Source organism: Helianthus annuus, chromosome 3 (assembly GCF_002127325.2).
Source record: "Helianthus annuus cultivar XRQ/B chromosome 3, HanXRQr2.0-SUNRISE, whole genome shotgun sequence".
Taxonomy (NCBI): domain Eukaryota; kingdom Viridiplantae; phylum Streptophyta; class Magnoliopsida; order Asterales; family Asteraceae; genus Helianthus; species Helianthus annuus.
In genome coordinates this window covers 76486937-76559025 of record NC_035435.2, presented here as the reverse complement: position 1 = coordinate 76559025, position 72089 = coordinate 76486937, and the positions used below count along the sequence as shown (strand labels likewise).

Here is a 72089-nt window from a genome sequence, read left to right as displayed (position 1 = left end):
TGCAGATTTACTCTTCATTATTCACAGATTTCCAACAAAGTGGTATCAGAGCCACAACATTCGATCCAAGAAGTATATTCACGTTAACTGTTTTAATTTATCATCGGTCAAGATTATGAATCAAGCGCAAGGAATACAAACGCAAATTCCCAAACTGAATGGACAGAATTATTATTATTGGCACATTCAAATGAAAGTATTGCTTGAATCACAGGAATTATGGACGGTTGTCGATGAAGGGTTTCAAGAACCGGGACCAAATCCATCGGAAGAAAGAACCACTGCATACCGGGAATCATTTAAAAAGGATAAAAGGGCCCTGCATATCATATTTCAGTCGGTTATTGACACAGTATTCGAAAGGATTTCACAAGCAAAGTCGGCGAAAGAGGCATGGATCATTCTTCACAAATCATACAGGGGAGAAACACGCGTAAAAACTGTAAGACTTCAATCCCTCCGATGTGAATTTGATTCGTTAAACATGAAAGATGGAGAATCTGTTGAGGAATTCTTCAACAGAACGATTCATTTAGTAAATCAATTGCGGATGAATGAGGAAAAATTAGATGAACAGAGGGTCGTAGAGAAAATTTTACGTAGTCTAACTAGGAATTATGAATCAGTTGTCATCACAATCGAAGAAACAAAAAATCTCGCTGAAGTATCCACCGAAGAATTAATGGGGATACTTCAATCACATGAATTAAGGTTGAAAAGATATGATGACAGTCCTGTTGAACATGCCTTTCAAATAGCGAGTGTAAATCAAGATCGATCTAGACAATCATTTAAGAACGATTCCACTGTAAAGGGACGAAACAAATATAAGGGCAAGAATTTTAATATGAATTCGATTAGATGTTTCAATTGCCATAAACTTGGACATACAGCCAAGTTTTGTAAGCAAAAGGATGAAAGCGAACGAACAGATAATGCATTAATTCATACAGAAGATGATGTCGATGAACAAGATGACACCATGTTCATGATTTTTAACATGGAAGAGACAGTCAAAGGTGACTGTTGGTATCTTGATAGTGGCTGCAGTAACCACATGAGTGGTAACCGAGAACTGTTTTCTCATCTCGATGAATCTTTAAAAAAGGAGGTGAGAACAGGGGATGATAAGCGGTTGGAAGTATTAGGCAGCGGAAGTATCTCTATTATGATTAGAGGAAGAGAAAAGAAGATACCAGATGTATTCTATGTAAAAGGGTTGAAACACAACCTGTTAAGCGTAGGGCAACTCATAGGGAAAGGATATGAAGTTGCGTTTAAGGGAGATAGATGCATTATAAAAGATTCAAATAGTGAACTTCTTGGTACTGTTAGGATGACCAACAATAAGATGTTCCCATTACATCCTGAAAGCGATCTGACATATGTCATGAATATGACTACCAGTGATCCTTCACGTCTATGGCACAGACGCTATGGACATGTGAACATGGATACTTTAGTTGATATGAAAAACAAGGATTTAGTAATTGGACTACCAAAGATAAGGAAGGATGACAGCATATGCGAAGGTTGCATATCTGGAAAACATGCCAGGAAACCATTTCAAAAAAGATTGGCATGGCAAGCTACCGAACCATTACAATTAGTTCATTCTGATATATGCGGCCCAATGAGAACAGAATCCATCGGTGGGTGTAGATATTTTATTACATTTATCGATGATTACACTAGAAAAACATGGGTGTATTTTCTTAAGGTTAAATCCGAGGCACTATATCACTTCAAAAATTTTAGAATTTTGAATGAGAAGCAGTCAAGTCATGTAATAAAAACGTTGAGAACGGATCGCGGAGGAGAATACTGTAGCAAAACATTTCAGGAATATCTGAGACTTAATGGAATTCGTCATCAGCTTACTAACAGCTATACACCCCAACAAAATGGAGTAGCTGAACGAAAGAATAGGACTTTGATGGAATTAAGTAGAAGCATGATGAACATTAAGCAATTACCTAACTGTTACTGGGCAGAAGCGGTAGCATGCACCACTTACATTTTAAATCGAACAATTACAAAGACTAGACCGAACATCACCCCTTTCGAAGCCTGGAATGGACGGAAACCAAATGTAGAACATTTACGAGTATTTGGTTGTCTAGCTTATGCTCATATACCCAAACAACACAGGGATAAGTTATCCAACAAAACGATAAAAACTATATTTGTTGGATATAGTGAAGCTAGCAAGGGTTATAAGCTATATAATCCCCTAACCAACAAGATCATCATTAGTCGTGATGTAATCTTTGATGAAAATAAGAGGTGGATCTTCGAAGGTGAAAATTCAAATGCACCGCTCATCTTTACTGACGTAGATGAGATACAAATTCAACCTGATGAAGAAAATGATCAAGAACAGGAAACTGATAACCACACAGCAGACAATGTAAACGAAGATCCACAGGAATCTTCAAATAATGATTAACAAGTTTGCAGTAGCTCGGGGATGTATGAAGCACATCAACAAAGTGCTGATCAAGATCAACAAAACAATGGCGACACTTCATCTACAGATTCAGAAAATGAAGTCATTAAAACCAAAAGCATTAGGAATGTTTATCGCAATACAAGAAAGCTGACGAATGCGGAGGTATTGCAGAAATACAATCAAAATCAAGTGGTGAATTTTGTTCTCTATACTAGTACAGATCCGTCAAGTTATGAAGAAGCAAGTAAAGATGAAAAATGGATAGCAGCAATGGACAGAGAAATGGACTCCATTAGAAAAAATCACACTTGGGTATTAGTAGATCCACCAAAACATCAGAAGCCAATTGGGGTAAAGTGGATTTACAAAACAAAATATGATGAAAAGGGAAATGTAGACAAATACAAAGCCAGACTAGTCGTAAAAGGATACAGGCAGAAATATGGAATAGATTATCAAGAGGTGTTTGCACCCGTAATAAGATTCGAAACAGTTCGAATAGTGCTAGCCCTAGCTGCTCATTATGGTTGGCATCTTCATCAAATGGATGTTAAGACAGCTTTTCTAAATGGAAAACTGAATGAACAAGTCTACATAGAACAACCTCAAGGTTACGTCAAACAAGGAGAAGAACAAAAGGTATGCCATCTTCAACGAGCCCTCTATGGCTTAAAACAAGCACCAAGAGCATGGTACAGTCGTATAGATTCATACTTCTTACAACATAATTTTAAGAAAAGTGCATACGAGCATACTTTATATATAAAAGACACTAACAACAGAAAGTTAGTGATATGCTTATATGTCGACGATTTAATTATTGCAAGTAATTCCATGCACTTAATTAAAGAATTCAAAGAGTCAATGAACAAGGAGTTTGAAATGACTGATATGGGAAAATTACATTATTTCCTGGGTATGGAAGTACTTTATGAAGACGGAAATATCATACTGTCCCAAAGGAAGTACATGAAAAACCTATTAGATAAATATAAAATGACACAATGCAATACGGTATCTACACCTATGGAGTATGGGTTAAAATTATCAAAAGATGACCCAGAAGAATTTGTAGACGAAGGTATGTATCGAAGTTTGGTAGGAAGTCTGATGTATCTCACAAACACAAGACCAGACATCATGTTTGCAGTTAGTAAAATAAGCAGGTTTATGGAAAACCCGAGAAAGAATCACTGGGAGGCAGCTAAACGAATACTTAGATATATTAAAGGAACCCAAAATCAGGGAATTGCTTATTCCAAAGGAGGAAAGAAAGTTCTAATAGGTTTTAGTGATAGTGATTATGCTGGAGATATGGATGATAGCAAGAGTACATCCGGATATATATTTCATTTAGGCTCAGGTCCAATCTCATGGCAATCAAAGAAACAAAAGGTAGTGGCTTTATCATCTACAGAAGCAGAATACATGGCCTTATCACTAGCTGGCTGTCAGGCATTATGGATAAAGGGAATCTTAGATGATTTACAAGAAACTAACGTTTCTCCAATCCCTTTATACTGTGATAATAAATCCACGATATGTTTAGCAAAAGATCCTGTTTATCATGGAAAGAGCAAACATATAAGAGTTAAGTATCACTTCATTAGAGATCTAGTCAAGAAAGAAGAACTGAATGTCATTTTTTGTGCAACAAAGGATCAGATAGCTGATATTATGACGAAAGCATTACAACCCAAGGACTTCATAAGACTAAAGGAGCTTCTTCGCATGTCACCGGAAATAATCTAGCTTACGGGAGGGTGTTAGATGTACAAGAATACATATATGCTCTGCATTATATGTATACAAAATAGATAAGCTAGATATAATTATTCTTAATTATTTTGTTATTTTAGTTATAACTCTTATATATCATGGGGCGGTTATAAACATTTATAAAACCCTATGAATGTATGTATATATATATCTGTATCGCCACATTTGTAAACTTATCAATTCAATTTATGAACATTATCGGTTAGAACATTCTGCAGATTTACTCTTCATTATTCACAGATTTCCAACAAAATATAGGATTCGCTGAGAGATAAGTGGCCCCTAGATTGTCACACCAAAGTGTAGGGGATGTATTTACTGAAATGCCTAGTTCATGTAGGAGAGACCGTAACCAGATTAATTATGCCACTGTATTAGCAAGGGCTTTGTACTCGGACTCGGTTGAAGATCGTGAAACAGTTCATTGTTTACGGGCAGACCAGGAGATAAGATTTGATCCAAGATATATGGCAAACCCTCCCGTGGATCGACGGTCGACTGGGCAACCTGCCCAATCTGAGTCAGAATTGGCATGAACCGGTGAACTGACAACATGTGTAAAGGCTTGCAAGACGGAACCCGAAGAATGACAAATAATGAGACCCAAATCGGTGATCCCCTTCAAGTACCGGAGTATCCGTTTTACTGTCGACCAATGATTTTCTGTTGGAGAATGCATGAATTGACATACACGATTAACAACAAAATCAATATATAGGCGAGATAGAGTAGCATACTGTAAGGCGCCAACGACTTGACGATATTTCACTAGATCAGAGAGAAGTGGGCTGTCATCAATGGTCAACACTTGGGACGTATTGGAGTATTTACCGGTTTGCAAGCAGAGAGGCCGAAACGTTGAAGGACATCTAGAATATATTTTTGTTGTGATAGGATGATGTCTTTCTTGTGATGAACCACTTCAATTCCCAAAAAATAATGAAGCTTTCCTAGGTCTTTGATGGCAAATTTGGAACTGAGGTGGTGAACAAGGCCATTAATAGCAGAGTCGTTGTTGCCCGTAATGATAATGTCGTCTACATAAACAAGAGTGCCACCAGAGTTAAAGATAAACAGTAAGGGATCAGTTTTTTATCCATAAAAAGCCAAGTTCAACTAGAGCTCTTGATACGCGATTAAACCAGGCCCGAGGAGCTTGCTTGAGCCCATAGAGAGATTTGTGAAAAAGGCACACATGATTTGGTTTTTGTGGATCAACAAAACCAAGTGGTTGTTTCATTTAAACAGTTTCGTTTAAATCCCCATGTAAGAAAGCGTTTTGCACGTCCAACTGATGTAAAGACCAGTTGCTTATCACGGCAAGAGACAAGAGAACCCGAAGAGTAGTTTCCTTTATTACCAAACTGAATGTCTCATGATAATCAAGACTAGGTTGTTGAGTAAACCCCTTTGCAACAAGGTGTGCTTTATGAAGGGTGACATTGCCTTGTGCATCTTTCTTTAACCTGTACACCCACTTACAATCAATAACATTAGTGTTGTTGACATATGGAACTAAAGACTATTTTCAGTTCTTATGTAAAGCTTGAAATTCCTCAGACATGGCATGTCACCACTTGGGGGATTTGTTGGCAACGGTAAAGGATGAAGGCTCAATGGAAGATGAAGAACACGTAGCCATAAAAGCCGATGGATCATATCGAGTGGTTTGTTTAGGATTTAGTCGAAGGTGAGAAGGCCGAGACCGAGTGGGGGGGGAGGGGGATACGAGCTTAGTTAGGTGAAGTTGTTTGTGATGGTGATGACTGATGTGGGGAAGGAGGTGACTTTGGTGGTGGTTGCTAGGAAGAAAAAACTACATCAGCAGTTTGTTGGTCTGAAGTGGTGGAAGAATAAGAAATGTCTAGTGAAGAAAGGTGAGGAGGGCTTGGCAGTTCGTTTTGTGCAGAGTCATTGGGAAGAGATGGAGCTGGTGTAGGGTAAAAAGAAACATACGGGGTAGACACGGGAATGGATAATTGAGGAGCGGGAGTTTGGAAAGGAAAGACATCCTCATTAAATCGAACATGCCTTATGATATATATATGTTCAGTAACTTGATCAAAGCAATGATAGCCATGATGATTCGGGCTATAACCAAGAAAGACACAAGGGAGATAGCGAAAGTCTTTTGTGACGGTTATATGGGCGAAGATAGGGAAAACATTCACACCCAAATACTCGAAGAAACGAGTAATTTGGTTTGCGTTTAAAAATGCGATGGAAAGGAGATTTTTTTGGAGGATATTCTGGATGGTAACCGATTTATGAGGTAAACGACGGTTTTGAAAGCAAAGTGCCAAAAACATTGTGGAAGATGAGGCTGGGCTAGAAGAGTAAGCCTAGTTTCCACAACGTGACGATGATGACGTTCAACAATGCCATTTTGTTCACTATTGTAGGGAACGTCGATGAATAATGCGAAGTTTAGAGAAAAAAAGGAGATAGGTTACAAAATTCTCCTCCCAAATGAGTGTGGACACACTTCAGTTTAGTATGAAATTGTCTTTCTACCATGGTTACAAAGTTGGTAAAGATGACATATACATAAAAAAATTTAAGCGGAAAATACCACATATAACGCAAGGGGTGATCAACACATAATAGGAAAAACCGATATCCATAAAAAGAAACAGTAGGAGAGGGTCCCCAAACATCACAAAATATTAAATCCAAAATATTATTGCTTTGAAACTTAGAATTATCCATAGGAAGTTTAGAAGATTTTCCCAACTGACATGGACTACATAATGTTGAGCATAATTTATTTGAAATCAGTAAAGAACAATTCGAAAGAACAGATTGGAAAACCCATTCATGTGGGTTACCAAGACGTTGATGCCAAAATTTTAAGGGTGCTTTGGTTACTGAAAAGACTTGTTTGGAAATTGATTTAAGCTGAGATAGATGGACGGAGTAGAGGCGTTGATTACTTGGACCCATTAAATGGATAGTGTGTGGAAACTCGTCCTTCACAACAAAGAAAGATGCATGAAATTCAAAATAGACGTTATTATTAACACAGAATTGTTTAATAGATAATAGATTCTTTTGAATGGCAGGTACGTGAAGAATATTATTAAGATTAAACGTTTTATTTGGTGAAAAAGATTTAGATGATCCAATATGTAGGATGGGCAAAGGATTACCATCGCCAACATTGAGTGCAGCATTACCTTGATATACTTCGGAGTTGTCAAGATTCAACAAGTCAGGAGAGGCATGCTATTAGCACCGGTGTCAGGGAACCATGTAGCTCCTGAGGTTGAACCTGTTTCTGAAAAACTTTCAAAGTTAGCCTGAGACTGAGCCTGGGCGGACCGAGGACCAGATTGGTTTGGACACTATGAGGGTAGATGTCCTATGCCACATCGGTTATAGTGACCATACACCATATTATGTGTTGAAGCCCACGAAAACTATCTATTGGAACCAGATTGTGTAGCATCGTTGGTCCGATTTTGACTGCCTCGGTAATTACCCCGAGAGCTTCCCTGATGATTGCCTCGATGGTTCGGTGATCGGGCGGCATAGAAGGCCTGAGGTTGCTGGGCCGGTGGTGTAACCGGGTTCAACTGGTATCCCATTGGGGCTGCTAACTAGTGTAATTGTTGTAAGTTTGCAAGTTTTTCTTGAGGGGAAATGGTGTTTGTAGGCTATTCATTTATGGTAGCAACAAACAATTGAGGCAATGGGGCAGGGGTAATAGTGTAACACCACGTAAGAACGTGTCCAATTATATAAAGACACGTGTCCTAAACTCTAAATATGTGAAAGTTTGAGTTTAAAGGACTAAAGTTGACAAACGATGAAAATATGTATGCGAAGGGACTAAAAGTGTCAACATACCAAATTTGTGCCTCTGAATGACCACACACGAAAAATATATTCTTAAACAAGTGATTTATTGAATATAAGAAGCCGTTTATGAAAATAATCGAAAGATTATAAACTACAGGGGTTAAATGTGTCAACATGTTAATTCTTACCTCTGAGTGACCTTTTAACGAACTCGAGGCTTAGTAATATTCAAATATACTCTCAAGAATAAGTGATATCAGTTTCACGTGATTTCGAGATCGTTATGCAAGTATTCAAGACTTTGGGTTAAAAGCGTCAATGTATAGAAACTTATGTTACGGTGATCGTTTAACGAAACCGGGCCTAACGGAGTTTGGCTATACTCCCTTGAACCTCTACAAACTAACTACAAGGGCCTTATATGCCAAAAATGAGGTTATATAAAGTTTCTAAGGACCAGGGATTGAAACTGCCAAAGCTGAAATATTTTTCACCTGAACAGAGGGTTGTCGCGACCCGTGTCACACCCCCAAAATCCACCATGCGGAGTACCACCGCTTGGAGGCGTGACGTGACCAGGATCGAGCCACCAATCATATTGAACAACGTAATTTAGTAAATAAAAACAACCTCAATATAATTGGTGACCAAAGCAAGTTAACTAAGTTCAAATTAAACAGCGGAAGCATATTCGTAAGTTCAAAACATAAGTCCATAGTTCATCAGTTTAAAAATCCAAAACGTAGATTTATTAGTTCATAAGGATTAAGTGTTTATTACGGAACATGACAGTCCGTATCCCACAACAACCTCCTCCTCGTGCAAGCTCCATAAGCATCTAGCGACCTGCAATGCATGTAACAACGAGTCAACAACAAAGTTGAGTGAGTTCACGGTTGGTTGATTTGTTTTAAGTTGTTTCTGAAAACACGGTTTGTCTTTCGTTGGCGTAATTGCCGTGGGGGTTACCCCGTAGTTGAAAGTATGTTTAACCAGTTCATTCCTTATTACCCAAACCATATTCATGATTAGTGGGGGCTTCCCATGTGAACCACTAGACTGTACCATATCGACCACTAACGCAAATAAGTTGTGCCCTGCATCAGTGTCTATCATCACTGACGGTTTGCCATAGTCCATTAGTACACGCCCGTCCGACTGGCACGGTGTGAGGTTTGTTAAACCTAATAGCGCTATTAACTAATGACCCGCTCGCCATTGGCCTCGGCTATTAAGTCGATATAAAAATGAGGGACTTATAATAGAGTTTTGTCTAGTAAGTTTTAAGGTTGTTGTCCTACCCAAGGAGGACGAACGTACGTAGTTCTACCCAAGGAGAATACGCAGGAGTAATATTGGCATCCTACCCAAGGAGGATGGCCGTACATATCCTACCCAAGGAGGATATGTAGATTTAGTTTTAAATTCTTTAACCCATTCCCAAACCACCGGGAATCTCATGCCTTAGAAAGTGTGTGAACTCACCTTGGTTTGCTCGGTTAGATTCTCAGCTAACAGTCAAGGTCGGTCAATCACGTCCTAATATGATTACCACTAAATTTATTAGTGACTTCAAATAAGCATAAAATTCCTACACACATCTAACACATAACATGCATCACTTTAGCGGTTTATGTCCATGTAACCTCCCATCTATTCCCATTCATAAGCAAGCATACAACATTGCACATAGCACTTTTATTGACATATAACATGTTAGATTATTCTCAGATAGCCTACCCGACATTTAGACACGCAAAGTCACTACTTATGTCATTTCAGCTTTTATATTCAAAACTGGGCTGTTTTCGGGGATTTTAATAAAATAGTTAACTTGTTTCAAAAATTCTCAAATTTTTACAAAAGGTCCTATATGTTCCAAAATTTATTATGTAAAAATATCGGGGTCCAATTCGTTACCAATGTTTTACAGAAAATCATTTTACCGACTGTAATCAGATTTGTCACTTTCTGATTGCAGTTTACGGAATAATTCACTAAAAATTATTTATAAGTCCGATTGACGAAATTCTAGTTGGAGGGTCATAGTGACAACGGTGACCAACTACTGTAAAAGTTCCATGAGTCGATTTTACTCAGGTTTCAAGTTATGACCTTGAATACGACGCACTTTTTCTGCAGTAAAAATGCAGCTTGAGCTGCTGTCCAAAAACAGTCCCTTAAAAATAGTAAACGATCTCGAAAAATTACGATTCCAGTGCCATTTGTTTGGTTATTCAAAAATACACATTTTAGGCTTCAGAAAATCAGTTTTTCGATTTAAAACATTCTAGTTACAGCCTGTTGAAGTTGGCTGGAAATACAACTCAGCTTGCTGTTTACATTGCAGAAGTTACTAAAAACGCATCATCAAAGACCCTAACCATGGTTTATTGATGATTTAATGTTCAAATCTCAATCATGCTTTAACCAACCCTAAACCAACCAGATTTCAACTTCATACAAACTTTTTATATAGGGTTTCTATGAAGAATTTCATGTTCATCTTTTTAGTGTTCATTTTCTTGTGTTACTTGATTATCATCCTCCTACTAAGTATCATAACAAAGAACAAGATGAAACTATGGTGTGAAGGGACTTACTACTAGCACAAGGCTAGGGATGATTCTAGTGATGAAGATGTAGAGAGAAGATGATGAAAAAAACTAGAACAAAGCTCCTTAGAAAGTCCTTCAACTTGCAACCTCCATGAATGAACTTCAAGCTTTGAATGGAACTTGATGATGGATGTTTATGGTTGTAAAGTGGTGGTACCGAAAATGAGAGGGAGAGGAGTGAGGTGAGGGAATGATCTAGTGCAAGATATGTAGTGGTGTGTAAGATCTTCTCAAATCTCAATCATCATATTTTGTTCAAAGCAACACTCAAGGTCTTACACAAAATATTTGAGAAGATTTAGTAGGATCTAAGATGATCTTGGTGGGGCCCCTCTTGGGGGACGGTTTGCACATGGGGGGGGGGGATTATGTGTAACATTTGATGGATAGTTGATAAACATTAGTTCAAGTTCAAGTAATAGTTACATATATTAGTTAGTATATTTCTAGTGAGTGTTATGGTACACGGGGGCCATGACTAGCCAAAAATAATTAAATAATGTGTTTGACAAATATTTGGTGTCCCGGGTAATGTCCGGTTGTTCGGTCGGATACTGTTTCGTTAAATTGTTTAATTGTTCTGTAAGGCGTCTTATACATATATTTTTGTAACACAATTAATTCCTAACACATAGGAAAATATACCGGACCATTTAGTAACTTTTCTGTATACTACTAGTATGCTAACACGCACATGTAACTATAACACAGTAATCGGAGAGCAGTTAAATGATTCAGCACAGTCATCAAGTACTTTTATTATCACTAATAAACTGTACGGTTACATGTAAATTTGAGGGTTGTCACATTCTCCCCCTGTTAAGAAAATTTCGTCCCGAAATTTAGCACGTGGTTACTGAGGAAGCTAGTTGAGTTGTGTGGTTTACTGGTTTTCCTGGGGTGTCAAAGCCCGCGTAGACTCCCTTTGAGTCTTACGCGGCCCGCATAAAAGTGCCAGTTCTGCAGAAAGTTGACAGCTACATGTTGTAGCTTGTTGCACCGCCTTAGATGCCTGATTTTCGATACTTGGGGCTTCACCTTCTTTAGATGTTGGAATGATTACAGTTGGTTCTGGGCAAGGAATGGTGCCATCCACATAATCGAACAGATTATTTGTAAGCAAGAAAGGTTCGATCATGGCTTTCCAATACCCATAGTTTGTTGGGGTTAGGGTAAAAGAAATTTGTGTGTCTTATGGGTTTTTTTCTCAACAGTGGTGAGGCAGCCAAGGTTGCCATGATTGAAAGAGGCTGGCAAAAAAAACAGGTTACCGGTGAAGGAAGGAGAACAGTTGACTGTTGAGCTCCTGGCTCTGATACCATGTAAAACCAAAGGTTTGGATTTTTATTGAATGAATTGAGAGTTAATTAACCTACTTTAACCTAATTGCAGTTAATTAAATCATACATTCATAACACTGCATTTAACTAGGGTGAGTTAAATGAGTCTACGTTGGTAATTCGGAAAATTACCGGAATACGTACATGATAACTCTCGAACATTGGCAACTGACACGAATAATAATTATAAACGGATGGTTTATACGAAACTTATGTGCTGCATGACAAATACGTGAACTATATGCTTGTAAATTACATGGTATTATGGGGGTTTTGTGTAAAAGTTATATTATTAGGGGGTGTTTAGCATAATGGTGAAACTCTTACAACCACTCAAAACCCTAGAACTCCCCATAACTCCTCTTTACGACATTTCTACCACTCCCTAATCTTTACGACATTTCTACCACTCCCTAATCATCTTTAATCCTTCTTCAATCATTCTTGGCTTCACAAGTTCACACACCTCAATCCTTCATCTTCAATCCATTTAGATTTAATCAGAGGTAAGTGTTTATGATTACATGATACATTGTTAATCTTGTTCTTTTGATTCATACAAACCCTAGATGATCCAAACAATTGATTGTGTGTGATTGTTTATGCCAATGAATACGTAATTGTTAGACAAATGATTGTGCAATGATTGTTTGATGTTTGTGGTATGATAACACTGTTAGATTGATTGATTTGATGCCTGATATTATTGATTTCTGTGCATTTGGGGTTTTCTATTCGTGAAAACGTTGAAGAAAGGGATTTTTGGAATTGTCAGACTTTGTGAAGTCACAAAGTGTCCACATTTGTTGAAAACCTAATGTTCGTATTTGTAAATCTTTAAGTGTCCATATTTGGGGAATTCTTATAAGTCTGTATTTAGTGATTTCAAAACAGTCCGCATTTAAGGATTTCAAATGGTCCGCACTTAAACTATTTTACATGGTCCGCACCTAAAGTGTTTCACATGGTCCGCACTTAATGCATTTTAACTGATCCGCACTTGTGATTAAATCTAAGGTCCGCACATGTAAACTTGCAAGAGGTCCGAACTTATAACACTTAGGTTGTCCACACTTAGGGATTTTCTAGATTTCCGCACTTAAAAACAAACGCTATGTTCGCACATAATTAATTTGGGTGGTCCACACATGTAAATGCCCATGTATCCGCACATGTTGTTAAAGTCTATAGGTCCGCACTTAGGCGAAATATAGTGTCCGCACATGACACCTCTCACATGTCCGCACTTGTGTTTTCTTTTGGGTTATCCGCACTTGTGGCCACCAAGATCATCCGCACATATATAATGTTGAGTGTCCGCACTTATAAATTGTTAAAGGGTTTCCATTCTGTTGTCCGCGTTTAGATAGATGATGCCCAAGATTGTCTGATTTTATATATATACATGCAACATGAGTGTGTTCCGAAGCTGGTTAAGGGTTAAAAATGGGTCCGAGTTCATCTTTGTGTTAAATCTGAGCTCATACAGTGAGTTATAGTGGTCAGGGTTTTGTTGCTTATGTGTTCTAAAATGTAATAGATGTTCAAGGATTCGAACTTATTAAGTATTTATCGGAGATAGCTATGATTGGTGAATAAATAATGTGCGTTGTTCGTATTCCCCAAAAATCATATTTCATAATATCAGTTATTATCACCAACTAGGAAACCACTGCGTGTTAAACATGATTCATTTGATTGCTTAAAAACAATGGGTTGTTTGGACAATAGGGTATTGCATGACCCAACATACGCATACTTATATTTATTGTACTTTAGGTCGCGTGTAACGGACTTAACAGTTAATTAACACAAGAAGTACATTATCAAACCGAGCACACTAAGGTGAGTTCACTACTCTTTCACAAGCATGCGTCCGGGGGGCAAACAAACTACTATTCCTGGGAGGAATACTTTTCAATGTTTTGGTTTAATTTCGATATGTTAGTTAATAAACTCGAACTCTATCACGAAAGTCCTACTTACATACCGAGCTAGTTGCCTGGGAGGCAACGGGGTATTAGTTGATAGCGCTATTAGGCTTGACAAACCTCACACCGTACCTGGGAGGACGGGCGTGAACTAATGACCTTAAACACTTTGATCAATGATGATAGACATTGATGAGGGCATCAAAAACGAACACTCAATCGGTACAGAGTTTATTATTCGTAACATGTTGTTAAACTAAACACTTACATGATTTTCGTAAACAAAACTGTGAACTCGCCAGCTTTATGCTAATACACTTTTTCTGCATGCTTGCATGTCGTTAGGTGTCTTCGTGAAACGAAGCTTGCAATCGGGGGAGTTGATGATGTCATGTGTCGTGCCATTTGCTAATGCGTTAATATTATGCTATGCTTTATGAACAATTTAATTTCAATTACTTAGAACAATATCCAATGCTTGCTGAATGTAAACTTGTTTAAAATAGATGTTTAAATTGCACTTTTCATATTAAATCAGGTTTCGTATTTATTGTTTACTGTAGTTCAATGTGATTAGTGGCTAGATCCTAGTTAGTCACACGCCTCGCGGTAGATTCCGCATGTGGTATTTTGGGGGTGTGACAGTTGGATCTTTATTGAATGAATAGAGAGTTAGAATCAGGGAGATATAAAGACTAAAATATTACACATTCAACCCTCTAACAATAATAAATATGACAAACTTTTTGTTTAACATAACTTAAAAAACGTAATCTAATGAGCTTAAAATAATGTAAACAAACGAACATAAACAAAGTTAAGTGAACGAATGTAAATGAACCTCACGAACATAAATAGACAAACGAGACGTGTGTTCATGTTTGTTTAACTAAATGAACAAATTGTTCATGTTCATTCGTTTATTAAATAAACGACATTCCCGCCAAATGGTTCACCGTTCATTTATTGGCCTAAAGAGATGATACCGGTATCGAAAAATACCAAAGCCGTAAACGAGTGAAAGTATGAACTGAGTACTGTGATGATTTTGTCAATTCAGTACATGTAACATTGAAAATACAAAGACACAGGATACCAAAACCGAAAACATGATAAGTAAATACTGGTACCGGTACCGATGGTGTTTGGTTTGGTACAATACCAATACTCGACTCTCTGAAAATAAAAAAGAAAAGAAAATAGCACATCCATTATCCATATACCTAACATCGTTTGGTTTAGGTCTACATAATGATCTTATTAGAGCATTCACAATGGATTTCTTATATTTGTGTGAGTGGGTTAGTTATGTTATAAGGAATGGTTGTGAGTAAAGTAGAGAGAAAATGTTATTGTTCATCTGTAAATATACGGGAATACTTTTCATTCTTTATAATTTTTTTAATATTTTTGAAAGTGGTTGTGAGTGGAGGAGATATAAAATGTAATGATAAAGGTATAAGAAATATTATTTAATTGAATAGGAGAGAGAAAAAATAGTGATTTTTAGTGTAATAGTGACGATGGTGGTGGTGGGACGCCGTTGTAACAACAAATAGGTCAAAATGAAAATCACAGTTGTGTGTTGTTTCTAAAAATCAGAGATGGTAATTTCATCCCACTAAAAAATTTAAGTGGGTCAGCCTTAATTTTAATCAGGTCAAAAGTCAGTCAAAGGGTATTTAGTCAGGATGCATAGAGCTTAGGATAGGAGAGGTCAGGGGTTCAATCCCCATGATGTGCAACGTTAGCCATTCAAAAAAAAAATGTATTGTTGTTATTTTAACTGGGCCGGGGGTGTTTTATATTGACATGAAAAACATCAAAAGAAAGATGTTGGATGTACTTAACAACTTAAATCTAATTACCTTGTAATCATGAAAACTAACAATAGAAAAATAAAAGATGATCTCAACATGAAACAGACTTCCGTTTGCTCTCAAATGGTTCTAATAGGTGATATTCCCAAAACCTAAATGACACATCAAAACCCCCTCTGCCTCGCTCAAGCGTCTCTTTTGTTTATTTCATTCTTAGGGGTAAGGTGTGGGTGCGGCAAACAAATGTCACCGAATCGGCAATGGGTGGCAAACCAATGCCAACCCATTTGCCGCATGCAATGTTGACGAAATGGAGGTGAAATCGGTGATGCAACACCGATTCGGGGAAGGGAAGAAGGAGAGAGAGGGGTGGGGTCCATTCCAATTTCAACCAATCACACATTTTTCCTTTTTTTAAAAAAAAATAGTTTACCACTTCATCAAGTGTCTAAACCATTGCCAATATTTTTCACCAAAGTTTAAACACTTTTGACTGATTGACATGGCGCGCTCTGATTGGTCGATTTTTTGGTTTGCCACTAAAAGTGTTTAACCACTCCCTACACCCTTAAGAGTTACTTAAACATACTCAAAACCAAAAATGGGTTTTTAGACACCAAATTGTATTGTTGGAGAAGGCAACCGCTTCAATTTTTTCTTAACCGTATCGGTTCAACCATAAACAACAGTGTTTTCAACAAGCTGAACCACGCTTGAACCAGCATTATGTCACTGTTGCATAGCTTTGTTTAATGGAAGAACTTAAATATGTTTATATTTACTTTTATTACGTATCCCTAATTGTGATTATGACTGATTATTTGTAATGGAAAAAATATCAAATCGAGGTTGACCATTTGACTGATATTTTATGTTAAAAATCGAATAATTAAAATGTTTCTTTAATTACAAAAGAAGGTATTTTTATTGTTTCCTTAAAGTTCATTTCTTATTTAAAAAAAAAATGTAATTTTTAATTATTATTCAAAGAGCATTTTCTTTTTCAGATAAATGTTTTAAAAACGTTTTAAAACTTTTTATTAAACTAGTATTTTAAGCATTTATAATTGTTTAAAAAATAATCATATAACTGTTTTTTCTAAACGATAAATAAAAGTTGTTTATTTCTTGGTGTACCTTCTACGCATGTAAACGAACTGAACATAGTGAACCGTTCGAGAATCTATCATATGGAAGTTTGTTTATATAATAATGAATGGACATGAAAAATTCTTCTTGTTCATTTAGTTGAATATAGGAATATAAATATATGTTTCGTTGTTCATTTGCGTTCGTAGATGTTCTTCATGTGCATTCACTTATATTCGTCCGTTTATGTTCGTTAATATTAATTCATGTTTGTTTGCTTATGCTTGTAAATTGTTCAAGAAAAAAAATATATATATAAAACATTTAGATAAAGAACACTTTCATAAAAAAAATAACTTTTAGATAAAATCGTTATTCAAGAAAGAAAACATTTTATAGTAAATTGAAGATGAAACATTTTAGAAAAAAAATAAAAAAATCTAATAATAAAAGATTAAAAAAAGGCAAAAAAAACAAAAAAAAACAAAAGAAGAAAACAAAACGGTTTAAATTGTATTAATTTAAAACTTAAAGGAGGGGTACGTTTAGTAAAAAGGAAGTAGTTACGTTTAGCAGCCCCGTTATCTATATAAATATAGGTAATTATAACCATAGATTAGTTACTGTGGTTAAACCCAAAGCTATTGGAGTTATGCTGTATGCTGTACAACGTCAATTTAAACAATAGTTGTGATGTTTGGGAATGGATTGGTGCCAGCGACAAAGAGTTCAATGTTGGAGGAGTTAAACGTTTGCTAAATAAAGATAGTGCCCAAATTAACCACTACGTTCCGGAGACTTGTAAATGGTTGCCTGCAAAATGTAATATTTTCTTTTGGAGGACAGCCATGAAAAAAATCGCTACAGTGGATGAGTTGAGGAAAAGAAACATCGATATTTCAGATTCTAGTTGCATTTTGTGTAGAGATGGAGAAGAATTGGTCGAGTTCTCATCCTGTTACGTGGCTTCGGCGATTTGGTTTCATATCAGTAAGTGGTGCAATATCCAGAATTTGTTCTTTTTTAATTTCAAAGATATTTCCGAGGTTCATAATCATATGGGGCTAAAAGATGCAAAGAAGGAGGCGCTCAAAGGGATCATTAGGATTGGGTGTTGGTGTATTTGGAAGGCTAAGAACAAAGCCAGATTTGACAACAAAGATGTTAAGATCTGCGACATTATGAGCGATATTAAGGCGACCGGTTTTTTATGGTTCAAAAGTAGGTCGAAGTTTAAAGATATCTCTTGTCATGATTGGTGTAAATTTGTAATTATGTAATGTCGTTTGTTGTTTCGGGCCTCTCGATTTGAGGTTTGGTCGTTTTTTTAATGAAGTTTACCTTTATAAAAAAAAAAAAAAACAAAAAAAAACAAAACCTAATTGCCTGAATCAATCTATATTCATAAACACCCATCACCTAAGCCCATAACAAGACAATAAATTAAAGATTGACCAACCCTAACAACCCTTAACTAGGTTAAGCTTTCTTGGACGGATACTGGCTTGTTTGACTTTGACTTCCTCCTGTTGTCCATTCTCAACATATTTGCAGCCTCTCTCAGCCCACTGAGGAAAGCTCCATGCATTGTTGCAGGATACAGTTTGTTTGTAGCTTCTCCTGCAAAGAAAACCCTGCCATTTCCAATACTTTCAGCAAGTATGTCATAATCAATGCCGGATGCCCCAATTCCAACATACGAATACGACCCGTAACTAAACTTATCCTGGCCCCACCGTGTGCATATCGCCTGAATTGGCTCAGGCACAGCAATCCCTTTTGGGTTAAAGATCCCCTTCAAAATCTCCATCACTTTGTTCACAGATTCCACAGGTGGCATTTGTTCAAACTCAATTGCAGCTTCTCCTGCCACCAAAGCTACAAGAAGTGGCCCACCCGATACAGAAGAATAGCTATAGAACAAAAAGAATTCGCCTCGCATACTCGTTTTATCTGATAAATGCCCAAATGTGTCGATTTCACCTCCCCAGAAATCATAAGGAAACAAGATTGCAACTTTGTTTAACAACCCAAACCCTAATCTTTCTATCGCATCTTTCTTCCTTTGCGGAAGATCCGGTATGAATTCAATTGAACATTTTTTCAGAACGCCTAACGGGACAGTGCAAAGAACCATATCAGCACGGTAGTCTTTGCCATTCGCACGGACCAATGCCCCATCCGATCCATATTTCACAGTTTCCACCGTCTGATTATAAAAAATCGGTAGATCTTCAGCTAAAGCTTGAATAAACCTATCATTCCCTCCCGGGATAAAACAATGATCACCACCCATCTCAAACGGATCATCTTGATCCCAAAACACCATCGACAGATTCGACATTAACGTCGCATTCGCATATTCTAAATTCGCTAAGTGCCAATCTAACAACATTTTCTCTTGTGGATCTTCTGCTACTTTATAAACATGTCTAAAAGCCTCTAAAGCTGTACCTAATGGAACATCTATAGATTTAGCTTCCTCCATCATAGACTGTCTAAGCTTACAAACCCTATCTAACAACTTATTAAACAACACTTCAACTTTTGAGTCAATTTCAGGATTAACAGTATTACCATTAGGTAAATAAAGAGGGCAAATATCTCTCACTTTGTGAAGCGGAAACCCTAGCTGCCGCGCAAGCACTCCAAGCGGATTACCATTAATCCCGGTGAGCACGCTACCGCCGAGGTCCGCGGCCGCCACGCAATCGCCACCAGACATCTTCTTCGTCCGTACACGTCCACCTGGACGTGCCCTACCTTCTAAAACCACAACCTTAAACCCTAGAAATATCAACTGTCTAGCAGCAACCAACCCAGACAATCCAGCACCGATAACAATGACGTCACCTCTTACGTCACCTTCCGGCGGCCTCAATTTCGCCGCCTTCACGGCGGCGGAGAGTCCAAAGTTGATGTAACCGTGTTGTAACAGAAACGAGTACGCTGAGTCAACCAGGTGAGTGTGCTCGGCTCGGATCGATTCCAGTGCATGCTCTCTGGTCAACCAAACGTCGACGTTTGATCTCCACAACGCCAGAATGTGATTCCGTACAACGATGTAGTTCGACTGTTCAGATCCGCCAATCGTTTTCACGACGTTCGCTTCAATCTCTTCTTCCGTCAACGAATCGATCGGAAATCCAACGGAAATCGCGATTAGCGTCTCGACATCCAGATCTGAAGAAACTCTACGGCGACGGCGGACCGTCAGGTTTTCGATTTCATCTTCGTAACCGTTTACATCTTCGCCGGATTTGTGACGGACGATGCGGAGGCCGTTAACGGCGTCTGCTGACGATATCATCTCGGGAAACTGCTTCTTTCTACGACGTCGTTTTCGAGGCGCGGGTATACCAGAATCGGTGTGGATAGGAGCCGGTACCGGAAGTTCAACTGATTCTCCGGTTGTTTGAAGTGCTGATTCCGGTTGTATGAGCGGCGGAGTGGCGGTTGGAGGTAAGGGATTGGTGGTTTCGAGAGAAGTGTTGTCGTCGCCGGAGGTGTTGTTAGGGTTATCGGAGGTGGTGTTTGGGGTGTCGGAGGCGTCAGCACCGGCTAGAGATTCCATCGGTTCCATGACTGACGCAAAGTGCAGATGGCGGTGGATGTATCTCCGGTTGTCGAATGGTTTTAGATACTTAGAGAAACATGATAAAACTACAAATTTAGTCCCTCTACTATCACCAGTTCGTAAACAAAGAAGGGGAAATTCTATTGGCACACACCTGATTATTTATCCGCACACTTTACTTTTTCAATACGCATTTAATAGGCCTATACGATACGTATTGAAAAAGTAAAAGACATTGCAGACTGACAGGCGCGGTGTTGTCTGGCGGCTGGCATAATACGCATCGTATACGCTTATACGATGCGTATTAAGACATTGAAGTTTTGAAGTTTATTTTTTGTGTGTTGTGTTTGGTTTTGGGTGTTTTGGGTTTGTTATTGGTGTTTATTATTGGTTATTTTTGTTTTAGTGAGTTTTAAAATATTTATTATTTTTTTATCGTTAAGTATCATATTATAGCGTATCGTATTATTTTTTAAAATTTTGAAGTTTATTTTTTTGTGTGTTGTGCCCAATGCAAGGATCTTTGAATGCGAGCCCGAGAAACGGAAATGTTGCATAATTCATTTAGTTTCTATGGGAATGGTGGCTATGGGAAACACAAGTTTTTTTTTTTTGAGCTTGATGGATGTCCGTTATCTCAACGCTTCTCCTTACATTACTGATCTGGAATTGGAGAACCGTTGTGTATTTGCTTACTGATTGTGGAAAAGAGTTGTTGAAATCGTACTGTTACACCCCAGCAATTTACATCCACTAACCGTATTGTTATTATATTCGAGACGGTTCAAGCGAGTCCTATGGAGTCACAGATCCGACAATAGGCCCCTCGTATTTTAGCGTATTTTGACATATTTTAGCGTATTTTAGAGTTTTTAGCGTATTTTAGCATATTTTTACGTATTTTTACAAATAAGTCATTATTCTTCAAAATTACAAATTAATCAATATAATGCATTGTCTTGGCGTATCGTGTTGTATCGTATCACATTTTTAGCTTAATATCGTATTATAGCGTATCGTGTCGTATCGTGTCACATTTTTAACTTAATATCATATTATAGCGTATCGTGTCGTATCGTATCACATCTTTAATATTTGTATATCGTTAAGTGTAGGTCCTGGTTTTCAACTCCGAACGATTGCGTAACGACACGTTCGACGTGCGGAATCCGTGAACGTGCGTGACCGAACACACGAACGTACAATTTAACGTGATTCTATTGATAGATCTGAAACGTACAAAGAACCGTGAATCACCTTGCCACTTTCTCTCTCTAGTTTCTCTCTCTAACTCCAAAGTTCTCCAAATCTCAAAATGTGGCAAATGGCAAAAGTCTTAAATGATACAACTAAAGCTCCCATTTATAGGCACAAGGTTATAAGGGAGTTCCCCTTATTTACAAGAATGTCACCTTGCCCTTTTTCCTAAATATTACAATATAAGCTCTAGTTTACTTCTGAATCTGCTACGAACTGGATTGACGGATGCGATAGACATTACTGCACTAACATTAAGTATCGTATTATAGTGTATCGTGTCATATCGTATCACATTTTTAACTTAATATCGTATTATAGCGTATCGTGTCGTATCGTATCACATCTTTAATATTTTTATATCGTTAAGTATCGTATTATAGCGTATCATATCATATTTTTAACTCAATATCGTATTATAGCGTATCGTGTCGTGTCGTATCGTATCACATCTTTATTATTTTTATATCGTTAAGTATCGTATTTGTCGCAACCCTCGACCCCTGCCCGGGAGCGGGTGCCGCGAGATCAGATCGATGGTATCAATGTTTATTAATTTGGCAGCGGAATACATCAGGACCGTAGTTAGGAAATATTTTTATTAGAGTTAAACACCAAACTTTTGAAATAATAAATCATTGAGATAAAACCCAAGTTCATATGAAAATACATTTGTAGGGATAAACCCTAACTATTGAAAACAAAAACTCCTTTTTTATTTAGGTAACTTTTATAGCCACTTTTCCAAGCCTTTAGTGCTCTCCAGCCGGCTTCTATTGGCTTTCACATTTTGTTACCTGAAACGCGTTTTAAAAAGATTTTATCAGCAAGAAATACTGGCGAGTGCATCACAGTTTAATCAAAACAGTTTTATCACTTTACAGTATTGAGGGCATCCGCAATTACATTTGCTTATATCTACTCAACTACTCATTCAGTACTATCAACACCTGACTTGTGGGTCATATTACTCATTGGCTAATCTTTGTCCAATGGTAACGTCTTTCACATTTTGTATGCAAAACCCCAACATACCGGCAGTAATTGTAGAATCACAAATACTCAATTGTTGTTAAGTGTAATTTAAAACATTTGAGGTTTTAGTAAAACATTTTGACTCACAAAAAGATTTACAAAAAGGTGGCAAAAAGAGAATGTACTCACATTGTTTACTTAGGTAAAACTAAAGCTTCCTGGTGTATCTCCTGGTTATTATCTATTAAAATTAAACAATGCACACGTGTTAGTAAAATAACCCAAATCACATTAACCGTACAACTCGAGACAGAACTCCAATGACTGAGTAAGGCAGAGCCTTGACATGCATTACGAAGTCCTAAATCAATCGGGTGTAACACGAGACAGAACTCCAACGACTGAGTCAGGCAGAGCCTTCACATGCATTACGGAGCCCTAGATCGATCGTGTAGGGTAATAAGCAGGGTTATAATACTTACAACGAGGTAGAGCTTCGCTTTATAGGGGTATAATACCCGAGTATTATAATTGCTAACAGAAAGTTTGAGAGAGAATTCGAATTTTGAACGGTTTGCAAATGAAGTCGATCGCCCCTATTTATAGGCTAATTCGAAGGCGGCTCGCGGCCCGCGAAGCCCATCTCTAACTCTCCTGCGGCACGCTCGCACACGTGTCGAATATAGCTTGGTCGAGTCAAGGGGTAGAGTCGTCGAGTCACTGGATACGTGGCACAATGCAATGTCGAGCAAGCAAAGCTAGTCGCGGCCCGTGACTCATAAGGTGGGAGTCGCGCCCCGCGAGCGGCTCCCATATTTTGTTTTTCTTGGTTTTTATAAATATTAGGGTATTTCGGGCTCGTTTCTCACATACGGAGTATATTAGGAACGTTTAGGGCCATGTTTATGGGTTCTAGTAGGGTTGTTATATCCTCCCCACCTTGTTTTAGATCTCGTCCTCGAGGTCTACTGGAATAGGTGTGAGTATTTTCTTTGCATCTCTGATTCGAGCTCCCAAGTGTACTCTGGTCCTCTCTTGGAATCCCATTTTACTTTGACCAGAACTAGTCTCTTGTGTTTGAGATTCTTGATCTTTCTATCTTCAATCTGAATGGGTTTCTCGATAAACTTAAGTTTCTCATTTAACTTTATGTCTGTAGGAGGTATCACTAATGATCCGTCTTCTAAGCACTTTTGGAGGTTACATACATGAAACAAATCATGTATTACTACCATTTCCTCTGGCAGTTGTAGCTGATAGGCTACAGGTCCTATTCTTCTAATAATCTCAAAAGGTCCAACATACCTAGGGCTTAGCTTTCCTCTTTTAACGAATCTGACTATCCTTTCCATGGAGAAACTTTTAATAGTACCTTATCTCCTACTTGAAATTCTAAAGGTTTTCGTCTGTTATCTGCATAACTCTTCTGACGATCTCGTGCTGCTTTTAGTCTTTCCTTGACTTGAATTATTTTATCTATCGTTTCTTGCACTATCTCTGTTCCAGATAATTGTTTATCTCCAATTTCTGCCCAACAGACCGGAGTTTTGCACTTTTGTCCATAAAGTGCTTCAAATGGTGCAATATTAATGCTAGTATGATAGTTATTATTGTAGGAAAATTCTATTAATGGTAAATGATCATCCCAATTTCCTCCGAAATCAATTACACAGGCTCTAAGCATATGTTCCATGGTTTGTATTGTCCTTTCGCTTTGTCCGTCCATTTGTGGATGATAAGTTGTGCTTAGATTTAACCTGGTTCCCATTGCTTTTTGGAAACTTGTCCAAAAATGAGAAGTAAAACGGTTATCTCTATCACATACAATAGATAAAGGAATTCCATGTAAAGAAACTATTTCATTTACATATATATCTTGGCTAACTATTCCATACTGAAAGTTTCCTTCATTGGTAAGAAATGAGCAGATTTAGTCAATCTATCAACAATCACCCATATTGTATCATTTCCTTTTCTTGTCTTGGGTAATTTGGTAACAAAGTCCATTGTTATCAAATCCCATTTCCATGTTGGCATCTCTAATTGTTGCAATAATCCTAAGGGTTTATGATGTTCAGCTTTAACCTGTGAACAGGTTAGATATTTAGCAACGTAGTTTTCTATATCCTTTTTATTCCTATCCACCAGAAATTCTTTCTTAGATCTTGATACATCTTATCACTTCCGGGATGTATCGTATATTTAGACTTATGAGCTTCTTCTAGAATTCTGTGGCGTAGGTTTCCTTGTTTAGGTATCCAAATCCTTTTCTTATGGAACTTCCAAATTCCATATGTTCCTTGTTCTGACTCCTTAAGCATCATACACTTCGGGCAACCTCATGCGTGCATGTCTTTCCTCTTGGCTCTGTTTGATTTCAGCAACCAAAACCCATTTTCCTTTTCTCTCATCTTTAATATAATTGTTCCAATTGAAACCTTCACCCTCTTGAATTATCAAACTGGGTCCACCACATTCATCATTAATTGTCAACATAACTTGTTTCTTCTTTTTAGATGACTCTTCCTCAATCTGCTTTCTTGTCGGTTGCTCGTCATTGCGATGATAAATAGCTTTCTTGTAATAATCATCATGAAAAGGATTTACACTATCATCAGCTTGACGGTTCGTGCACTCTCTCTTAAAGTGTCCCTTTTGCTTGCACTTGAAACAAGTAACTTTAGCTTTGTCGAATCCCAGCTTCATGTCAAGACCTTCCAAACACTTTTTCCAGTGATCTCCATGAACCGTTGAGCCCTCCTGATGACGCTTGCCATGCACCAACGAATATCCATGAGCTCCATCTCTTCCGAATCAACTTGATCGTAATCCTCCTTTGTGTTTGGATTTCCGATATTTCCTGCAGTTAGACCTTCATATGACCCCAGAATATAAGCTAAGAAACTCATGTGCTGTCTAGCGAAATCAGTATTCAAATGCGGAGAATCTTTCCAGTCCTGATTTTGATTGGATTTGGATGATGCAAAAGATGAATGATATCCAGAATGATATCCAGTATCATAACTATGATACTGGTTCTTTGATGAATCACCAGCGTTGTCAGCATTAAAAGCAGTACCAATCTTTGGTGCTTGAATCTGATTATTCAGCAGCATACTCTTCCGGTAGTACAAATCAACATTTTACTGATAACTCGAACTGGACATTTTGTTTTGCTTCTGTAACATCAGATCATGTCCCTCCAGTTTTTCAATTAAACTATCTAACGTCATCTCATCAAACTTGGCATCATTTTTCAAAATTATCACATATTTCTGCCAGTCATCGATATGTGGTAATGCCTCAACCAATTTATCAACAATCTCATCTCTGTCTTTGTTGATTCCAAACCTCTCTAACTCAATCTTCAGATGACAAAATTTTTCAATCATTTGTCGAACAGTTTCGCCCTTCATGCAACCGCACAAATCAAATTCCTTTTTCAACAACGAGATTTTGTTTTTCTTTATATCTTTTCCTCCTTTGGCTTTTACTTTCAATGCTTCCCACATTGATTTAGATGTTTCACAATGCTGAAGCAGGGAAAGAATATCCTCTCTAACAGATTGTTGAATCAAAGTAATCATTCTCAGTTCACTAGAATGTTCTTTTTTATCATCAGCCATAAATTGTTTAAGTGTAAGTAATTCATGTTTATCATTTTTTGGTTTTTCGTATCCCATTGTTAACATGATCCAGCTTTCATAAGCATATGCCCCACCCAGTTTTCAAATCTTGTACTCCACCAGTGATAATCTTTGATATTCATTAGTTTCGGTGGCTTTTGATGATTTCCGCCTTATCATGGTTCAAGCTTTCAGAAATCATATTTGTAGCATCTTTGGTGTTATTGGAGTTTCTTCAGTTGTGAACACACTGTAAAATGTGTTGTAAAACTCTTTAGCCATGTTTCTGATCTTTGAACAACCTGCAAAGAAACAAACACTTTATCAAATCTAAAAAACAAACAATATGCAACTCTCTGTTCGTACGAAGCTGCAAATAAAAAAATATTCAGATATCAACAGTGCGTTTCGTATGAAGCTGCAAGCCTGGGTTCGTATGAAGTCAGACTTTACAAAATCACAATTGTTGAATTGGGTTCGTGGGTTCGTACGAAGCTACAGATGTGTGGCTTCATACAAAGCTACACTGCGAAGAACTCAATCACGTTTTTCATGGTTTTTCACTGATTTGAGTATGATTTTGTTAGAATTTCAATCTGAAACTTTGTAGGATTGTTCAAAAACGTTTTTCACACGTTATATAAAAAATCTAGCCGATTTTAACTGTGAAATCTCCTTATATCTGAGTTTAAAGTTCAAAGAAAATAAGAATAAGATGAGTAGAAGAAGATGAGTGTAGAAAGTGATGATTTTAGCTCTGATGATGATGAAACAGCTACAATCTTTGTGTCTTCAATCCGTGCAATCAAACACCCATTCTGATACCACTTGTAAATTCAGGATCGTGATCATTCCTTCTCTGTTGAATGCGTACGGACACGTATAATGTGCGGAATCCAAATACATGTGTGGATCAGACACTCCGATGTAATTATAATATGTTTTCTATTACTAATTTGACAGTACAATAATGCGAAAACAAATGAGCAGAGCTTCGCCTCAAAGTTGCTCCAAAAGTTACAAATGATCAAGACCTCTATCCTATATATAGACACATGGCTTCGTACGAAGCCTTAGATGTGGTGCCTTCGTACGAAGCTACCTCAGCTTCAATACATGCTTTCATCTCTTCAGTACCAGTCTTGTCTCATTCGTTTCAGCTACGATACTAGATTGACATAAGCGATAGACATATGCACTCACACGAAATTACGCAACGAATGATATTTTTGCATTCTTATCATTAAAATACAAGATTTTAATGATTAAAAAATTATTTGGATGTGCATACGTGTTCTGTATTAAGAAATACGCGAATCGGCAGACTTTCGCAGTTTGACGCAAAGAGTCCCTATGATCAATTAAGCATGTTTTTGCCATACCGAACCCTTTAAAACTTATTTCTAAGTTATGTAAAGGGTATTTAGGGTATGTTTAGCTTATGTCATTGTTCTGGAGTGTACATTGCGTTAAACTAATCGCGTTTGCGTAATAGTTTACATATAACTTCTAGAAAAACATCTCGAGAGTTCGAAATCGTACAAGGGTTGAAATGTGTAATTGCCATATGTAATTATACAATTCCGGAAATGAAACACAAGATTTCATTTAATTCAAAATTGTTCGGAATTGTATACTGGTTGTAAAGGCACAAATGTCAAAGTCTCCGCTAATTTAGGAAATTTCATCCGAAATTTAATTTTAGAGGAAACTTGTGAAAACAGATGTGATTGTTTCGCTTTCAAATAAATCCTCTGTGAGGACCATGATCGCCTTCAATAAACACTCCGACCGGATCGATCATCTACGTGCAATGTGCGAAATCCATGCAAGAGATCGATATAAAAACCATACAGATACTGTTAATATCACTTCTCATTAATGATTGAAGAGTTACAGAACATGAGAGAATTTTGGCAGAGCTTCGCTATGTCTCACCAAAAGTTACATCACAAATGAACCCAACACCCCTATTTATAGACATCATGGCTTCATACGAAGCCCCTTGTGGTTTTGTACGAACAGGGGTATTAAGCCAAATCAACTAACTTGTTCTATCTAGGTCCCTTCGTATGAAGGCACTATTATAATACAAAACCAAGACAAGTTAATTCAAACACATACAATTACATTAAACATAGACTCGATACTATACGTAAGCTACATACATATTGCATTCACAGACTCCCCCTTGGATGTAGTTGTAGTCGTCTGTATAGTCTTCGATCAGCTCTTCCTGTTGCATCTTCTCTCCAAATAATTTCTCTTCCCCTATTCAGCTCGTTCTTCTAACATTTTCTTTCGCTTATGTCTTCCTTCATTAATCCACCACTCACGCCATTCCTTGATTCCATCCATTGTCTTGGACCATCTGGGAATTTTTCGTTCTTCAGATTTAATCGGAGTTTGATCAGTATCAAACTGCCCCATTCCCAGTCTCCACTGTGCCAGCAACCTTTGTCGGTTCACTTTATTCTATACGGGCCGTATAGCCTTATACGGCCCGTATCAACCATGTTAGAATAAGATGATACTGTGGTCGTATATATATTATACGACTACTTTATATGGGTCGTATATATCTATACGGCTCGTATACAATGAATTTTCTTTATTTTATTGTTTTATTACTATTTAACGCGACGTATTATTCCTCGATTCACGTGCGAGTAGACGTAAGATTCTCTGATTCGATGTTATATTCCTCGATTCTCGTGCGAGTTATGTGATTAGACGTTAGATTCCTCGATATTCGTGCGAGTTATTTGATTCGACGTTAGATTCCTCGATTCGCGTGTTAATCATTTGAAACGATGTAATATTCCGTAAAATTCTCTATATAAACGACACTAATTTCATTCATTTTCATTCACCTTCTATTTGTTTCTTCTATTTTTCTCTGTATTCAAATTATTTACGCTATAATGTCGGGTTGGGGTAACTTTTTTAATGTGTTTGATAACGAGGCGAATCAGGGGAGTTATGATAACAATGAAGATAACAAAGCGGGCATGTTTGATCTGAATGCTCCGTTCGATCCCATTTTTGCGTCTGATGCAGGTCAGGATACTTGGGGTTTGGATGCAATTCAGCCTAATTATGCTGGTTATTATGTAAAGCGTAGATAGGCGTAACGATTACGATTGTATAATTCAATTTGAAAAAAAAATTGAAACAGAAAATTGTAACTGATTATTCAAGTGTATACGGTCGTATAAATTGTATACGATCGTATAATGTTTGAATATTCAAACACTATACGATCGTATACAGTTTATACGACCGTATAATCTTGAATAATCAAAGGTTTTACGATCATATACATTATATACGCTCGTATAACGTTTGAATATTCAAACATTATACGATCGTATATTTATATACGGTCGTATACTTGTTGAATGTTCAAACATTGTACGAGCGTATATGATATGTACAATACGTTCATATACAAGAACAGTATTCGTATAATACGTTAACGATAATCGTATAGTGATTGCTAAGTTGTAATTGTTATTTGTTACAGACGATATGGCTGAGTCATCAGCAGCTGGTGCGGCCCATAGAGGTCAAGGTCACGGTCAGGGTCAGGGTCAGGGTCGGGGCGGTGGACGTGGACGCGGACGGGGACGTAGACAGGAGGAGGAGGAGGTTGTGCCCGATTTTACTGAGACGGGGCAGTTTCTTAGAGATATCCCCCGAGGTACGGTTGCCTATAGGGTTTTGGGCAAATTACGGGAGATGGTGTTGGATGCGCCTCGGACCATAGATTTTCAGTTTTTGACCGATATTGGAGCGACTGATCGGGTCCGGGAGCTCATGCCAGCTAACTCCCCGTGGGACCGCTTATTTGATGCCGTCGCAGAGCGGGCCCACAGGGAGATTACTTTAGAGTTTTTATCTACCTTTTCATTTACGGACACCCGGGGTGGGGGTTTTCAGCATTTTTTGACGACAGAGGCCGTAGCTTTTACTATTTGCGGCAAGACTCAGAGGATGACACTTCCTCAGTTCGCTGTTGCCTTTGGTCTGTACTCACAGGAGGACTCAAGGTCCCGCACATTTTTTGATGCGCCAGTCAGCACGTCCACTGACGTGTTGCGGCCGTATTGGCGCACTATTGGGTTCGGGGAGTTCGCGAAACCGAGTCAGCGAACCCCGAAGGCACGGGCGACTGATCTTTAAGACCCGTTACACCTATACCTACATCGGTGTATCGCCGTGACGATCGCCGGTCATCATGATAGCAGGGAATGGGTCACCCAAAGTGACCTATTCTTCTTGCATGACTTACTTACCGGCGGGAGGGCCAACTTCGCGTACAAGTTGGCCACATATCTCGCCGAGTACGCTTTTAAGCGACCCTCTTCCCACATCAGCTGTGGGGCCTTCGTCACCCGTCTGGCGAAGGGTTTCTTTCGCCTCCTGTCCCCGCAGGTGGCAAGTGATATGACCCTGACACGCCAGCTTGACAGGGTTGGGAGGGACACAACCCTATCGATGGGTTTGGCTCGCGAGGTCGAGGGAGGGCAGCTGGTTTGGGCTTATGGTGTGGGTGAGGGACCCCGTGGAGAGGGTGGTGATGAGGAGGGAGGCGAGGGAGAGGGAGGCGAGGGAGAGGGAGGCGACGGAGAAGGGGTCGCTCATACTGTCGATCGATCACAGGTAGCTGCGGAGGAGTTACGGGGTGATCGCCCGTACGTTCGACGCAGCGTGAGACAGCGTGTGATGCCACCACCGGGGGTGGAGGAGAGACTCGTTCAGGTCGAGTCGGATGTAGCTGCAGTCAGAGGGGATTTAGCTGCAGTCAGAGGGGATTTAGCTGCAGTGAGAGAGGATGTACAGTGGATGGTCGAGGCGATTGTGGCTATGCATTCTGCCGCGCCCCTACCTCCACGAGCTGGCGCTGCACCACCACCACCACCACCGCCGTAGCTGCTTATTGTATTATTATTATTTTTTTTGTTATTTTACGTTTGAAACTTTGTAAAAGTTTATCTTTTTTTTTTGTTTTAGATGTAAAACATTATAAATATTAATCTTATGTTTAGATGTTAACTTGTTTGTTTAATAATTGTTGTCGTAGTTTATCATAATCATATCACATATTTATCGTTTTACATAGTGGAAACTTACTAAACATTATAAATACGTTTAACTAGAAACTCGTAACATAATCCGATATATACAATACTATTTTAAAATTTACAAAACTTATTAAACGGTTTCCCGATTGCAACAAAAAATCAACTATTCTATACATATTTATCGTTTTACAAAGTGGAAACCTATAAAACATAATAAATACGTTTAACTACAAACTCGTAACATAATGCGATATATAGAACACTATTTTAAAATTTTCAAAATTTATTAAACGGTTTCCCGATTGCAACAAAAAATTAACTTTTCTATACATATTTATCGTTTTACAAAGAGGAAACTTATTAAACATAATAAATACGTTTAACTACAAACTCGTAACATAATCCGATATATACAACATTATTTTAAAATTTACAAAACTTATTAAACGGTTTCCCGATTTCAACAAAAAATTAACCTTTCTATACGGGCTATACGGGCCATATAACATTATACGGCCCCTATACAGATTTCAAAACTAAAAACCCTTGTCCAACCTTCGAAACAATATGCAAGTATGTATACGACCCGTATATAATATACGTCCCGTATACATATAAAAACAAAAAAAAAATATTACACTCATTAAATTCTGTGCATAAACATTCTATACGGCCCGTATACGTATATACGGTCCGTATACAAATAGGGATGTGAAAATAAGATTATAGGGGTGTGGAAATAGAAGACCCCTTTTCTAAAATCCACTCGTAATAGGTCTTACCGCTAGTAAAAAAAATAATATATGATTTGACAGTGTGAAAGTGTGTGGGTGTTTGGGATTCCTTTTCAAAAGTCCATTTAGCCTCAAAAGTCCTTTTGAGAAGGAGAAGGAATCCCAAACATACACTGAGAAGTCCTTTTGAAGAGAAAAAGAATCCCAAACACCATGAAGTAAGTTCTTCTAGCTTCAATTATGCCTTCAATAAGGCATGTTTGGCTAAGCTTTTCAAAACAACTTATTGGCTTATTGACTTATCAAAGAGCCAATAAGTTGTTTTTGTGTTTGGCTAAGCCAAAAGTCCTTTTAGAAATGACTTTTTGCAAAGAAGAAAAAGGAGGTTTCAAGAAGTCACAATATTCTGACTTTTTGGCCAACTTTTAACTTTTCAAAGTACAAATTCCCAATATACCCCTTCTTTACCCCCTTATATCTAAAAGAATGCCCATTTTAATCATTTTACATCAATAAGTTAATCCAAACATTTTTTTAAAAACTCCTTTTCAAAAAGTCCTTTTCTCAAAAGTCATTTTTCAAAAGTCCTTTTTAACTATAATAAACTTAGCCAAAATAGAGAAGTAAGAACTTAGGGCATGTTTGGCTTAACTTGTTTTCAACTTTTTCAAAAGTCCTTTTGGAAAAAATAAGTTAGAAAAACCTGACTTCTAGCTTTTGCAAAGGACTTTTGCCTTCAGAAGGAAAGCCAAACACCTTCTTTTTTCTCTTAAAAGTCCTTTTTTCCTCAAAAAGAGAACCCCAAACACCCTCTTGTTGTTTTGAAAAGGATTTTGAAGAAGGAGAAGTGGAAAAGGAATCCCAAACACGCACGCCCTGTTTCCATCCATCATTTCTTTCCCGCCAAAACCATTTCCCCTCATTCTTCATCGTCTACTGTGATGGGCGGCGGTGGACCGGAGAAGACTCTATTGGACTTCTTGACGGAGTATTACTCTGATCAGCTCCAGTCGATCATTCTCTCTTCTGATAATCGTCTTCATTACCCCATTTATGTCGAGTATGTATCCCAAAACAAACAATATTAGGGTTGGTTTAATCACAAAGGTTAACTGATTATTGTTTTTCTTTTTTATCAGTTTCGCTGAAGTGATGGAGCACGATTCTCCACTTGCGCATGAGATCCTGTTTGAACCAACGGAGTATTTGCCTGTATTCGATAATGCAGCCAAATTGGCTCAGGTTTCTTTCATCTTTATTTGGAATCTACTACTGTAATAGACTATTTTCAGTTTCATGTTATTAGGGTTTCTATACATGTTTGTAAATGGGGTTGGGTCAGTTTTTGGAACATGTTTAGCTAAATGAGTTAACATGTTGGGTTTGAGGTTTGACCCGTTTGACTTATTTATTTATTTATCTATATATGCTTTTAGCGTGAGGTTTCATTGGGAACACTAAAAAAGTGGGGAACTGTGGGGAACCGACTCAAACGAACTCCGATTGGACTCATTCCAGCGGCGTTGAAACCGGCTCGTCGAACCCTAAGTAGGATCTCTTAACCCTAATCCCTAAATCATAACCCCTAAACCCTAAATATTAGGGTTTGGTTTTTAGGATTTTGCTTTAGGGTTTAACTTTAGGTTTAGCCTTTAGGGTTTTGCTTTTAGGGTTTATAGTTTAGATTTTACGGTTTAGCTTAGGTTTTAGCTTTATTTTTTAGCTTTTGGGTTTAGAGTTTAGGAGTTAGGATTTAGGGTTTAGGGTTAAGATATCCTAGTTAGGGTTCGACGAGCCGGTTCCAACGCCGCTGGAATGAGTCCAATCGGAGTTCGTTTGAGTCGGTTCCCCGCTGTTCCCCACCTTTTTAGTGTTCCCCAATGAACCTTTCCCTATGTTTTTAAATGTATTTATTTATGTCATAACTTAAACTATTTGGGTACTTTTTGTGCGAAATTAAGAAGTTTTAAAATTAATTGGCATATTTTATACATAATACTAAAATTTTATTTCAAAGTGTTAATATGTACTATATTTTAATAATTTTATTTTTCGGGTTAAACGGGTTGTGTTCGCGTCAACCTGTGAATACTCGTGCAATGTTTGGTTTCATGTTTGTAACATGATTTTCCGGTTCGTGTTCATCTCAACCCGTGAATACTTGTGTCACACAAGTATTCAGGTTCGCGTCAAGTTTGACCAACTAGCCCACGAACGCGACCCGTTTAACAGCCCATAATTGTATATTTCGTGACATCTGTATTGTAGTGTCTCATGGTTCATGATATCTCTATTATAGTTCGTTCATTGTAAATTCTAATGCTGCTATCCTTTTGGAATTTAGGAAACCGTGTATGAAAAAGTGAAGGAAATTTGGAAACATGAAAGTTGTAACGAAGGCGTAGATCGTCCGCCTCCAAGTATTAAGGAGTTTGTGCATGTTCGGATTGAAATTCGTGGTCCCATGCTTGATAATCCTGGTACAATTGTCTTTTCAATAAATTTTGTTGTTCTTGATTAGTTCTCCATTGTTGCACATATTAAGGATACAAGTTGGAGGCTCATTTATTTTAGTTGAATGTGAGTTGCATATAAGAACAAAGTTTCTTTTTCAAAGTAGAATTTGTTTTTAGACCTTGAGAATTTATCGTTAATTAATTGGATTATGTAGAGTTTTGTCCAAGCATTGGACGCGTACGTGTGAAGCACCGGGGCATACTTCTCACTCTAAAGGGAACAGTAATTAGATCTGGAGCGGTTAAGATGATAGAAGGGGAGAGGGAGTATGAATGTCGGAAATGTAAATACAGGTTGTACTTTTTGCACTGTTTTTTTTCTTGTTTATTTTGTTATAAAACGTCACTATTTTTATGAAAATTATTAACGGGATATGTTAATGCGTAGGTTTAAGGTTCATCCTGAACTGGAAAGCAGGAACTCCATACCCAAGCCAATGTTTTGTCCTTCTAAGGTTAGTATTAATTCACTTTATATTTTTATCGATGATTGTACATAAATTTGCCACCTAGTGTCGTAAAACAAACTAAAATACATAACCAAAAAAGACGGAAGTTACAGTGAAGAAAAGGAACGTGTTTTAATCATGTTACAAGTTCTAATGAACTTGGTTTAAAAGGCGCGCCTCATGTGAATTTGGGTCAAAATTGGTCAAATTTAGTGTACGTAAAACAATTGTGAACGGTTTACTTGTTAAAAAAAGTTGATATGTAAAACATAGGAGTGAGACACGGCTTATGGTTCTAAATAAAGCTTAGTTGGTTGTACATATAGCGATGTTTCGTGTACGTGATGCCTTGGTTTAAAAAGTTGTGAGAGGCACTCCAAGGTGTTTAGGTTTCAAAAGCCAAGAAGTGAGGCGCGCGCAGCACGTATATGAGGTGCACATTTATGTACACAACCAAAGGTTGCGCCTCTCTTTTCTGTTTTACTTATCAAGCAAACCTTTCAGAACTTCTAATCCCTTTGGTTGTTTTTAGATATAAATATCCTACAAGCCCTAGTTTTGTATCAAATTACATGAAGCGCGCTTTTTTGCTCCTACCGTGATGCGTGCACATTTGCTTTTGTGACCCGAACGCCCCAGAGCTTATCCTGCTTTTTTAAAACCGAGTTAATGTAGGAAATTAGGAAAAGACATAAGAAAGTGAGGAACATGCTTAAATTTTATTTTGTTGAGTTATGCTTTTTTTTAACCTTTTTCCGTTAGTGTTATTATCGTTAAATTACATATTATCTACTTAACAGAAACAAAAATATTGTGAAAGCACCAGTTTCCAGCTTTTAGAGGGAAACAAAGTGTGTCATGATTACCAGGAGATAAAGATCCAAGAAAGCACTCAAGTTTTAGGTGTCGGGGCAATCCCTCGTTCAATTCCCGTTATTCTGCAGGATGATCTTGTTGATGTTGTTAAAGCTGGAGGTACAATATCATAGCATTTATGTTGTTTTCTATTTTATTTTCTTATTTATTAATTTTTACATAATGGTTGCCAATTATGTTCTTTAACTACCATTTTTTAAACATTATTTGCAGATGATGTAATTGTCACAGGAGTTTTGACAGCTAAATGGTCCCCAGATTTGAAGGATGTTCGCTGTGACCTTGAACCTGTATTAGTGGCTAATTACGTGAGGTATTCAGTAGTTTCTTTTTTACTCTCAAATAATTATCTTAGTAATAATTTAATGGCAGATAACATGATGTCTATAGCTATCATTTGCTTTAACTTAGATTGTGTTATTTTAGGCGAATAAACGAGATAAAGCTGGATATTGAAATCCCTGATGAAGTTATTCTGCAATTCAAAAACTTTTGGTCTGAATTTAAAGAAGCGCCATTAAGCGGTAATATCACAATGTTTGTTGGTAATAGTATCTCTCATTACTTTCCTGATTGTTAAGGTTGCACCATATTTACTCGACAGGAAGAAATGCCATTCTTCGGGCTATTTGTCCACAAGTTTACGGTCTCTTTACCGTGAAGCTAGCAGGTAGCTTTCATTTCAAGTTCCTCTCAACATTTAAATTTGATTTTGCATTTCTATCTCTTAACCGACCACCGAGTAAAAAGGTTATTTTTATTTATCTAAGATTAGTTGATCGTCTAGTTTGTTATGAGCACAATTAATGTTCCATTGTAGTTGCCTTGACACTTATTGGAGGAGTACAGCATGTCGATGCTTCTGGGACAAAAGTTCGAGGCGAGTCTCATCTTCTCCTGGTTGGAGATCCAGGTACAACGTTATGCAAACGTTTACCGAAAATCAATGCATCCTCATCTAGATTTGAACATTTTTAGAGAATGTTAACTCTGGATGAAATTTGGCATCCTGATGCTTGGGTATCATATATTCTGACTCAGCATTTATCGTCTTTCCATTTTTTTTAAGTTTTTAGATACAGGAAAGTCTCAATTCTTGAAATTTGACTTTCCCTTTATTTAAGTATTTATTTAGGTACAGGAAAGTCTCAATTCTTGAAATTTGCTGCTAAGTTGAGCAAAAGATCCGTTATCACTACTGGGTTAGGAAGCACTAGTGCTGGGTTGACAGTTACTGCCGTAAAAGATGGAGGTGAGACTTCAATACAACATATAAATTGCTTAAAATCGATCAAACATTAAGTTGAACTAGTTCTTTTGAGCTGATTTGAGTGAATTTACTCTTTATAATAAATAAATAAATAATATAATCTATGCAGTTAATGCGGTAAAAAAACGGATATCGGTCAAGGACTGATATTTGAGATATCGATTATCGCGGTGGGATAGTGGTAATTCCTAGTATCCTGCTGAATTTATATATACAACAATTTAACACTAACAATTCAGTATACTCTGCTACCATTAAAAATTAGCCTTTTAGAACTTGCAAAACACTAACAATTGTAGCAAGTAGGAACTGATTAAGACTTAAAACACTAACAATTAACAATTAAGACTTAAAACACTAATATTAGCAGCAATAAGAAGAAAAACTAATATTTTTTTGAACGGCAAATTGGATCACTGACGGACCACTGGAGTATCATCGTGCCACGAGCGGAACCACCCGATCATATCCATCTCCACTAGGCAATAATGCCTATACACCAATTTAGGAGGAAACCCAATAAATATAGGAAAAACCCCCTTGTGGGAATCGAACCCAAGACCTAATGGTCCCTAAGCCTTATGACCTTATCCCACCCTCAAGATGCCACTAGGCTATAATGCCATGGGCAAGACGAAAAACTAATGGTAGAACTAAAGAGAAAGGTATTGATATCGGGAAAATCGGTAGTATATCGGTCAATATCGCCGATATTGGTATTGATATTCTGACCGATATTTTGCACTGTTATCTCACCAGGGGATTATATTGGCGATATTAACTGCATAGAATACAATATGCAGGTGAATGGATGTTAGAAGCTGGGGCCCTTGTCTTAGCGGATGGTGGACTTTGTTGCATTGATGAGTTTGATAGGTAACTTGTTTCTTTAAATAAGTAAAAAAACTTGGTTATCCACTTGTTTACACAACCGTTACAAAGCATATATTAGGTTATTTATGTCAAAGTAAAAAAAAAAAAAAAAAAAAAATTAACAGCATGAGGGAACACGATAGAGCTACTATACATGAGGCAATGGAGCAGCAGACTATAAGCGTTGCTAAGGTAGCCTTTATATTAACTTTTTATTCCATCTTCATTACTTTTATTGAAATAAGTAGACTAAAATCATTGTATATTAACAACTCTTAAACTATGATAGAATCGTAACAGCCTATTACATTTTCAGGCGGGTCTTGTAACTACTCTCAGCACACGAACTATAGTCTTCGGGGCAACAAATCCCAAAGGGCAATATGATCCTGATCAATGTATCATTTCCAACCTTAGAATTACTATGTTTAATTGTTTATGATAACTAATACGTATTTTTTAACAAAGTTCAGCTTTGTCTGTCAACACGACATTATCTGGTCCTTTAATTAGTAGATTCGACATAGTTCTGGTTCTTTTGGACACAAAAAATCCCGACTGGGATAAAGTTGTTTCCGACCATATTCTTGATCAGGTACCAACTAGCCTACTGTATGCTCCCTGTGCTCGATTCGTCATTTCCACGTGGCTAAATCTTGATAGTCGTATGCTCAGGTAGAAACGGAAAATGACAAATTTCATGAAGATATTAGTAAGAAGTGGCCTCTTTCCTTGCTCAGAAGGTACCGTTCAATACGATTTCAAGTAGATAATTGCGAGAACTGCATAAGCACATGTACATATTGCTGCTGAACCTGTGACCACATAAGGCGGTTATGTCCCACCATATTTGCAATGCACTACGTACAACAAGAGCTTACTGTAGACGCCTGTATACATATATATGTATGTAGTGTAGGTTAATGGTGTAATTATGTTTGCAGGTACATCCACTTTGTAAAGGGATATTTCAGGCCAACTCTAACCAAAGAGGCAGAAAATGTTATTTCTAGATATTATCAACTACAAAGAAGATCTGCAACAGAAAATGCAGCAAGAACCACTGTTAGAATGCTTGAAAGTTTGATTCGACTTGCTCAAGGTACAACTTTTCTCTTCGTCAGGCGGTTTTGACCCCTTTACTTGATCGATTTGGGCTGCGCTTTATCTGAAACGTGTAAAATTAATATATAAAGGAAAAAGATTCAAACGGATCAATCTTAAACGGATTGTAACTTGCCCGAGGTTTATTTTAGTTCATACCATAGTTATTAAAGGCGCGAGGCGCACTCAGGGCGATTTGTTGGGCCCGGGGCTTTATTTGCCTAGGCGCACTTGGGCGCTCGCTTTTATAACTATGACTTGAAGCATAGTTACTAAAGGCGCGAGGCGCACTCAAGGTGATTTGTTGGGCCCGGGGCTCTATTTGCGCCTGGGCGCTCGCTTTAATAATTATGGTTCATACAATCTGCTAAACTGTTTTATCCCAAGATTTAGATATTATTGTGATCATATTGTATTTCATAGTTGTTAATAGCGACCATAGCGGTCGCTATAGCGCGCTTTATGGCGATGCGACTATGTGTCGCTAAGTTGGTCATGGCGATGAATAGCGATTTTAGCGACAGTTATTATTATTATTATTATTTTTTTTAATGTTATAAAGGGTTATAGCTATAAAATAGCTAGATTTATAGGTTTTTGTTAAATATACATGTAAAATAGCATATATACAAGGGTATTTTGATGTAATATACATATAAAAATTTTCAAAATTCTTTTTCTAGTGTAATCGCTATTTATAAAATTGCCGTCGCTATTTGTCGCTATTCGCTACGTAGCCTAGCCATGCCTTGTCGCTATTTGTCGCTATTCGCTATCGACAACTATGTTGTATTTGTCATAGCATTCATTGTGTATTACAAAGATACATAAAACAGGCAAAAAGTTTCAGTGGGTTGGGTCGGTTTTGATCTGTAAGTAGTCTGCTTCATTGGTCTGTGGTCTCATCTCTAACATATTAGCATTGCAGCACATGCAAGATTGATGTTCAGAAATGAAGTGACTCGATTAGATGCTATTACCGCAATATTATGCATTGAGTCATCTATGACAACGTCCGCCATTGTCGATAGCTTTGGGAATGCTTTGCACTCCAATTTTACCGATGACCCTGATCAAGAATGTATCCTTTTTATTTTACGGTGATTTTGCATTACCAAAAGATTAAAAATAATTTACTTGAATTATCAAGTGGTGAAATTAGATGAAAATAGTAGTGAAATGTTGGTGAATCCCTTGACCAAAGGTGCAGATGCCACACAAGAAGAGCAGATCCTTGCAAAGCTCAACTCTCCTGACTATATAATTAGCATATGATTGTGGTCAACATGGCATATGTAAAACTGAAGTTAAATGTGAATAATATTGTTCGACGATTATTTTAATTGATTCTATATTTCTGTTGTTTCGGTATATATATAATACAAAATGAAAGTATAATGTTGGGGAAACTAGCATTGCATGATCTATTCTTTCCATCATAAACTAACTTTGTTAGGCTACACGGTATGGTGATGGTCCTCCCTTGGAGGATGGTTCGCCACGTAGGATGGGCATGAGGATGGGGTAAAGAGGATGGAGGTATGGAAATGGGAGGATGAACCTAAAATGTATATGTATATATTGTATGTATAGGTGTGTGAGAGGGAGAGGGTAGATTTTTGTCTTCTTGTGGATTATCCCCAACGTTCCGTACTCGACGCCAAGGACGAAGGGGGGGGGGCACGGTGTTTTGGTCGGCACAGTTCCGGAACTATCCGGGGACGGTCCCCATACCTAGAAGCCTTATGCTTACACATAGATGTTTAACTATGGTTCCTCACCATTTTCTTTTCATTGGGTGTTACTGTAGCTACAACACTACACGAGTCATGTTTTGTTTTGTTTTTCTTCTTTGATAGGTTGAAAGTATTGCACAAGACCAATTGCATGATTAATTTTACAAATCAACCATTAACATCGATATGTTTGGATTACTTTAATCAATAAAATACAACTAAGCATAACAATATATTCTAATGTATGTGCTTAGATAACTTAGTGTTAATCTTCTAAAGTAGTAAAAAGGGAAGTAGCCCATAGGGTAGGGATCCTGTACATTAATCTAGAAGTGTGAGAAGTATGAGAAGTGTATTATAATATTATATATAACATTATATAACACCATATAAACACCGTATAACATGTAACACCATATAACACCATATAATACTATACCATGTAACACTATATGACACTATATAACAATATATAACACTATACATCTATCATAGACGTGCTATCAGACAAACTATAGTGTTATATTTGTTATATAGTGTTATCTAGTGTTACATAGTGTTATATGGTGTTATATGGCATTACATATTGTTATATGGTGTTTATATGGTGTTATATAGTGTTATATATAATGTTATAATACACTTCTCACACTTCTGGATTAATGTACAGGATCCTCAATCAGTAGCCCATATATGCATTAAATTTGCCAATTGAGCGCACATTTTTTTGATCCGAACGATACGGCGACATTGCGGGTGATTCGAGATGATGGTGCAGGTTCAAAGTGGCGGCGACAACATATGGTGTTGGTAGGTGAAGGGAGAGAGAGGGGGAGGGGAAGAGATAAATATCTGTTATACACACACACACACACATATATATATATATATATATATATATATATATATATATGCATATATATATATATATAGAGTAGGAGTTGGGTGGAAAGTGTGTTTTTCCTAGAAAGTCTAGGAAGCAATAAGAACGCGACATGTGACATTGAAGAATTTTATCTAAAAGGGCATTTATGTACTTTCACAATCTATTTTTATTTTAGGAAATTATCTTCAATAACTAACTATCCATAAATTTCAGAATTTTTTGTTTTCGATTTTTGATCTCACTTAATATCAATCATTCCTTCGTTTTCTTGCTGGAATCTATCAGCATGTTCTTGGTACTGTGTTTTAACATTCAGATTCATACAGTTGTGTTTTAACAGCAAGCAGATTCATACAGTTGTGTTTTAGCATTCAGATTCAAACAATTGTGTTTTAACAGCAAGCAGATGCATACAGTTGTGTTTTAGCATTCAGATTCATACAGTTGTGTTTTAACAGCAAGCAGATTCATACAGTTGTGTTTTAGCATTCAGATTCATACAACTGTGTTTTAAAAGCAAGCAGATTCATACAAACGTGTTTTATCATTCAGATTCATACAACTGTGTTTTAACAGCAATTCAGATTCATACATCTGTGTTTTAACAGCAAGCAGATTCATACAAATGTGTTTTATCATTCAGATTCATACAGCTGTGTTTTAACAGCAAGCAGATTCTTGACGCTGTGTTTTAACAGCAAGCAGATTCTTGACGCTGTGTTTTACATGCCTCTCTACAATCATCAATTAAAACAGAAAAAGCACAGCCAAGTTACAAGCAGATTAAGACCGAAAACGTATATGCACTTCAAGAACGTTAATCACAACACAAGATATGAATACCTATTGAAGAAAATGGGTATCAACAAGCCTTGGAACCGAAATCTGAATGCTTTTGGGGTCCTGTTTTGCGTCGACAACAGCAAGGGGGAGTAGAGATCGCAGGTTTTATTATGTTTAGGGTTGGATTGGAGAGAGAAAGAGAGAAAATCAAATCAATAATGGAGAGAGAGAGGGAAAATCCCATGAAAGTAGGGATTGCAGTTATCTAATTGATTTAAAAAACGGCCATTTGACAATATTGCCCCTATTCATTTAAAACAATCAATTAACTAAACTCAAATATTACAAGATTGCCATTGATTTAATCTCAACCCTTAAACACACCAATCGGATGGACCAGATCGCTTCCTAGACTTTCTAGGAAAAACACACTTTCCGTGCGAACCCTACTCTATATATATACATATATATATATATATATATATGTAGGGGGCCGCTAGAATGAGAACCACCTCGAGTTGTAAGAACCGCGAGAACTACACCCCACGGAGCGCCGTTCGCCATGATTTTTTTTTACAAGTAGATGTGTATATTATAAACACAGCCGTAAAAAATCATGGCGAACGGCGCTCCGTGGGGTGTAGTTTTTTACACCACAAGTTTGGTGAAAAAAAAAGAAAAAAGAAAAAAAATTAAAAAACACCAAACTTGTGGTGTAAAAAACTACACCCCACGGAGCGCCGTTCGCCATGATTTTGTACGGCTGTGTTTATAATACACACATCTACTTGTAAAAAAAAATCATGGCGAACGGCGCTCCGTGTGGTGTAGTTCTCGCGGTTCTTACAACTCGGGGTGGTTCTCATTCTAGCAGCCCCCTATGTATATATATATACATATATATATATATACATATATGTATATACATATATATATATGTATATATATATGTATATATATAGGGGACCGCTAAAATGAGAACCACCTCGAGTTGTAAGAACCGTGAGAACTACACCGTACGGGGCGAGGTGGACCAAATTTTTTTTTCATAAACGTAGGTGCGTGTATTATAAACACATTTGTAAAAAAAATTCAAAAAAAAATGTCGTGTGTGTAGTTTTGAGCACCACAAGTTTGTGTTTACGGGTACCGTAAATCTAACTGGAAAATTTACGGTACCCGTAAACACAAACTTGTGGTGCTCAAAACTACACACACGACATTTTTTTTTGAATTTTTTTTACAAATGTGTTTATAATACACGCATTTACGTTTATGAAAAAAAAATTTGGTCCACCTCGCCTCGGATCAAAAAGTTCTCACGGTTCTTACAACTCGAGTTGGTTCTTATTTTAGCGCAATTTTATATATAGAATTGCGCTAAAATGAGAACCACCCCGAGTTGTAAGAACCGCGAGAACCACACCATCCGGGTCGCCGTTTACCACGATTTTTTTTACAACTAGATGTGTGTATTATAAACACATCCGTAAAAAAAAACTTTAAACGCCGCGCCCGAGGGGGTAGTTTTTTACACCACAAGTTTGGTGTAAAAAAAAGAAAAAAGAAAAAAAAAAAAATAAAAACACCAAACTTGTGGTGTAAAAAATCTACCCCCTCGGGCGCGGCGTTTAAATTTTTTTTTTACGGATGTGTTTATAATACACACATCTAGTTGTAAAAAAAAAAATCGTGGTAAACGGCGACCCGGATGGTGTGGTTCTCGCGATTCTTACAACTCGGGGTGGTTCTCATTCTAGCAGTCCCCTATATATATATATATATATATATATATATATATATATATATATATATATATATATATATATAGGGGGCTGCTAGAATGAGAACCACCCCGAGTTGTAAGAACCGCGAGAACTACACCCCACGGAGCGCCGTTCGCCATGATTTTTTTTTACAAGTAGATGTGTGTATTATAAACACAGCCGTAAAAAATCATGGCGAACGGCGCTCCGTGGGGTGTAGTTTTTTACACCACAAGTTTGGTGTTTTTTAATTTTTTTCCTTTTTTCTTTTTTTTCACCAAACTTGTGGTGTAAAAACTACACCCCACAGAGCGCCGTTCGCCATGATTTTTTACGGCTGTGTTTATAATATACACATCTACTTGTAAAAAAAAATCATGGCGAACGGCGCTCCGTGGGGTGTAGTTCTCAAGGTTCTTACAACTCGAGGTGGTTTTCATTCTAGTGGCTCCCTATATATATATATATATATATATATATATTTGAAATATTTTTTTAAAGAAGAAATTACAAGTTTTGTCCTTTAAATAAGTAAAAAGACTAAATTACCCATGTGTAATAAGATTTAACAGAAAAATTTAACTGGGTTAGGCTCAAAAGACGTAACTTACGACAAAATTCTCTATAAAAGGCAAAACTTGTCAAAATTCGTTGAAAATGACATAGACTGAAAATGAATATATAGATAAATCACAAAACTTGTAATTTTTCCTTAAATTATTTACATGACACATCATTAGGATTGGCAAAACCTGAGCCCGACATGATTATTTGAAACGTCTGGGCTGGATATTCAGTATTTCAAGGCAACTGAATCCAAAAAAATTAGTTTTAAATTTATCTTCCATCAACTCCTATTTAGTAATAACTCATTATAATCACTTTGTTATTTGGAAAACTAATTTTTCTTTTAAGACATATTTTGATATCATTACTTATATTTGTATGTTGCAAATACTAAATTATCTTTTGATATTTATATAATTATAATATCCTCTTCTTCCAATATTTTATGATGAATATAATATTTAAGTAATTTATTATATAATAATTTATTGTAGATTTTTAAAATTTAAAACTTGTTTTGTTTAAAACTGTTTCGCTTTTCTCTTATTATAACTTTTAAGACGCAATGTTTTTCTAAAATTTTGAGTATGTTATTACAACGTGCTTATTTTTTTATTTATGTATCGATATAAACCTTTTAAAACATATTTACGTCTCGATTATGTCGTAAACGAAATACAAATGTACATGTTCTCAAATCCATTATTTATTTTTAGAGTAAAATGCACGGATAGTCCCTGTGGTTTTGCAAAATAACACCTATAGTCCCCAATTTTTGGAAATTACACCGGTGCTCCCTATGGTTTGACAGTTTGTTACTCGGATAGTCCATGGAATGGATGACGGTTAGTTTTCTCCATTAAGTGGATGTGAAATGACAAATTTACCCTTCATCTTCTCCACTCTATAAAAACAAAACAACCCCACCCCAACCCCACCCACTCCCCACCTTTCTCTCTGTTTCCCCCCAGATTAAAGTCACCGGAGTTGTGTTCCGTTAGTCGCCGTGTTTCTCTTCCGCCGCTGCTGACGTGTCCAGCTCCCGCCACCCGGGTCTCACTATACCGAAGCATCCAGATATAACACTCCACCAGGTGGGTGTTTGTGAACATTAATTCTAACCTAAATCTAAAGCTGATTTGGAATTTTAAAAGCTTGCCGCCCAAGTGATGCACAGTGACCCAACGCAAAAAGCTCTGTAAATCTTGTTCGATATGTGGTAGGAAACGTGAAATCGTGTCTCCTATTACAATCACATGAACTTGGACCTCAAATCGAACTATATTACAACATATGATTATCGAATATCATCGAATGGAGAAACCAAATCTTCAAGATCGGAATTTCTCATCTAAACGCGAATCAAAGATGTCGGTTCAGTATTTGATATAAGTAAAGCACCCGTTGCACCTTTTCGAACGTCTATACTCTGAATCACACCTTAAAATCATTCCGTGTTCTGTTCTGCAAGTCTCACCGAAAAACCTGCAACCTCACCGGAAGTTGGAACTCGCTAGACCTCATTCTATCTCTCTTCTCCTTCATATAAGAAAGGTATAATATGCACCCACTCATTTGTTTCTTATTTCTAAACAAAACCCTTAATACAATTTGTGAGACAGGAACAAGTGTTTCATTGAATGTGCCGGTGACTTTAATATGGGGAAACAGAGAGAAAGGTGGGGGTGGGTGGGGTTGGGGTGGGGTGGGGTTGGGGTGGGGTTGGGGTGGGGTGGGTGGGGTTGTTTTGTTTTTATAGAGTGGAAAAGATAAAGGGTAAATTTGTCATTTGACATCTACTTAACGAGGAAAACTAACCGTCATCCACTCCAAGGACTATCCGAGTAACAAACTGTCAAACCACAGGGAGCACCGATGTAATTTCCAAAAGTTGAGGACTATAGGTGTTATTTTGCAAAACCACAGGGACTATCCGTGAATTTTACTCTTATTTTTATAAGCTGACGTCCTTTACCCTTTTCGATACTTTGATAAAGTAATATAATGCTTTGTAAAATTCTTAATATACCATTTGGGACGTGTTTATTTTTGTCTACTTTTCAATAAAAGTTCTATTCAAAATCGAACATGTCTTATAAAATTGACTTTTTGTTGTTTATAGTGACAAACTGAACCAATAGCGTTCGAACAAATTTAGTAGCGGTATAGAATATCTTTTGTACAAAATCATAAGTTGTATATCGTCCAATAATATTGGTACCATGTCGATTCGGATCGAACAACATCGATACTGATATCAATACTATCAAAATTGTTACTAAATATCGATTATAGGGTTTTTGATTGATGTAAAACGGCGTCGATATCTTTTTGGGTATATCATGACTTTATTTTTTTATGTTTTCATCTTTCATTTCTATCAGTGGCGGACATAGAGTGTTAATAGGGGTAGCACAGACTACCCCTCAACCCCGTCTCCGTTGTGACACTTCGAGTTTTCCAGTACGTTTCTTTGATGTTATAATTAAATTTTGTGAAATTCTATACTATGTGAGATACGTGCAAACTCTGTAAATCCTATGCTACGTGATTTTTTGTGCTATGTGACCTTATGTGCTATGTGACCTACATGTTCGTTTAGTGGACTTTCGTGAAACTGCTTGTATTTGCGTGTGGTAATGGAGTCTATGTATACATATAGGGCGAATCGTATGACTTTTGCTTAAATTTCGAGGACGAAATTCCTGTAACATGGGGAGAATGTGACAACTCGAACCCTTGATCCAGAGACGAGCATTTTGTTAATGCTCGTATTCACTATTATTATTTATTATTATTACTATTAGTATTTATATCATCATTATTTTATAAAGATAATAATAATCCACGATGAGAGTTTCAATTATTTTCCTATGAGTTAATATAACCGGGCAAATCGGTTTAAGCGAGACACATAGTTGTTTAAACAGGTTCGCACTCGGGCTAGGCCCAAGCCCACTCCCTAAACCTAAAACCTTAGCCTATTTAAACCCCATATAAACCATTACCCCCTTTTTATTCAAATTCTCTAAAACCTAGAACAACAAGTCAGCCGCACAAGTGCCTGATCCCCCTCCTCTCCCTCGTTCAGATTTTCGGTGACCGGAAATCGGATTCCGGCTAGTGCCCTTCCCTCTTCGACGTCACACATCCTCAAACGAGCCTAACCCTTTCACCACTCCTGCTCCTCCTTCTCGATTGAGCATTGGCAGCCAAGAAGGAGCCGGTGCAACCCCCCCCCCCCCCCCCGTACTCTCATTTCCCGGTGACGAAGATCAAAAGATGGAAGTAGAGAGTGAGCAGCGGAGAAGGAAACGACGGTGGCATCACCATCTCAGGCGGCCCGCTCGCGGCGGCGGTGGCAACGACGCTTCACAACGACAACGGTGGGGATTCGAGTGGTAGTGTTTTTGGTTCGACAGCTTCTATTGCTGATGGTGTTTGGTCCGGTCAACAAGTCAGCAAGACCGGGTCTCGTTCAAAGCTTCAGGTCTGTTCGGTTCAATAGATTGGGTTTTATTCAAGAAGTGAACTCGGTCCAGATCAGAAGCAGGGACTGCTCGTGCATTCCTTTCGTTCTTTCAACCCTCGGTCAGTTTATACCACTGTTTGTTGTTTGTGTTGTTGGTTTGAATAATGGTTGGCAGTCTGCTCGATTCATGGGTGCGTGTATGATAATAAATGGTTGTTATTGCTTGATAAGTTGGATGTGTGAATGATAGGAAGACGTTGATTTACTGTGTTGGCAAAAGTGATTGTTTGAAAAATTATACAAGTCTAATGTTCAAAATAATAAGGTGCACAAAGTTGTCTGTTTGTTTATGGTTTACATGTTTAACAAGGTGCATTTGGTGTGAATGAATATTGATTACAATATGTGTTCACGAGTACAAATAAGTAGCTATTTTGGGTGATGATTGTTGATAATAGGATGATATGCAAAAATATGAATCTGTTTAAATAAGACTTTTGCATGATAGAAATAGAAGAGATAATGATGAACTTGTTTACAAAATCATGGTAATACTTGTTGATGGGATAATACTGTTTGATGATGTTTAGGGTGCATGACAGCGTGATTTTTGTGATAAATGGCTGCATATGTTTTGGTTGGAATGTAGTGATAAAGCGGTATTAGATGATGGTTGATTGGATCCGTTTGGAATTATGAACGTGATGAACAATTTGAATATGCGATGAATATTTGAAAAACCTATTGATTGATCTGATTTGATTTGGGTAGAATGATGAAAAAAATGTTAGTGAATTTTGATTGGACAGTACATACTCATGAAATCTGATTGGGTAGTACTGATATGGAAATTCTAGAAGCATCTGCAGAGTCTGCGAGTCGAGACCCTACGGTTATGACTCGAGACCATTGAAGGACAGCTCGAAACCAGACAAGGCGCTCCAGGAGTCGAGACCAGCACGGTTGCGACTCGAGATCTCATGATCTCGACTCGAGACCTCTACGGTTGCGACTCAAATGTTCACAACTCGAGACGAGCTGTTACGACTTAGAATCCAGTGGTTGCGACTCGAGACCTCATAGTCTCGAGTCGAGACTATCTGGTTTCGACTGGGCTACTTAAATTCGTTATTGGGCCGCACAATGTGATGTCATGTTTTGGACTGTGTGTTACTGTTAATTGTTTAACTGCTCATATGATAGGACTGGCCCAATAACGTATAGGGTGCTAGTGTAACATGCATGCTATGTGTTAGACACGCATATGATTATACGTGATATTGCTTGCATACGAACCCAACAAATATTAATAACCATAATAGGGTATGGTTGACCAACATAACACAAGTAAATTATCAACCGAGCAAAGCAAAGGTGAGTTCACTACTTTTTACTTAAAGCATGCGTTCCCGGTGGTTGGGAAACGGAACAAAACAACTTTTCCTGGTTTGGAATTGCTTACTATCTCCTTGTGCGGGATGCGGTATTTCTATCTCCTTGTGTGGGATACGGGTAACAACACTATCCCCTGTGAGGGATACAAACCTACTTTTCTCCCCTTATGTGGGACCCTTAGTTAATTACTATTTATACTGGATGCAACAAGCGAAACTAAACGAAACTCTATCACTCAAGTCCTCACTACTTAATACCGATTAATCGCCGGGGCCTGGCGAACGAGTTATTAGTTGATAGTGCTATTTAGGTCTCACTAGCCTCACACCAACCCTTGTTACTGGGAATGGGCGTGAACTAATGTACTCTGGCAAAACCGTCAATGATAATAGAACATTGACAAACGGGGCACTACAGAAACGTACGGATGACTAGTATTCGGTATTGTAAAAACAACTTAGTGGCTTACTTATGGGGTAGCTCCCCATGGCATGTATAAATGAGTAAATTAACTGTTGAAACAAGTTTTTGGAATTAAAACTGGAAAACTGCAAACATGTGAACTCGCCAACATTATGTTGACACTCTACTGCATGCTTTGCAGGTTGCTCGATACAGCTCTGGACGGACGTTGCAATCGGATGGAGTGCGTGGATCGTAAGTAACATGGTAACAAACTTGTGGTTTTCAATTATGATGCGTTTTCTTCCCCTTTCCGTTGTGAACTTAATCTATGTTTTGAAAAATTTAAATTAGGTCACTAATTATGCTAATGTTTATAAAAATAACTAATCCGTTCAAAATAATTAGTGGCTAAGATCCTGGTCGTCACACGAACGGGCGTGAACTAATGTACTCTGGCAAAACCGTCAATGATGATAGAACATTGACAAACGGGGCACTACGGAAACGTACGGATGACTAGTATCCGGTATTGTAAAAACAGTTTAGTGGCTTACTTATGGGGTAGCTCCCCATGGCATGTATAAATGAGTAAATGAACTGTTGAAACAAGTTTTTGGAATTAAAACTGGAAAACTGCAAACATGTGAACTCGCCAACGTTATGTTGACATTCTACTGCATGCTTTGCAGGTTGCTCGATACAGCTCTGGACGGACGTTGCATTCGGATGGAGTGCGTGGATCGTAAGTAACATGATAACAAACTTGTGGTTTTCAATTATGATGCGTTTTCTTCCCCTTTCCGCTGTGAACTTAAACTATGTTTTGAAAAATTTAAATTAGGTCACTAATTATGCTAATGTTTATAACAATAACTAATCCGTTCAAAATAATTAGTGGCTAAGATCCTGGTCATCACACGCCTCGCGGTAATACTCCGCGTGTGGATTTTGAGGGTGTGACAGATTGGTATCAGAGCCATTGGTTGTAGCAAACTAGGTTTCAAATATAAAATATTTTTGGTTTGGGAAAAAAAATATTTTTATATGAAAACCAGACTATGACCGTTCTTTAGTGGAAACCACAACGACACCACACTCCGGATTGCAAGGTTCGTCAACCTCAGATGCTCACCTGGTGATGGTAGGCTAACGGCATTTACTTGTGCATAACTTATGTGTGTGAACACGCATGTGTGTATGTGTATAAAGAGCATATATGTGTTAGTATGTATGCGTATATTTAGTATTTAACACAGTGGATCATACGAAGGCTAGGCTAGCATGTTACGTGTTAAATAGGAGCGAGTCCTCCTAAACCTGGTTCGAAACCACGATACACTAAGGGCAAGGAACCAGTTATTCCAAGCCCTCGTCCACGTATTTCCTGATATCATCCCTGGACTGCGAATCGACGCGAAGGATGTTTACTTGATAGACCTGCTCAGGAAAGGCCTGCTACGAACCACACGGGAAAGTTATGAGAACGAGTCGACGAAGGGGAGCCGCCCCTATATCATGGGATATTAGAAGGAACGACAACGACATTCGCATCCTTTTTACTTGCGTATTTCTTTTCCCGACTTAAGTAGTGAGACTTGTTCCCTCACACGACTGATCACCTAGATTCTTGAAGCATTCTGGTTAGTCTACACTTTTCGGGCTTCTGTTTGCACGTCTCGAACACGGAAAGCATGCGTAGTGTGTGCTTCTCATTTGTAGTGCCAGCAATCGTATCACCTTTCCATCGACCACGAAGTTATTCCCCCCCCCAATTCCTCGCTACTTGGTAAATCCTTACTCAAGTTAAACCTTATACCTTAGCACGCCCCAAAGCCCTGCAATTTGATATCTTTCTTACAAACTGACGTATTTGAAAGCATGGCAAGACGAAGACACGAGCCAGTCAATCCACCGACGAGTACGGCGACCTAGATGCTTACTTTATCCTTCATTTGCCAGATCCGTTATTCTTTGGCGACTTTTCTGATCCCGTTAATCCTTTCGCTAGCTTTCGTACGAATCATCGTTTATTGCTCAGATGGCATCCCCTCTTTTATCGTTTCTTTATCACGACATCCACGTTTCTTCGTATAGAAACCTTGACCAGATCTCTCTTCAGTTTGGTGAATTCAACAAACTCGACCTTTAGTCAACAAACCTTTTAGCCCCTGAAATTCAGCAACGTGTTACTTCAACCGTACTTTCTCAAAAACCTGTTTTCGCAGTTTCACATCGAACCCCCCCCCCCCCCCCAACGACGCAAGCGCTACTATGAACTCATTCGCACGACTTAGAACCATCCACTCGAGCTTGATTTCCTACCAGTTTGAGGAATCACATCCTGCCAGACGTCTCAGTAGATCCTAAAACCTACAAACCCGCACGACGACCATCCCTCCCTAACTACTTCTTTTTATGTTAACCTCATCGACGTAACATCCCCCATCGGCCAGCAACGTTCTTTATCCTAACCGCCCATGACTTGTGTAAGACCAGTTTCCTCATCGACACTAGATGAATCCTTATTGCCGACCTCAAAGCTTTTTATGTTTTGTCTTAAGTTGAACGCGTCAATTTTGACTACCCTTCTTGCACTATCTCGCTACTCGTGTTATGAATTCCCTGATCCTTATCCTACTCTATTCTGCATAAATCTCCGTTCGGACGAATTACTTTCTACAAATGTTACTCGTTGGAGCAACGAGCCAAAGATACCCTGGGGGTATCGCAAGCACTATTCTTCGAACTCGATACGATCAACACCTAGTTACGACACTCGAATTTACTTCATCCTGTCAAAAGTCGACACTTGTTTCTTTTGACGACGCCCGAATATCCCCCCCCCCCAAAAAAAATCCAGTAGGAATCAGGGCGACTCCTACACACTACCCTGGTACTTCTATGATGCAAAATCGCCTTGCGCTAAGTTTTTAATGCACGACTTTTAACGTCGCAACGCCCGCATTTCTCGACCGTATACGCAACCCCTCACGATTTTGACTCGAAAGAGTATCACCTGGCATTAGGAAGATGCACAATAATCCGCAACTCCAGCAATTGAAAGATATTCTACGAGGTGCTTCTCTCTTATTTTATTCTATCCAAGGCATTGATGAAATGTCTGCTAGTAACGACACGCAACCAAAGAAACCGATAAGTTTTCAAACCTACAACCATCTACTTAATAGAAGTAGCTGCGGGGCATGGAGTGCCAACTTCTATCACTTTTGATCGAAACCCACATTTTGCATCCGATTTGTCACAGGCTGTGCACAAAAACCTTTGGCTCATAGTTAGGCATGAGCACTACTTATCTCCCGCAAACTGACGGTCAGGCCAAACGCACCATCCGAACACTCAAAGGCATGCTGAGAACATGTGTTATCGTCCTTGGATACGAGCGACACTTAACTTTTGTAGAATTCTCTTCCAACAACTGCTACCGCACTAGCATTCAAGCAACACCATTTGAGGCATTGCACGGACGCAGATGCCGGTCACCTTTGTGTTGGGCGGGAGCCAAATTTCCGGCCCAGAACTTGCACTTGACACAACGGGTAGGATTGCCCAGAATAGACAATGCATGGCGGCAGCTCCAGACCGTCAGAAAGACTACGCGGATAGGCGTAGGAAACCTCTAGAATTCCTAGTCGGAGACTGGGTTCTACTTAAGGTCTCACCCTGGAAGGGTGCGGTTCGTTTTGGTAAATGAGGCAAGCTTGATCCACGATACATCGGACCATTCGAAATTACCGAGAGGATTGGTAAGGTTGCTCACAGACTAAACCTGCCTGAAGAACAGAATGCGGTACACAACGTCTTTCACGTTTCTAATCTGAAGAAGTGTCTATCAGATGAAACGCTCATCATTCCCTTTAAGGAGCTAACTTTTGACAATCAACAACACTTTATTGAGGAACCGATTGAGATCACTGACCGAGAAGTCAAAACTCTCAAGCGTGGTATAATATGCCAACAGACCGCGTTCGTTGGGTCTCGCGCTGTGGCCCAGAGCTTACCTAGGAACGGGAAAACCAGATGATGCGCATGTATCCCCAGTTGTTTACAAACATTACTTCCAGCACTGAGGCTACCGCTAAATTTCGGGAAGGAATTTCAAACCAACAGGGGGTGATATGACGCCCTACGAAAACGTTTAAACACACTAGCTTGTCAGTGGCAGCGTGCTAAATTTCGGGACGAAATTTCTTGAACTTGGGGATAATGTGACACTTCGAGTTTTCCAGTACGTTTCTTGGATGTTATAATTAAATTTTGTGAAATTCTATACTTTGTGAGATACGTGCAAACTCTGCAAAATCCTATGCTACGTGATTTTTCGTGCTATGTGACCTTATGTGCTATGTGACCTACATGTTCGTTTAGTGGACTTTCGTGAAACTGCTTGTATTTGCGTGTGGTAATGGAGTCTATGTATACATATAGGGTGAATCGTATGACTTTTGCTTAAATTTCGAGGACGAAATTCCTGTAACATGGGGAGAATGTGACAACTCGAACCCTTGATCCAGAGACGAGCATTTTGTTAATGCTCGTATTCACTATTATTATTTATTATTATTACTATTAGTATTTATATCATCATTATTTTATAAAGATAATAATAATCCACGACGAGAGTTTCAATTATTTTCCTATGAGTTAATATAACCGGGCAAATCGGTTTAAGCGAGACACATAGTTGTTTAAACAGGTTCGCACTTGGGCTAGGCCCAAGCCCACTCCCTAAACCTAAAACCTTAGCCTATTTAAACACCTTATAAACCCTTACCCCCTTTTTATTCAAATTCTCTAAAACCTATAACAACAAGTCAGCTGCACAAGTGCCTGATCCCCCTCCTCTCCCTCGTTCAGATTTCCGGTGACCGGAAACCGGATTCCGGCTAGTGCCCTTCCCTCTTCGACGTCACACATCCTCAAACGAGCCTAACCCTTTCACCACTCCTGCTCCTCCTTCTCGATTGAGCATTGGCAGCCAAGAAGGAGCCGGTGCACCCCCCCCCCCCCCGTACTCTCATTTCCCGGTGACGAAGATCAAAAGATGGAAGTAGAGAGTGAGCCCGCTCGCGGCGGCGGTGGCGGCGACGCTTCACAACGACGACGGTGGGGATTCGAGTGGTGGTGTTTTTGGTTCGACAGCTTCTATTGCTGATGGTGTTTGGTCCAGTCAACAAGTCAGCAGGTCCGGGTCTCGTTCAAAGCTTCAGGTCTGTTCGGTTCAATAGATAGGGTTTCCATTCAAGAAGTGAACTCGGTCCAGATCAGAAGCAGGGACTGCTCGTGCATTCCTTTCATTCCTTCAACCCTCGGTCAGTTTATACCACCGTTTGTTGTTTGTGTTGTTGGTTTGAATAATGGTTGGCAATTTGCTCGATTCATGGGTGCGTCTATGATAATAAATGGTTGTTATTGCTTGATAAGTTGGATGTGTGAATGATAGGAAGATGTTGATTTACTGTGTTGGCAAAAGTGATTGTTTGAAAAAGTATACAAGTCTAATGTTCAAAATAATAAGGTGCACAAAGTTGTCTGTTTGTTTATGGTTTACATGTTTAACAAGGTGCATTTGGTGTGAATGAATATTGATTACAATATGTGTTCACGAGTACAAATAAGTAGCTATTTTGGGTGATGATTGTTGATAATAGGATGATATGCAAAAATATGAATCTGTTTAAATAAGACTTTTGCATGATAGAAATAGAAAAGATAATGATGAACTTGTTAACAAAATCATGGTAATACTTGTTGATGGGATAATACTGTTTGATGATGTTTAGGGTGCATGATAGCGTGATTTTTGTGATAAAATGGCTGCATATGTTTTGGTTGGAATGTAGTGACAAAACGGTATTAGATGATGGTTGATTGGACCTGTTTGGAATTATGAACGTGATGAACAGTTTGAATATGCGATGAATATTTGAAAAACCTGTTGATTGATCTGATTTGATTTGGGTAGAATGATGAAAAAAAATGTTAGTGAATTTTGATTGGACAATACATACTCATGAAATCTGATTGGGTAGTACTGATATGGAAATTCTAGAAGCATTTGCATAGTCTGTGAGTCGAGACCCTACGATTGCGACTCGAGACCATTTAAGGACAGCTCGAAACCAGACAAGGCGCCGCAGGAGTCGAGACCAGCACGGTTACGACTCGAGATCTCATAATCTCGACTCGAGACCTCTATGGTTGCGACTCAAATGTTCACAACTCGAGACGAGCTGTTACGACTTAGAATCCAGTGGTTGCGACTCGAGTCCTCATAGTCTCGAGTCGAGACTATCTGGTTTCGACTGGGCTACTTAAATTCGTTATTGGGCCGCACAATGTGATGTCATGTTTTGGACTATGTGTTACTATTAATTGTTTAACTGCTCATATGATAGGACTGGCCCAATAACGTATAGGGTGCTAGTGTAACATGCATGCTATGTGTTAGATACGCATAGGATTATACGTGACATTGCTTGCATACGAACCTAACGAATATTAATAACCATAATAGGGTATGGTTGACCAACATAACACAAGTAAATTATCAACCGAGCAAAGAAAAGGTGAGTTCACTACTTTTTACTTAAAGCATGCGTTCCCGATGGTTGGGAAACGGAACGAAACAACTTTTCCTGGTTTGGAATTGCTTACTATCTCCTTGTGCGGGATGCACTATTTCTATCTCCTTGTGTGGGATACGGGTAACAACACTATCCCCTGTGAGGGATACAAACCTACTTTTCTCCCCTTATGTGGGACCCTTAGTTAATTACTATTTATACTGGATGCAATAAGCGAAACTAAACGAAACTCTATCACTCAAGTCCTCACTACTTAATACCGATTAATCGCCGGGGCCTGGCGAACGGGTTATTAGTTGATAGTGCTATTTAGGTCTCACCAGCCTCGCACTGACCCTTGTTACTGGGAACGTGCGTGAACTAATGTACTCTGGAAAAACCGTCAATGATGATAGAACATTGACAAACGGGGCACTACGGAAACGTACGGATGACTAGTATTCGGTATTGTAAAAACAGTTTAGTGGCTTACTTATGGGGTAGCTCCCCATGGCATGTATAAATGAGTAAATTAACTGTTGAAACAAGTTTTTGGAATTAAAACTGGAAACTGCAAACATGTGAACTCGCCAACGTTATGTTGACACTCTACTGCATGCTTTGCAGGTTGCTCGATACAGCTCTGGACGGACGTTGCAATCAGATGGAGTGCGTGGATCGTAAGTAACATGATAACAAACTTGTGGTTTTCAATTATGATGCGTTTTCTTCCCCTTTCCGCTGTGAACTTAAACTATGTTTTGAAAAATTGAAATTAGGTCACTAATTATGCTAATGTTTATAACAATAACTAATCCATTCAAAATAATTAGTGGCTAAGATCCTGGTCGTCACACGCCTCGCGGCCGCGTGTGGATTTTGAGGGTGTGACATCCGTAGTGTAAAAATACCCCTTAACTTCATTTCCGTAGTGTAAAAATACCCCGCAACTCCGTTTCTGTTATACAAAGGATATCCCTGATCCTAAAAAAAAATTAGGATACCCCTAACTTTTTGGGCTAGTTTCGCCATTGATTTCTATATCGAATTTCAGTATAGTACTGATACCGTAATGAACCAAACACATACTGACCAATATTTCACCGCAACGCACGAGATGTGTTAGTGCAATATGTCTATTGACTTCGTCTTGTATCGAGTCATGTAGTGTAATAGGATAGGATAACCAGTGCTCGAGTTTCTAGAAACTGATTTTCATATGTTTGTTGGTGATTCCGCTTGTAACAGCCAAAGACATGTTCAACCGAAATTAACCAAGTTAATTCCGCTTGAAAGTTCCTAAGCCATTTCAAGCGAAATCACAACATTATAAATAGGGAGCATACCATTTCATTTGAAGCGGAATTTGGTCTTGTGTTCGGTAACGAAGTGCTGCCGGATTGTCTCCAGGTGTTGTAATTCTATCAGATTAATACAAGAGACGTTATAATTACATCGAGCATCCGTTTCATTGATTCCGCCTTTGATTCGGAGAAACATCTCTTCTGATCGACTCATTCGGGTCATACAACGATCCTACAAGTGGTATCAGAGCTCAGGAAGAAGAGTTTAGCTCGATATCATCAGTTTTCTGACTTCTACACCTTCTTTTTCAAATTGGACAAGATTTCATGGTCAAATTGGATTGAATTTTTTTTAGAACATGTGAAACAATGTTTTAACAAAGCCTTGAGAGTTTCAGACTTAAAATCGTATTAAAGTGACAAAAATGGGCCAAAAAGCTGATTCCGCATGAACGAACATTCTAATTCCGCTTGAAAAGTCTTGTTGATTTCGCTTGAAAAGTACTATTCCGCTTGAAATTAGCATGTGATTTAGCTTGAATCTGCTATTTCACTTGAAATTTCATCTGATTCCGCTTTAAAGTGTTATTTCGCTTGAAGATTTCGCTTGAAACAAGTGATTTCGCTTGAAAGTGGGATTCCGTTTGAGATTCTGATTTCGCTTCAAGTTGTGATTTCGCTCCAACGTGTCATCTAAGTGATTTCGCTTAAAGTCTTATTTCGCTTCAAAGTGATTTCACTCCAAAGTGATTTCGCTCCAAAGTGTCATCTTGTGTCAAGATCATTTCACGTCAACCGAGTATCAGTCTGTTTCAGGTTATTTGATATTGTTTAAACTGATTGTGTTTGTTTGTTTGTCTTTGTCTCCAGGTTATTCAAGAATTTCAAACCATGGCTGAAGAATTCTACAATACGTTTTTCAATGCGTTCACATCAGAATCTTCCGAGATTACAACCGTTACACCAAAAACCATCACAAAAGCGATCAATGAGAACATCAAGCATGATAAATTCTACGGAACACACTCAAAGCCACCAACTCTTGAAAGTATTGAAGATTATACATGGTGGAAAGAGCGTTTCATTAACTGGGCGAAAGCATACGCGCATGAACGCGCATGAAAGCTGGTTCTGTATGGAATTTGGATATGAAAGACCAAAGGATGATAAAGGAGAAGATCTTCCATTCAAGAAATTATCCAAAGATGATAAATCCGAATTTGCAGCTGAACAGAGAATGATTGCTTTGATCCAGTCGGCAATTAGAAATGACATTTTTGCATTGCTTAACCATGATATGTCATCGAAATCTGTTTGGGAAGCTTTACGAGTTAAAGCTGAGGGGGGTAAACAAATTAAAAAGAACAAAATTGCTTTATTAAAGAAAGAATTCGATTTGTTTGATAGCATTAAAGGAGAGTATGTGAGGCAAATGATAGAAAGATTTTGTCACCTAAAAATTGAACTCGAAAGGTTTGAGATTGTGAAAACAAGCGAGGAAATTATTGATAAAGTCATAGAAGCGTTACCACGAGCTGATCAGTGGCAAACGTTTGTTTTTATTTTGAAAAATGATGCTTTATATGAAACAATTTCTCTTGATACATTATTTGAAAAGATTGAAACTCATGAGCTTAAATTGCAGAAACAGAACAAGATGAGCAGTTCTTCACATCAACAGAATGTTGGCTTGTATTACAAAGGTAATTTACCTTTGGTAAAAGCTATTAGTTCACCAAAGACAACATTCAGTGGTGAAAGAACAAAAGAACCTCAGTTAAGCTCATCAAGCTACAATCCGGGTTATCATTCATCAGCTTCAAAAGCTAGTTCTGAAGAAGCAGAGGAGATACTGTGCAACATTGCTCTTAAGTTGAAAAATTCTCCGGCAGTGAGTATCAATGCAGCTAAGCAGCAAATGAGCTTTCTTGCATCTGTTCTGGAATCGTATGAAGGTCTTGTAGCTGGTAAAATTGGAAACTCTGAGTTAACCAAAGAAGACTACGATCAGATTGATCCGGAAGAGATGGAACTCATTGACATCCGCTGCTGTTTGGCAAGTTGCATTCGCAGAGCTCAAAGATACATGGAGATTACTAGGAAACAATCGTTAGGCGGTGCATCAACAAAACTTGGATTTGACAAATCCAAAGTGACCTGCTTCAAATGTAAGCAGAAAGGTCATTTCAAGAGAGAATGCACTAATTCTGCAGTTGGTGGAAATGAACACTTGTTCAATGATGATTACTACCAAAAGGCGATCTATCACCAAAGCAGAGAAGAGCCAAAAATGATCGAAGATAAACCCAGAGAGAAATCTAGAGCTTGTGCAGTAATACATCATGATGAAGGTTTTGATTGGAGCCAGATTTGTCCAGAAGAAGATCGTTTGGAGAATATTCGAAAAACAGCTCATGACAGAGCTATAACAGAGAGCAAACATTATGTTTTTGTTGCAGAAATCAAAAATGAAATCAAAGAAGAAAAAGACATAGCTGTAATCAAAGAGAAAACCAGAGAAGAAATTCTGAGTGAGAAAACTTATCGAGAAAGAAACATTGCTTTGAACAGAATGGATGAGATGCAGGAAGAATATGAGAGTGCTGTTATGAATAAGAGATGGGATAAGAAGAGAGAGTGCTATTTCAACAGGGAAGGTGAAGCAGTTGTTTCGAAGAAAGACATAATCTTTGAAGATGTTCTTCTCATAATTCCTTCATCGGCTGAATATTATAGAAATGTTCTAAAAGATGACACGTATGCAAAAAGGCATGAAAAGGAAATCAAATATGCCATGACATCGTGTTTGAGAAAGAGAGATGAAGAGAGAATGAAGAAGAGTGTTGAAGAAATGTCGATCAGCTTGAAGAAAGTTGCTGAAGAAGTAAAAGCTGAAGCTGTTCAAGTTGAGGTTGAGAAGAAAGTTGAAATTGTAAAAGAGGAAGATTTGAAAGTTGTTGAGATAGTAAAGATTGAAGAAGAAGTTGAGAAAGTTATTACTGAAGAACAGCAGGTTGTAGAATATGAGAAGAAAACTGAAAGTTTGATTAAGGTAAAGTTTGAGAATTTGAAGTCTGCTAGTGTTGAAGGTGCTGGTGATGAGAAGAAGGAAAAGCTGAAGCAGACAGAGGCAGCTGAAAACACTGAAGTGCCAATCACTGAGGTAAATTCTGATTCTGAAATCTTAAAACCGATTGAACAGTGCAAGAAATGCATGGAAACATGCAGAGCTTGTACTGAAAAAGATGAAAAGTTCAGAACAAGAGATCTTGAATTCACAAAAATCGAAAACATTTTCAAAGAAAAATGCAAAGAAATGCTAGAAAATGAAAAAGTTTTAAAAGAAAATGATGAAAAACTTTCAGAAAAATGTAAAAAGTTAGAAAAAGAAAATGAAGTTTTGAAAGAAAATGTTTTGAAAAAGACAGAAGAATGTGATCAAAAGGAAATTGTTTGTCAAGAAATGAAGAAAGAATATGATTCAATAAAACTGGCATATCACATTACAAAAGAATCATATAAAAAAGTGATGGATGAAATGAAATTTGCTCAATCAAGAATGAATTATTTATCTGAAACAACTAAAGAGCTTAAGCGAATGTATGAAATAAAACAAGGTGTTGTAAATTCCTATATTGAGGATGTTGCTAAGCTAAAGCGACAGATTGCTAATTTAGAACAGGACAACAACAAGTTAAAAAGTTATCACGTGTCGTCATATGTGCTTGAAAGAATTTTCAATATAAAACCGGGAGATGGTGAGTCTGAGCAAAACAAGAAAGGCATTGGCTCAGAGTTTCATCAAGTTCCACCACCGGAAAAGTTTGCATTTTATGATGATGAAAAGGTCGAAAAAGCTTTCAACATGGTAGATCAATTGCCAGATAACATTGACATAACCTATTCCAAATCTGATGATTCTAGTGATTCAGAGGTGGTAGGTAAAGTCGTTGAAAGTGTGATGAAAGAAGAGTCAGTAGATACAGGTAAATCTGAATTACAGGATGAAAATGAAGGTAATTTTCATGATGGATATCTGAAAAGCACAAAATCTGAGAAAAATTTGAATGATGATTCAAAAGGATTGGTTTATACCATGATTGGATCAGACAAATTATTCTTAGATGTTGTATTCCCAATTCAGAATGTGATCTCAGAAAAGATTGATAAAGTTTTCAAAATGGTTGAAATTGAGAAATCTGAAATTTCAAAGTTTGCTGGTAAAGGTCACAAAACTTTTTATAACAAACCTGGTTTTAAAAAGAAAAACATGAAGGCTGGGTTGGGTTATAAGAAGAAACAAAGTTGGAAAAGAAATGAAATGCCAAATTATCAGGCAAAGATGAATTTTGTTTATGGAACAACTTCAGAAGAAGAGAAAGAACTAGAATTTAGACGACAGTCTAATGATGAGTTTTTAGCTCAAAAGAAAAAGCAACAACTACAGGTCAAAGATGTGTCCAAAAGAACATGTTTTAAATGTGACCAAATTGGACATCTTGCACGAAAGTGTCCAAATCTGAAACCTGTTGATGTTGACAAAAAGAAATATGAAAATGTTGAGAAACAAAAATCTGAGTATGCTGATTGTGTTTCTGAAAATAAAACAAGTTCATTAATTTGAAACTTGAAATCTATTATCAAAAATCAAAAACAATTTGTGATATCTCCAAGGTCATTAGTTTGGACTTGGATGATTAACTGTGAGGGATTTTGGATACTTAATGCTGCCAAATCTATAAAGTTTGTTGATAGAGGAAATTGAATTGCCAGGTTACGATTCCTGGAAGTTTAAAATGTTGTTACTTATAAACGTATGAGTGTTGCAGATATTGTACCACACTACGATCCTGATAGCATAGTCTAAGGGGGAGTCTGAAGACGAGCTCAAAGCAAGGGGGAGCTTGTAACCGGAAAGCAAGGTGTCGTTCCCTAAAGCACGGAAGCTTGATGAAAGGGGGAGCCTGAAGAAGCTGATAAAGCAAGAGTCAGAGTTAGATTCTGGTAGAATGATAAAGACAGAGCCAGGATGAGATTCTGAACCTATGAAGAAAAGAAAAAGATTGATAGATGCTTACAGTGTTAGACAAGAGACAGAATTTGAAGACTGATAAAGACTGAAGATGTGTCATGATAAAGACTCGACACTGAAGACTTCGTCAACATCCAAGGGGGAGTCTGTTAATGCAATATGTCTATTGACTTCGTCTTGTATCGAGTCATGTAGTGTAATAGGATAGGATAACTAGTGCTCGAGTTGCTAGAAACTGATTTTCATGTGTTTGTTGGTGATTCCGCTTGAAACAGCCAAAGACATGTTCAAGCGAAATTAACCAAGTTAATTCCGCTTGAAAGTGCCTAGGTTACTTCAAGCGAAATCACAACATTATAAATAGGGAGCATACCATTTCATTTGAAGCGGAATTAGGTCTTGTGTTCGGTAAGGAAGTGCTGCCGGATTGTCTCCAGGTGCTGTAATTCTATCAGATTAATACAAGAGACATTATAATTACATCGAGCGTCCGTTTCATCGATTCCGCCTTTAATTCGGAGAAACAACTCTTCTGATCGACTCATTGGGGTCATACAACGATCCTGTAGGATCGTTTGGAGACCCGAACGAGTCGTTCAGAGGTGTTTTCGTCAATTACAGGTGCGGAAAACAAGTAATTAACGTAGGAATAGCTTGTATATCACTTTAATCTTCTTTAGTATTGATTTGACGATGAATACAACCTGTTTTCGATCCGGCAGTACTTCGGTATGAAAATCAGGAACCGTTACAAATGAGATCGCTCTAGAGGTATTTATAGGCTACTGGAACCGCTTATTGGACAGGCCCAATAAGCGGCCCATATACATGACATTGGAGCGGCCCACAAACTTGACACATAAGCGGCCCAAGATAGTGTCATACGAGCGGTCCACTATCACCATGTACCTATGAGCGATCCAAACACTATAAACCTATACAATCTCATAATTTCTCGTATTACGTGCCTAGATCTAACGTTCTAAGATAATGACTCGATACAAGACGTAATCAACAGATGTAGTGCACCAACAGACTCCCCCTTAGATGTTGATGGAGTCGACTATCGAGTCACACCATGCTGTATCTTCATATCTTCAGTCTTGATCAGTCTTCGAGCTTTTCTTTCTCTATCTACAGACTCCCCCTCTCGATTTACTGATATTCTCATCTTCAGTAACATCTTCAGGATCAACGCATGGCTTTCCTGCATAGACTCTACCTCAAAGTAAATTTCTTTTACAAATTGATTTCAACAACTATGCACCAACATTTGACTCCCCTCAAAAACAATCTATGATGAACCACTTGAAGAAAGCTAGATTTAACGAAAACAGTTAGATTTACACAAACATTCCCCCTCAAATTTTGCTCATCATGTTTAGCACTCGGAATTTTGAAAATCAGTTTTCCAATATCAGTTGTCGAAAATCTTTTTGACTTTTTCAAAAATTATGCTAAAACACACACAAAATCTTTTTGGATTTTGAAATAAAGAAACTAAAATGCAGAAATAAACTATTTACAAACAATATTTTTGTGAGTTCGTGCAAGAGGATCATATCAGTTTATGAGACAAATCATCAACACCGTTAAGCTTGATTTCATTTTAAGCTTTAAACAATTTACCTAGATTGTCAGTATGTTTATCCTCTTAAATTCTCAACACAAATTTCAATCGATTCGAGATACGATATTAATGTTTTAGAGACTTAAACTTAATTGTGTATCACTCCACTTGAATATACTCCCGTATCCAGATCCCAAATATTCAGTCTTACAGGTGAGTATACCACAGCTGATATCTGTAAAAGGGTTAGATGCGAAAACCGTGAGAGCTCAGGTCAGAACTTCCGTTCAGCAGAGAGATGACGGCTCGACTTTTGGTGGGTCCCCTTTAGAGGATCTTTTTGCATTTCAACAGCAGCGACTATCAATTTTATTGTTTCATCAGCATACTGAGGGCGACGCTTTTTCAAGCATTTGCATAAAGTATTATCCGGGGACTAGGTCAGTATTTCCATACAGCAGAAGTCCCGGGATAATACCCCAGATATCACTGAGCATAAAGACCTAGTATCTCAGAATACGGGACCTTTCAAACAAGATTTCGGGGGTTACCCATATATTCAAGAATAGTTACCCACGAATTAAGCAAGTTTGAATTAGGTTTATATCTCGTTTCAATTTACTAAATGTGCGAAAATCTACTGACACATCTGCAGTAAGATTGTTTAAAACTTTTTAGACTTTACATTTCTTTAGCGTGCCGTGATACTCCACTGATGTACTATCATTTCCTCTTATTCGCAACAAAAACTCATTTTTGATTTTATCATGTTTTTGGTTTTTTCAAATTTTCAAATGTTTTTGGATTTTCTGAAATTTCCCTACTCCCCCTAAAATGCAAACACATTTTAAAGAAAATTTGAAAACTTCTAGATATTTGACCTAAAAAGCAACAACAAACTGTACAGAAACTTGACAACTGACACTGAATCACATCAAATCGCCATTCACTAGGCATAAACAATCTGAACTCCCCCTATCACAAATCATTTTCTCATTTAGATTTCAAAACACTTAAGTTTGTTTTAACCGAAATGATTTTTCCGGAAAATGAATTTGTGTTGATAACAACCACTTATAGGTTTATCTTTTAAAAACGGGGATGTGGTTCATCATCTTGTCTATCTTTTTCCATATATAGTAAATCAAGTACAATTTAATGTCCCTGATTTACCATTTGCCTTTAAGAACCTTCTGTACCACTTGTAAATGTAACCTCTTCAAAGTATACAAACATCTCAAAATTTAACCACAAATACCACTTGTGGGATCAAGATTACCACTTGTAGGAATGCTACGTCTACATCACCATTTTACCAATCAAAATGCCGATTCCTGCTTCGCAATTACCAACCTGGAAGCTCCGGCGTAGTCCTTTCACCTGTAAACAAAACATCCAAACATTAAACACAAAGATTCAAACTTCTCAAATACTAGAAAGATGCCGATTCATGATCCACGATATAAACTTGGGATCTCCGGCGTAGTCCTTTGACTATCATGGAAAACAAACATCCATCCAAGTCTTCTCAGACTTGATGTATTTCAACTCCTGAGCAGTCGGGTTGTATGTAGCCTTTTTCGTGGCATAAAAATCTTTGACCCCCTTTGCTCTTCCACTCAACATTTTCCCAAATATCTTCTTAACATTCCCGTTGAATGTTTTCTCGACATCAAAATCATTCTTTTCTTTGTAGAACTGATTTGAAATCTCAGTTTTTCCCACTTTCTTTTTAACTTCGTCAAACTTCAATGATGGAAATTCCTCATCATTTACTAAAATTTTCTTCTCAACCTGTGGCTCTTCTGGCTTTGTGGAACCAGATTCATCGCCGACATTCACTTCACCTTTCTTCGCAACCCACACCTGGTTGTCTTTTCCTTTCTTCTCATACTTGTTCTTTTGTGAACATTCACCAACCTCGAATTTTGAATTCTCAAAAATTCTAAGTTTTTCAGTCGGTGATTCAACATCAACAACTTTCTCTTTCATTTTCTGAGAAACTCCCTGTTTTGTTTTGGCATTCTGTGTACAGTTCCATGCAATGTGACCGACTTCATTGCATCTGTAACAGGTTCGAGTCTCTCTTAGATAACAAATCTCATCTCCATTTTTCTTTTTCTCAGCAAGAAACTCTTTGTTGGATTGTCTCCAGAACGGTTTCTTCTGTTCCTCGTCTGAGCTTCCACCTGACACAAATTCAGATTTCGTTTTAGAATTTTTCATATTTTTATCATTTTCTGGTGGAATAAAACCTAATCCTTTCTTTTTGTAGCTACGATTTTGGTTAGGTTTCTTTTGAAAACCAGAACCAGAATTGTAACCTTTTTTCTTGTTTAAACGTTGTTGAACTCTAGAAGTATATTTTTTAGGTTTTTTAAAATTTTTCAAAACTTTTAACTCAGGAATATTAACCTCTATTAGTTTAAAAGTTTTGTTGATTAGATCCGTTTTAACACTTAAAATTGGAAACTCTTTGTTGTAATATAATTTGTCAGAACCATTCAAAGTATAAACAACTTCGAATGTTTCATCATTTAAATCAGCTTTTGATAACAAAAACTCTTTACTATAAGACCGTTTAACCGACGAATTTTGACTTCTAACAGACGAATTTGGCTTTTCAGACTCCGATTTTGACTCTGTCTCCTCATCAGTATCCAACACTTGATCGACCATCTTTTTGATTATTTCAGACTCATGATCAATATCGGATGAGGTAAACGTCACATCAACGTTTTCTGGTAAGACATCAGTTGTATCTGTTTTAAGCTGTATATTGACTGCTTTTGCAAGTTGTTCCTCATTTGGTTTCCTAGGTGAATACCCATCCCAAATTGGAGGCGGACACTTGTTATAGCTAACGGTCGGTTTCTTACCACAATCTTTCTTTTCTTTCCGCTTCTCAGCTTGAAAAGCTTCCATACCTGCAACAGTTGGGTAAACACGATCAATAACATAATCAGAGGTAGAATAGCTCAACAATAACCTCCTAATCCTCTCATTTTCAATCTTTTCAGTTTCCAACTCTTGCTTCCATTTTGCACTTTCTTCAATGTAGAAATTTATAGCTTTTTGCTTCGACATTAAAGTTGCATTCATCATTGTCAGCGCCTGTTCTCTTTCAGTGTTTGTTGTTTGTAGACCAGTTACTGTTTTGTTCAATACGTCATACGATTCCTTCACATAGTTGAGATTGAACAATAACTGCTCTTTCTTCTTTTCATACTCAGCAATGATGTCGTCTTTGGCTGCACAATCCTTGCAAGCTTCCAAACACTTCTCACACGGCTTGACGACTTCAACAATCTTCTCAACTTCAATGGTTTTAACAACTCCAACCACTTTTTCTACTTCAATCACCTTTTCCTCTTCTTTCACAACCTCAGTAATCTTCTCAGCAACATTCTCAGCAATTTGAATATCACCTTCAGATTCAGTTTGTTGTTCTTGAGCAGCTAGTTTTTCCTTCAGTTTCTTCATCCGTTCTGCAAAATATAAATGAAAATTATCAGGAGAAAGATGAGACTTAGCATCATTTATATGTTTTTCCTCATCATCACTGCTGCTGTGATCAGGTGACTGATCAAACTGAACAGTTTTTTCAGAATCATCATCAGAAACACCAGAATCAGACGGTGTTTTATCAAATACAACTGGTTTTTCTGAAACAATTTCATTCTGTACACTCTCATCAGAACTCGATAAACTCTCATCTGAATCTTCTGAAATTTCTCCAGATCTTTCAGAAATTTCATCGGTACTCTCTGAATTTTTATCAGATACAACAGAAAATTCATCTTCACTAGACATTTTCACTCCAATCGATTTCATCCAAGTAGTAAACAGATCCGGCTCTTGGACAATCTTGGCAATGAACGCTTTAAATTCTCCTTTTTCATCCACAAACATATCCCAACTGAAACCTTCAGGTAATTTCTCATCATCTTGATCGATAATGCGTTCTGCTATGGCTCCGGATGGTATATAATCATTCCAGCTAAAATCTACCAAACAAGCTCTTTTAGGATCTTCAATCTTTCTTCCATGAGCTATCTGAGGTTCCTGGGATTGCCCGACTTGCTGATAGATAGCTTTGCGGTAGTAGTCATCTTTTCCGAATGGATTCTGTGCTCCGCTAGCTTCTCTTCCTTTGCACTCCCGCTTGAAATGGCCTTTCTCCCTGCAACGAAAACAAGTAACTTTAGATTTATCAAAACCTAAAGTTGAAACATGAGCATCAAGAAAGTCATTTCTCCCGGTAATAGTTTTGAATTTCTCAGCTCGACGAAGAACACTTGCAAGACACCATTTGATATCCATGAGTTCCATTTCCTCAGCGTCTATCTGATCGTAATCCTCTTTGGTGAGCATAGGATTTCCGATCCGACCAGCAACTAGACCTTCATAAGATAACAGAACTGAACCCAGAAGTGCCATATGGTCTTTAGCAGTGTCTTCAGAGAAGCTTTGACCTTCTGGAAGATTGAGAGCTATGTTGCACTGAATTATGTATCCATTTCCGGTTTTTGTACTTTGAGACTGAAAGCTTGTGTTAGTCTCTTTCGGATTCACACTCGGAAACGATGAAAATCCACTGCTACTCTTGTTTGAACCCTGATCAACTTTGTCTAATGAATCTCCAGCACTGAAAGCGGTTTGAATTTTCGGACTTCTTTCAGTTTCAGAAACTGGAGCACTTCCTTTATAGTACATTTTAACATCCTGTTGACCACTTGAGCTATTCATCCGGGCTATTTTCTGTTGTTCCAGATCCTGCCCCTCTAATTTCTCAATAAACTGCCCGATTTTTAGTTTGTCATAAACACCCGTGTTTTTCAATATCATCAAATACGTTCCCCACTCTTTCTGAGGTAACGCATCCGCCAATTTATCAACCCATTCCTCACGACCTTTTTCAACTCCTAACATCGATAATGATCTCACCAAGTGACAGTATCTCTCGATTAGCTTTTTAGTATCCTCTCCCGGCAAACTGCTAAATAAATCAAATTCCTTTTTAAGCAATGCCTTCTTGCTTTTGAGCATACTTTCACTACCCTCGAATTTTACTTTAAGAGCATCCTAAATTGATTTAGCAGTTTTGTCGTGCTGTAGCAAAATGAATATGTCTTCTTTAATCGCCTGCTGTAACAAACTGATCATCATTTTCTCTGCCTTGTACATTGCACGTTCTTGTTCTGTAAATTCGGATATTTGTTTAGTAACTTGCAATTCTGTTTTAGGCAGTGTGTACTTTTCCAATATGCACTCCCATGATCTGAGATGATTTGCCTGAACCCAGTTTTCAAAACGATCTTTCCACCCATAGTATTCTTCAATACTCATCAGTTTCGGGGGTTTCTGGGTGGTTCCCGTCTCGTTTTCAATACTCATTGCTTGAGCAATTGCGGCTGGAGTACTCGGTGTAGCAAACGCGTTGTAAAACTCAGAATTCATGATAACTTAGCACAATATTCAATGCAGCTGACAGAAAAGCGGTCCAAATATAGTTCCTAAAAGCGGTCCAGAAAGAAATATCTGGAGCGGTTCAAGATATGTCGTTCGAGCGGTTCAAGGTGTGTTGTTCGAGCGGTTCAAGAATCTCAATTCGAGCGATTCAACTCCTGTTCGAACGAGCGGTTCACACAATTGATTTTGGGGCGGTCCAAGTCACTCGACCGAATACCCGGACCAAGATATGTTCAAATAAGCGGTTCAAAACACTAATTACGAGCGGTTCAAGCTAGGTCCAATAAGCGATCCAGAGTTGTTCTAGAAAAGCGATCCAACTTCGGACAACAATTTGACCCACTATTTCTTCGAATTTCAACCCCAAACTTTCAAGGGTTTGTTTTTATACCAACGCGCACAATCCCTGAGATTTTGAGCAAGTTTCGACCATGAAAAATATCTGAAACTGAAAAAGAATGAGTAGAAGACAGAATTTTCGACAATTTTTAGCTATTTCCTGTAGAACTCCTCCTCCTGAAGCTCTGATACCACTTGTAGGATCGTTTGGAGACCCGAACGAGTCGTTCAGAGGTGTTTTCGTCAATTACAGGTGCGGAAAACAAGTAATTAACGTAGGAATAGCTTGTATATCACTTTAATCTTCTTTAGTATTGATTTGACGATGAATACAACCTGTTTTCGATCCGGCAGTACTTCGGTACGAAAATCAGGAACCGTTACAAATGAGATCGCTCTAGAGGTATTTATAGGCTACTGGAACCGCTTATTGGACAGGCCCAATAAGCGGCCCATATACATGACATTGGAGCGGCCCACAAACTTGACACATAAGCGGCCCAAGATAGTGTCATACGAGCGGTCCACTATCACCATGTACCTATGAGCGATCCAAACACTATAAACCTATACAATCTCATAATTTCTCGTATTACGTGCCTAGATCTAACGTTCTAAGATAATGACTCGATACAAGACGTAATCAACAGATGTAGTGCACCAACAGATCCTACAAGATGTTTTGCTACTTATAAGTAAAAGACTAAAGTATAGCTAAAAATCTCAACGGGTCTTTTTTTTTTAAAACTAATGAGTATACTAATACCTGACTATTAATTACCTGATGATATATACACGGGGTATTGGGCCCGGTATGAGATATACTTTACAATCGGGTTTGTGACTTGGATTAGCTAGCTAGACCTGTCACACCCTGCTAGTAGCGGAAGCACATGTTTGTGACCTTGAAAGGTTCTCATTGCATTTGATAAAGTAAACATTCTATATGATAAAAATATACCACAATGCCATCATCAATATTATATAAAAGTCACGACACAAAAGTTAAGTATATTGTTTTTTTTGGGTAAAGGGTTACCCCGGTGATTCTATTAAAATTCAACCGCAAATAAGTACAAGTAGTGAGGATGTGTTCCACACTAGTTCATATATAGGACATGCCCCATATATGTATGACACAGCAAAACAATGTAACTATGACACCCCATAACCTAGCCTACTATACATCATGATAGATATCTAGTAGACAAAACAAAACAAAGTTAAGTATATTGTTACAACATTCTCAAATGTAATGAAGTTTCGCAAAATGACTTTCAATAAATATAGTTTTTGAAGATCAAGGTTTTGGCCTCTATATTTCCGCACAAAGGCGGCATATAGAAGACAAATACTCCAAAATATGGCATTGCTTCTTGTTTCTTAATTCTTCTCGACTTTCCAACTTGCAAGGCTTACTTTTCTGAAATACATGGTAAGTAAAAAGTCAATAAAATTGTTGGTGAATTCATGTGTCTTGTTTTGTAGCAAATGAATCTTGTAAACATTTGTTAAGCCTTGTATTGAAAACCGGTATGCATAGCGTCTATAAAATTCGTTGATCAATCAATGTGTAGCTAATACATTAATATGTGTATCAA

The 72089-nt window shown here is 37.9% G+C and overlaps 2 protein-coding genes across 2 annotated transcripts; one reads left to right on the top strand and one right to left on the bottom strand.

The window, feature by feature from the left end:
- Nucleotides 1–18187: 18187 nt before the first annotated feature.
- LOC110929024 (lysine-specific histone demethylase 1 homolog 1) lies at nt 18188–20557 on the bottom strand. Its single transcript, XM_022172115.2, has one exon. It carries the CDS (start codon nt 20411–20413, stop codon nt 18305–18307), a length of 2109 nt encoding a protein of 702 aa, XP_022027807.1. The 5' UTR covers nt 20414–20557; the 3' UTR covers nt 18188–18304.
- Nucleotides 20558–32930: 12373 nt separating this feature from the next.
- On the top strand, nt 32931–40542 carry LOC110929023 (probable DNA helicase MCM9). The gene is made up of 19 exons (XM_022172114.2): nt 32931–33149; nt 33229–33331; nt 34434–34569; nt 34761–34899; nt 34994–35060; nt 35855–36029; nt 36144–36243; nt 36357–36454; nt 36535–36600; nt 36751–36843; nt 37066–37182; nt 38004–38076; nt 38199–38265; nt 38390–38471; nt 38547–38668; nt 38749–38816; nt 39018–39175; nt 40106–40258; nt 40388–40542. The coding sequence occupies exons 1-19, from the start codon at nt 33031–33033 to the stop codon at nt 40450–40452; spliced, it is 2001 nt and encodes a 666-aa protein (XP_022027806.1). The 5' UTR covers nt 32931–33030; the 3' UTR covers nt 40453–40542.
- The last annotated feature ends 31547 nt before the right edge of the window (nt 40543–72089 follow it).

Coding starts and splice junctions, on each gene's coding strand:
- LOC110929024 (XM_022172115.2), bottom strand. CDS start 20,413: ATGGAACCGATGGAATCTCTAGCCGGTGCTGACGCCTCCGACACCCCA.
- LOC110929023 (XM_022172114.2), top strand. CDS start 33,031: ATGGGCGGCGGTGGACCGGAGAAGACTCTATTGGACTTCTTGACGGAG. Junction 35,061..35,854: donor CAATGTTTTGTCCTTCTAAG/GTTAGTATTAAT, acceptor TCTACTTAACAG/AAACAAAAATATTGTGAAAG. Junction 38,817..39,017: donor CCTCTTTCCTTGCTCAGAAG/GTACCGTTCAAT, acceptor TTATGTTTGCAG/GTACATCCACTTTGTAAAGG.